A 72,089-nucleotide genomic window follows, 5' to 3' on the forward strand; every position below is an offset into this window, starting at 1 on the left:
CTCCACTAACAATAATCAGTATTTTAATTAATTAATTAATTATAACGCCCATGACTTTGGAGGAAAGATCCAATGCATTTAATAACATTACAACATAATTTGTTTCTTATATCAGTTATTTGTTTTAGGTAAGATTATAATACCTTATCCCCATTGAAAATCTCTATTTTAATGGATATTCAGTCACAGATCAGTGACTATTATCAATCATCTCATCCTATGTAACACATTTTCTCCAGAATTTACTGGCTTAACACAAAACACTTTATTTAGCTCACATTTCTGTTATTTTTGCAATTTGGGGTGGGTTCAGCTAAGCACTTCTGGGCTCATGTATGTATCTGTGCTTCCTTTGCTAGAGTGATTTGTTTTTGCTCCATGTAGTAGCTCCTCCTCCAGTTGGCTAGCCTGGCCTTGTTCAAATGGCAGGTCAGCCAGTTTTCCAAGAGAGGGAGCAGAAGCATGCAAGGTGTCTTGAGGCCCAGCACTAGAATTAAATGAATTCTATTGGCCAAAAAAAAAAAAAAAGTCACAAGCAAGCCCAGAATCAAGAAGCCACTGAGGAGATTCTACCTCCACTTCTTATTGGAAGGAGCTGCAGACATACGGCAAAGCACATGGTTACAGAAAACATTGAATTGTGGCTACAAATTTTAGAATGTGAAAGGTATAGCTAAACAATAGGAGACTAATGACATTTAAAGTCTGGAAATATCTTCAATATTAGAGCAAAAAGTTAGGCCTTTATTTGAATGCTAACAGGGACCACCAAAGATTTTAGCTCAAGATAGTGACAGGTTCAAAGTTGACATACCTTTTTTTCCATTTTTAATTTTTTTTAAAGTAGGCTCCATGCCCAAGGTGGGGCTTGAACTCACAACCCTAAGATCAAGGGTCAGATGCTCTACCCATTGAGCCAGTCAGGTGCCCCTAAATATTCCCATGAGTTAGAGAGCAATCTAACCAGGTTTCTTCCACCTTCTGCCGGTATTGTTTTCCTACCTGGAATGCCATTCACTTCCAGAATTCCCCTTGACCTAGCAAGGCTCTGCTCAGTCACCAATAACCTTTTAGAAAACTTTCCCACTACCCACATCACTATACAGTTGGCTTAAATGCTCCTGTGCTATTTCTAGCACTCACCCTGTTGCACGGCAATTCTTTGTTTCCTCCACTGAACTGTGAATGCTTCCAGAGAACGAGAATTGGCTTCAATTTATTCCTCATGTCACAGGGAAGTGCTTGACATATGTAAAGCATCCCATAAATGTTTACTAAATCAACAGTAGGTGCAATGGCCGGTGGGGGAATAACTTATAGGTATGTATGACTATAGTTTTGTAAAGACAAACTGCTGTTAAATCGCCTTCAGAAGTCAGTGGCCTACAACGCAAAAATCATACAGGGGAGCGTCACAGGAAAGACCCATTCTTTACCCACCAACCACATACACGGGATGATGTTTCTCTTTACGGCAAGGCCCAAGAATCGCGCCGTGGATACCGTAAAAGGGAGGGAAGCCCTTGGGGAAGAAAATCAGGCTTCCCGCTTTACGGCACTTGTCAAGGCGCGAAAAGTGCCCGGCTGTCGGTTGGAGGGGGGCGGGGGGCCTTCGCCCCCGCCCCCTCGGACTGGACTTCCGCTCACCCAGAAGGCGTGTTCCGGGCTCTCCCACCCCGCTCTGGGCGCCGGTTAAGACCACGGTCCCCGTTGCCGGTACTATGGAGGCGCCGGTGGAGGCGGAAGTCGAAAATGAAGACGGCGACAGCATCTGCGGGGATTTGTGCTTCATGGACAAAGGCCTGCGGAGGTAAAGGGTGCTCCGCAGCCAGGAGCGGCCCGCGCATCCCCCTGGCGGGAGCCGTGAATAACAAACTGCCTCGGAGCGGAGGCGGCACAGCCTTACCCAGACCGCACACAAACGCTGTCTGGCTTCCCCCCGCCTTACTGCGCCAGAACTGCTCTGCTGAAGTGCCGGGTCCAGCGAGTCCTCATTCCTTTCCTCCTTGGCCTTTTGAGTAGCCTGGAAACTGCCCTACGATCTCATTCTCTACCAATCTTTTGCCATCCTCCGTCTCTACTGGTTCTCCTTTCTTTACTGATTATTCTTCCTTTGCTTGCTCTGTAATTGTTGGTGTTCTCGGGTTCTATCTTGTCTCTTCTGCTCTTTCTCTTACCTTGACAAAAAGTGGCGCTGTGGTATGTCCGGCAACCGTGGAGCGAAGGTTTACTGCTCTTCATTGGGTTTTCCTCAATTCTCTTTGCCTCTCTTCTAATTTCTCCTTTGCAGAGCACAATGATACATATATCCATAAACTTCTTGAGACTACTAAGCATCATATTTAGCTAACCATTTCCCTCTTTCATGCAGCCCAAATGTATGCATGACGTACTAGGTTCTTCATTCCGCTTTACCGGCTGGTCCCTGCCTACCTTTTCGGAATTAACCTCTTAACATTTCTCCATTTACCCTCTGTGATTAGTCATACTGACCTACATACAGGCAGTTCCATAGTGGGCTTCTCTATGTTCCTTTGTGGCATGCCCTGCTCTATGTGGAACCTTGCTGCTGATAATTAAACCATCTTGTTCTGGATCATGATCTCATGATCTTTGTCCAAAGACCCCAGGGAGATGGTTTTTAAAGGAATATTTACATTTATATTTAATAATAGATGCCATTTACTGAATGCCATCTATGTGTAAATATTATATATGTTATCACTATCCTCACAATAATTCTGCAAGGTAGTAATTTTACAAGTGACAGATCTGAGACTCAGAGGATCTAAATAGTGTTCCCAAATTCTTCCAGCTGGTGAGCAGTTAAGTTCAAATTCAAACCTATTTCTGTCTAATTTCACTTTCTGCTTTTTCTGCTGTACCACATTATCTGCACAGTACTAATTTCCAGAAACTGAAATGTGTCAGAAAATAAATGACTGTCATTAAGAGCATGTGTTAATAGCACAAGGATAGCTCAGTAAATGACAGTAGCAAGGTAACTGCAAAACATTTCAACAGTCACATTTACAGATTGGTAGTTTCAAATTTACAAATGCTTTATCTTCCACATGTTGTTATGTGCTTCATTCTGAAAATCTAAGGGAGGAGCTGAATGACTTTATGGCATATTTAAAGTGTTTTTGATTTTTAATTTTGAATTTGAGATTCTTGATGCTAATTTGAAAGCACACCAGAATTCCTTATTTTCTTTTTACTCCCTGACTACTAAACTTCTCACTTCTCTACTGCCAGAGTTAAGTTTCCTCTGCGGTAGCTGCTACAGAACATTGAACAGATGCCCATGACATTGTGTGTCCCTATTCCCGACTGTCCCTCCTTCCAGCACCTCTGAACTTTGTGCACTGTAGTTTTTATTCCTGGAACTACCATCTTTAGGAGAGGTTCTGGTTATAAATGGCAGTACCTGAGAGAATGAGGAGATGAGTTCTATTTAGGGGAGGTGCATTCCAAATGTATAGAAGGGAGGATGGATTTTTTCACTAGAAATAGTAATAACTGGTTGTTTCTTTTGAAATCAACTACATTCTGGGTTAAATAGCTGTTGCAGACAGTAAAGAAAGATTACAAGCTACAGTGCCAGATCTGGATTTATACTGCCTCAGGTAATAACTACAAGAACTTGGACAAGTTATTTAATTTCTGCAAACTTCAGTATCCTTATACCTATTGCTTAGAATTGTTGTGAGATAAGTGAAATGAGAAATAGAGGCTTAGAGAGGTTAGCTCATTTATTCAAGTAATTTAGCAAAAAAAAAAAAAAATACTAGAATGCAGATTTGAACTGGGGTATTATGATTCCAGGGCCTTTACAATTACACCTTTCATTATATGCTGATGACTTGGTTGCTTATAGAAGGTAGAAATGCCCAGGGTCACTTCCCTTTCTTGAGTGGGTTTCTTGTTTATCTGTATGGTCCAAAATACCAATTAGTGGTAAGAAGCACTGTCCCTTATGAGATGTTTAAAGACTACCACAAGTAGGAAGGATTTCGTTATAGAATGAGTAGAGCACATGCTTACCATCTACATGCTGTTTGGTTGATTTTAATTATATTTGGTCATAATTTTTAAATCCGTTTCTTACTTGCTTTTGATAATATATATTTTCTCTTGTAGCATATCAGAGTTATCTTTAGATTCATCCCTTCATGCCATCAATCTTCATTGCAATAACATCTCAAAAATCGAAGCCATTGATCATGTTTGGAATTTACAACACTTAGATCTGTCATCTAATCAAATAAATCGAATTGAAGGGCTAAACACACTGACAAAACTATGTACTTTAAATTTGTCCTGCAATTTGATCACAAGAATAGAAGGTTTGTAAGTGATTTTCATGTGATACTTTGCATAAGGAAGATTATTTAAGTCCACTTTTCTTCTTCCCAAAAGAATGGAATAAATATTATCATAAACTTTTGAAAACTGACCTTAAAATTTACTACATAAAAGTTTTCTTCTAGAAAAGTTAATTTTTTAAGTATTTTGCAAAATACCAATAAAATTGATTTCACTGTTATTGGACTATAGATTTGCTTCAAAACTGTCTGAAATAGTATTGTAATACTATATAGCTTTATTTTATCTTATTTTATTTTAGGACTTGAAGCACTAACTAATCTGACTAGACTGAATTTATCTTATAACCACATAAATGATCTTAGTGGTAAGTAGATAATCTTATGTTTTCTATAATGCTGAATGTTTGCCACATGTGATGAGTTAGGCTAAGCTCAGCATGCTGAAAACTGAATAATCCTGTTTTTGACCAAAAATACCATCTAGAGAGTCTGCTTCAGACATAATTCTTTTTTTGTTGGTGCCAAAGCTATGGCTGAATAAAAAATAGGAATACAAACTAGGTGATCAGTAACTGAAAAAACTTGGATAGAAGGGACTTCAGGAGAATAGTGTTTTAATCTTAAATAATTGATCGATATGCTATTATAGAAAGAATAGTTCCAATAGAACTTTTTACAGTGATGAAAATATTAAATATCTATGCTGTCTGACATGGCAGCGAATAGCCAGATGTGTCTTTTGAGCACTTGAAATGTGGCTTGTGCAGTGAGGAGCTGAATTTGTTATTTAATTTTAGTTGAAATTTACAAAGCCACAGGTGACTAGTGCTACCATATTGGATCATATAGCATATTGGACCATACTGCATTCCAAAGGCTATATTGTAAATTGACGATCAAATAATTTTCTTTTCTTTTTGACTTTTAGCAGGTCTAAGAAGGTTAAACATTTTCACCTATTTTTTAATTGATTAAAGTGATACACTGATAAACTGAACAAAGTTTCATGATAATTCTTAGAATTATCTGTTAGAACTGGCAGAATTCTTCTAATTATCATCATAATCCTGTCAATTTTTGAAAATCTTATTCATGTGTTTATTTTTCTCCCATACTAGAAAAATACTAGCCTATACCAGGTATTTAATATACAAAAAATTAAAGGAATCTACTCCCTACTGTTAAGCTGGAATACCAAGAATATTTTAATTTTTTAAAACTTTCTCCCCCAAAGTTGTGAAAGTATTGGAATTGAGTATTAACCCTAGCTCTGTCACTGCTATGTGATGTTGAGCAAAGAATATTACTGTTTAGATGCAGTTGCCTTATCTGAAAAATGTGAATCTTGGGTAAGATTGCTCATTCATTTACTCAACAAATATTTATTGAAGATCACTGTATCAAATACTGTTCTGTAGTAATTAAAAAAACAACAAATAGATAAGGTTCTTGTCATAGGGTTTACATTGTAGTGGGGAAGAAAAGCAAAAAATAAGATCATGTCAACCCCTCAAAAATAAGCAAAAGATTTGAGCAGAGCCTTTCCCAGGAGGAAATCTAAGTGGCAGATTAGTACATGAAAAAAAAAAATGTTTAGCATCTTTAGTGGTTAAGGAAATACAAACTAAAACTGTAATGAGATCTACTTCATACCTACTAGAGTAGATAGTTTTAAAACTTACAATACAAAATACTGGTGAGATTATAGAGCAGCTAGAACTTGTACACATTGTGAGGAGAATTGAAAATGGAACAACTACTTTGGAAAACAGTTTGAAGGTTTCTTATAATGTTAAACATACACTTACCATATAATCATGCAGTCCCTCTCCTAGGTATTTACCTAAGAGAAATGAAAACATGTCTGTTCAAAAACCTGTACATGAAAGTTTATATGATTATATAGCTTTTTATATAATCATGTTTATATGATTCTTTATAATCTTCCAAAACTGGAAGCCATCCATATGTCTATCACCTAGTAAACAAATAAATTGTGATTCATCCACACGATGGAATATTGCTTGGCAATAAAAAGGAATGAACAATTGATATATGCAGCAACATGGACAACTCTAAAAAGAATTAGGCTAAGTGCAGGGAGTGAGACACAGAAAGATGCACTATATGATTCCATTTATATGACATTCTGACCAAGGCAAGTTATAGTGGCAGAAATTAGATCATTAGTTGCCAAGGGTTGAAGATGGGACACATTGATCAGAGGGATAGAATGTTCTGTATCGCAGTTATAGTAGTGGTTACACAACTGTATATGCTTGTTTACGTATGTTGAGCTATACACCTAAAAGGGTGCGTTTTAGTGACTTCATATCACATTATAATAAATATGAAGAAAATAGGCAACCCTGTAAGTTTTAATAGATCATTATGAGTTCAATAAATAAAGGCAGTATATATGATAAGTGCATGCACAGACACTAAGGCACCTTCAACCTTATGATAAAGGAACAGAAAGAAGGGTAATATGGCTAGAGCATAGCAAATGAGGGGTTAGTGTGCTAAGAAAAGAGATGAGAAGGTAGGCAAAGGCCAGATCACAGCTTCATACTCAGGGTAAAAAAAGTTTGCATATTATTCTAGGTGCAATACGAAGCCATAGGAGGGCTTTAAACAAGTGACATATGTGTTTTTAAAGGATCACTTTGGTTGCTGAATGAGTGAAGAGTGAATTTTAGGAGGATAGGAGTGGAAGTCAGGTGACCAGTTAGGAAGCTATTTCAGTGGTCTAGGTGAGAGATGATGGAGACTTGGACTAGGGTGGAAATAGTGTAGAGGAGCAAATGGATATATTTTGCAGGTAGAGTTCATAGGACGTGCTGATGGATTGAGATAAGGAAATGAAGAAAAAAGGAATCAAAGATAAGTTAACTGAGTTTTTTCTGTAGCGACAGGTGGATGATGGGACTGGTTCCTGATGTGGGAAAGACAGGGAGAAACAGGTTTAGAGATGAGGGGATGAGAAGTAAGGATTCTATCTTAAATTTGAGAACCCTGTTAGACATGTGTGTATGTATATGTGTAAGTCTCAGTTCGGGGGTGGGTTTCATGGTTGGAATTGTAGATTTGGCACATCAAAGGCCATTTCCAGGCTGTACCTTTGCTCAGAAGCTCCATTTTAAAGCGAGTTCTGAGGGAAGAAAAGAGAAACATGAAGTGCTCCAGTGGGGTAAACTGTCAGCATGCATGGCCCCATCCACCACAGCTGCAGCTGAAGTCAGAGGCTGGTCAAGGAGACGTGGTACCAGGCACCAGTAACCTCTGCTGCAAATCTAGTTGTTAACATTACCATGCTCTAGATAAACTCGTGTAAGAATTATTACCAGGGAACTAAATCAAATGGGTGCTATTTGTATTTTATGCTCAAACCAATAAAATTGAAGAGTACTGCAGGGTTTGCTTATATCTGCTAATCAAAAATAATGTGTTGATTGAGAGCCTGAAGCCATTGCTTTATGCTTCTCCTAGAAGTACATGCATTGACCTGGAGAGGTCCATATGTTCTGTTTGAAGAGAACCAAAGACCAGGAACCTCTGGGCTAGGGCCTCAAAAGGGATGCTAACCCTGTGTTTCTTCAAAACAACAAATGTCTTTACTCATACTCTGTTTATTAGATGTAGCTGTTTGCAGAGACTTCTTATTAATGCTGCTTCTTTGCCTCAAAATCTAATCTATATAAAAATTAACTTTTAATTAGCTGTTGGAAAAATGACTTCAGTGGCATCAAGAGTTTTTTTTCCTTATTGCAGGTTTGATTCCCCTTCATGGAATTAAATATAAACTTAGATATATTGACCTACATAGTAATTGTATAGATAGTATTCATCACTTACTTCAGTGTGTGGTAGGATTGAACTTCTTGACTAATCTTATTTTGGAAAAAAATGGAGAAGATAACCCTGTCTGTCATGTTCCAGGTATGAGCAATTAATGCTTTTTGTAACAGTTAATATTCAGAGCTCCTTTGTTTTCTGTGACTGGTGTTTATGACCCTTTTATTTGTCTTAAGCTTTGCAACTTTTTATTATATATTTGAAAAAAACATAATTGCAAATAAATAATTGTATTAAGACAAATTGCGGTTAAGAGAACACAGATAAATAATTCTATTTAGACAGTTTTATATTTGATAAGTGAATGCCTCAAAATTAAATTATGTTATAATCTATTCTTAAACAGTATAATAGTATGCAGCCATAAAAAAAGAATATAGAATCTTTAGCTACTGATACGTAATTATCTCCAAGATACACTGTTAATAGAAAAAAAGCAAGCAAGTTTGAAAACATTGCATATAATAGGTTACCATTTGTGTGCAAAGGGTAAAATATGTGTGTGTATTTGCTGATTATATATATAAAATATCCAGAAGGCTATACCAAAAACTGATAACAATGGCTAACTCCAGTATTAAGTAGGTAGGGATCGGGAAATGGCAGAAAGGGTGGAAAAGGTAGCTGGGAATCAGGAAATATTAGGAAAATCTTTTCCTGTATACCTTTTTAATTTTGTTTGTGAATGTGTTTAATAAATAAATGATTTTTGTAAGGAAGAAAACTTAATACGATATATTGAAGATGCTGCTGAAATGCCATTTGATCTAATTCAGAATCACTGAAGTTGGTAAATACAAAGCAGACCAGACTACTATTTCTTATTATTATCACTTATTTCAAATGGCTTAACCAAGCAATAAGATACAAATGTAAAATATGAATATATATTCCAAAGATCAGCTTGGGTAGAAGGTGGCTACAGAGTTGGCTCCATTCTGTCATTAATATGCAACTGTATGAAGGCTTTTCCCAGAATGGAAACCTGTTGTGATAATTTTATTTCACAGAAGAAAATAATAGATGTGAGATGAACTATTTTCCTAAGGCCATATAATATAGAGTCTACCTAAGAATCAGGAGAGACTTCAGTTTTCTGGGGAAACCCTGTTTTGGGGGGAAAAAAGCCTTATTTCTAAAACAACTTTTTTCTTCTTTTCCTTACTCACCCAAGTTGGATTTTTTCCCTGACAATTTGCCTTAAGAATCTCTGGTTCCTACAATTTGAACCTTTGTTTTTCATTTTGATTAGGTATTTCAACACGGTTGCCCTCCCCCTAGAATTGAAGGGATACTTATTACTAAAATAACCTTTCTCCTCTCAAAATTTCTTAAATTGATTTGCCAGATTCTTTCTTTCTTTTGGAGTTCTTCCAACCACTTCACTGGCCTTTGTTAGAAATACTTGGTCTTAACATTATAGTTAAGCAAAGTTAAACTGTTTCTTTTAGCCTAGACACCAAATTAATGTTAACTTGTCAGATTTCTCATATTTAATTGTACTTAAGGAAAATAAACATATTCTTGAATAGTTGATAGATTGCCTTTCTTAATCTTAGTTATATCTAATTTAAGGGAGAAAGATGGGGAAGTTTAATTTACTAATACTTAAGGCCTCATTAGCAAAATTCTGAATTTCTGGTGGTTACCCACATTATCCTGATTTATATTTATACTAATTATATTACAAATAAAAGACATGTTTGGCTTTCTGTTCAGAATAAGCTTACTGGTATCATGCATTTATAACTTTAAAGCAATTTTACAAAAGCTAAATCCAGCAATAATGATTTTTAACTTTCTGATCTTCACCAGGAGGACTATGGGGGAGGGGTGGTGGGGAGTGTTTTGTTTGTTTTATACTTAACGATTACATACTAGAGAAGGACTAAGTAGCTTTTATTACAAGTTTATTAGTTGCATTCCAGGACTAATTTTATCATTCAGGTGATATATCTGGTAGGTGATAAATTTAGTGTATTTGAGAAATAATTAACTTTTTAATGCCTGACTTTTTATTTTGAATGATTTGTTTCCAAGGGTACAGAGCAATTATGCTCCAGACATTGCCACAGCTTAGAATCCTAGACTGCAAGAACATATTTGGTGAGCCAGTAAATTTGTCAGAAATAAATTCATCACGCCTACAGTGCTTAGAAGGTCTTTTGGATAACTTAGTTTCTTCTGATTCTCCCCTAAATATAAGTGAAGATGAGGTATGGTATTGTTTTTTTCTAATATAAAAGATACCTTCAAATTTTAATTAATGTAAACTTAAAAGATCTTGGTTTGTTTCTCTGTATCATAGATAATTGATAGTATGCCAGTGGTAACACCACCCATCGATGAGATAGCTCCCTTGGATCAGTTTGCATCACCAACAGATACTGGTTTGACATCACTTATATCTATATGTCCATCTTCTGAGCCGGAGAAAGTTAATCATGAAAACAATTTTCATAACGACATGAAACTTCAGAAATTAGATGATCAAATTTTACAGCTTCTCACTGAAGTAACTATTTTTCCTATATTTCTAAGCAATGTTTGTTGAAAAAAAAAAATAGTTGAGAAAATGTAAAATAAAAATAGCGTATAAGCTAACCAACCCGAAACAATTTATAGTTAACATTCTGTTGTGTATGTATATTTTTTTCCTTTACAGAAATAGGATTCTGTTTTATAATAGTAGTAGTAAAAAAAGATAACATACTTTTTTCACTCATTTTCCTTATTGTCCTTCAAATGTTTATTATATAATTCCTTTATTTTGCTGTACGTCACATTATTTCCACCCACCCACCTTTTGGCTTTGAGTAAATTCAGAACTCTTCTGACTCAATGTTTATAAATATAGAGGATATATGAGTTACTTTGGGCCTCTATCTTCAGTTGTTTAATGATCAAAACCACTTCTAGAACTTATAGCTGCATGGCAGGTTAACTTACATAGTTCCTGCTTTAATTTCTGTTTACAGCAGACCCTCACCAGATTAATCTCTACTTTCCTGAGATATTCTTTTTTACCCCTGCTACTGGTACACTGGCTTTTAGAATCTTTGAATTATGTGGATGGACTACAATGCCTAGATTTTATTGCTATTTGGGTCTCCAAACTTTGCTGTAGCATTCTTGACTGTGATCTACAATAACAGTTGTTTTCTTAAGCACCACACTTCTGAGAATGCAGTGGATTATTATTTAGCCCCTACCTGGATATAGGGTAGAGATACTGTGGTACAGGCCAAAGAAGCTATTAGTCAAATGTCAGTTTGACCTAGATATTTATAATTAAATTTTAATATTCAAAATTTTTTTCTCCAAATGAGGTGGAGGTGTAGAGTAGAAAATGCTAATTGTGGAATTATGGTTCAGAGGGTTTTTAATAATTCTGAACTATTATCATAGTTACAACACTAACATAACAATGCTAGATAAACAAAAAGTTTACCTTAGGGCAGTAAATGAATAAGGCTGTAAGGATTTTGTGTGCCAGAAAACCCTAGACACTTCACTTGGGCCACAGAGGTGGGTAGGAATAGAACTGGGATAAGAATGCTGGCCTGTACATTCTTTAACATCATTGATAACATGTCACTGAGCTCTCCAACTTCTCCGTTTCCTCAGATTTCATCATTCGTCTTTTCTAAAAGCTGATTCTTCTGCCAATATCAGGACTTAGGTTTAATTTTAGTAACCTGAATTTGAAGTGAACTTTTATGGCTTCTTCTATGCCATCCTCATTTCATTCTCACAACACCCCAGTCAAGTAGCTAGGGATCAATATATCATTCTTATTTTATAGAAAAGAAACTCAGGAGTTTATCTAAGCGTTCTTTAATAGTAAGAGTTGAGCTTCACACCCAAATCTCTGATATCCAGTCTGGTATTCTTTCCACCAGCATGCTTCTTACTCAGTTATGATGATAATTCTTCCTACTTTGTAACCAAAAATAGGAGTCTAGCTGTCTGGGGGAAAAAACATGATTCATTTCTCTGCATAATAAAAAAATTAGGTGGATGCTAACTTGTGTGAAGGGTAAACATGCAGTTTTAATTTCAGTTGATGTATATACTCAATGTTATTTCAAAAGTAGTAATTTATAAGTGAGGTCATAAAATTACTGAAAATGTGCTATACTACAATGATATTTTTCTTAACTATGGGACTTATTATTATTTCACTGATCTTGAGAGTTCTCTGTGAAGACTTTTGTCTTTTAGTTTTTCCCTACCATTTTATTATGAAATTTTCAAACTTAGAGCAAATTTGAAAGAATTTCTTAGTGAATACCAGTATACCCACCAACTAGATTCCACTGTCAACATTTTACTTTGCTTATTTCATCGTGTATCTATCCATTTATTCATTTATCAGACTATCTTATGACACATTTCAAAGTAGATTACATTTATCAGACTATCTTATGACACATTTCAAAGTAGATTACATGCATTGGTATATTTCCTTCAAAATACTTACGCATGTATATCATTAACTATAGAGTTCAGTATTTTTTTAGCCATCTCTTTTGATGTAAAATACAGATACGTGTTTTCCCTGAATTGACAATACATATACCTGTTACCCAACTTTTACAAAGATAAACATAACCATCATCAACATTACCTCTTCCCCGTCAGTCTTCTCCCCTAAGGCAATCACTTTCCTCCCTTTTTCACTATAGATTATTGAATGCTTCTTCCAGAACCTAATATAATATAATATAATATTGCAGTCGTACAAATATACTCTTTTGTGTAAGTCTTCTTTCACTGAGTATAACTTTGAAATCATTCCATGTTTTATATCTATTCTTTAGATCTTTTTCATCATTCTCAGCGGTAGTTTTAGTATACAAGTTTTGCATATTTTTTATTAAATTTATTCCTAAGTATTTTGTTTTATAACACTGTAAATTGAAGAGTTTTTGTGGCTTCATGTTCCATGATTGCTGCTTGTTTGTGAAATACCTTTTATTTTTATATGTATATAGCTTGGATCCTATGACTTTGCTAAATTTACTTAATAGTTCTAGTACTTGTTTTGTATTTTCCTGGTAATTTTCTACATAAACAGTTATATGGAGACAGTTTTCCTTCTTCTCTGACCTTTATGCTGGTCCTTTTTGCTTTGTTGCAATAGCTAGAATTTGCAGTGCAGTACTGAAGATAAATGGTGAGAGTGGGCACTTTTGTCTTATTCCTGATCCTTGGAGAGCCTTCTGTATTTCACAATTAAGTTAGATGTGAGTCTTATGTTTTTCATAGATGTCCTTCATCAAGTTAAGGAGTTTACTTCTATTCCCAATTGGCTGAGTTTTCTGATGTTGAATTTTTTTTGTTAAATGCTTTTTCTGCATCTATTGAGATGATCATATGTTTTTTTTATTTTTTACTCACATAATAGTATGAATTACATTGATTAGTTTCCAGATGTTAAACAAACATTGCATATTGGGAGTAAACCTCATTTAATCCTGATAAATTATCATACATTCTTGGATTTAGTTTGCTAGTATTTTATAAGAGTTTTTACAATTTGCTCATGAGGGATATTTGTTTTTACTTTTATAGTAGCATCTTTGGTTTTGATATTAGGTTAATGTTGCCTACCTAAATGAGTTGAAAACTGCCCCCTCCTCTATTTTCCTAAAAAATTTTTGTAAGATTGGAATTACTCTTTCTTAAATGTTTGATAAAGTTCACCAGTAAAATTATCTGGCCCTGGAAGGTTTGTGATAATGAATTCACTCTCTTTAATAATTATAAGGCAACTCATTTTCTATCTCATTGTGTGTTGCTTTATATAAGTTGTGTTTTATAATTTGTCTATTTCACCTAATTTGTCAACATAAAATTGTTAACTAATATTCTCTTACTGTCTTTTTAACATCTGTAGGATCTGTAATGATAGCCTTTCCTTTATTACTGATAATGATGATTTGTGTCCCCTCTCTCTCTGTTTTTATATATATATATATATATATATATATATATATATATATATATATATTCTTTTGTCTTGGTCAATTTGGCCAAGGGTGGGGTACCTGGGTGGCTCAGTTGGTTAAGCGTCTACCTTTGGCTTCAGGTCATGATCCCAGGGTCCTGAGATCTCCCTCTGCCCTTCCCCCTTCCTGCTTGTCCTTGCTTGCTCTCTCTCTCTCTCGTGCTCTCTCTCTCAAATAAATAAAATCTTTTTTAAAAAATTAGTCAAGGGGCGCCTGGGTGGCTCAGTGGTTAAGTGTCTGCCTTCAGCTCAGGTCATGATCCCAGGGTCCTGGGATCAAGCCCCGCATCGGGCTCCCTGCTTGACGGGAAGCCTGCTTCTCCCTCTCCCACTCCCCCTGCTTATGTTCCTGTTCTCGCTGTCTCTCTCTCTCTGTCAAAAAAAAAAAAAAAATTTAGTCAAGTGGTTTGTTTCTGTTTACAAAGATGAATTTTGTTAATTTTATCTGCTTTCTGTTTTCTGTATTACTGATTTCTACATTTTATTATTTCTTCTACTTACTTTGAATTTACCCTTCATTTTTTAGCTTCTTAATGTAAGTGCTTAGATTATTGATTTTAGACCTGTCTTCTAATTTAAATTAACCATCTAAAGCAGTAAATATTTTTAAGCACTGCCTTAGCTACAGTTCACAAATTTTTATACGTTTGTTTTCATCATTATTTACCTAGAAATATTTTCTAATTTCTCTTGTGATTTCTTCCTTCATCCAAGGGTTATTTAGAACTGTCTCGTTTAATTTTCAAGTGTTTTGGTTTCTAGATATGTTCTGTTAGTAACTTCTAATTTACTTTCATTTTGTCAGAGAACATTCTAGATAATTTTAGTCTTTTTAAATTTACTGGGACTTACTTTATAGCCCAGCATGTGGTCTATCTTGGTGAATGTTCTTTGTGCCCTTGGACAGAATGTTTATTGTATACTTGTTAAGTCAGGATGGCTGATAGTATTTTCAGATGACTCATGTCATTACTGATTTTTTAATCTAGTTCTATCAGTTGCTGCTGATACTGATTTTTTAAAAATTTACTTGTCTGATTCTATCACAAAAATGTTAAAATCTCCATCTAAGTGTGGATTGGTCTGTTTCTCCCTTTAATTCTCTTAACATTTGCTTATTATATTTTGAAGCTCTGTTATTAAGCACATACATGTTTACAGCTGTTCTGTCTTCCTAATGAAGTGTTCCTCTTTGTCTTTGGGAGTGTTCTTTGTCTTGAAACCTGTTTTATCTGATATTAATAGAACCATTTCAGCCTTCTTATGCTTACAATTTATATATAAATCTTTTTCCATCAATCAGGGTTTTTTTTTTTAAAAAACAGCTTTATTGAGCTATAATTCACTTACCGTACAATTCAATGGTTTGTACCCATTAGCAGTCACTACCATTTTCCTCCAGCCCTAGGCAGCCACTAGTGGATTTTATTTTTATATGGATTTGCCTATTCTGGAAATTTCATGTAAATGGAATCATCAATATGTAGCCCTTTGTGATTATATTCTTTCATTTAGCATGATGTTTTCAGGTTTTACCCATTTTGTAGCATGTATCAGTACTTCATTTTTTTTTAATATAAGATAATCTATTGTATGGATATACCACATTTTATTCATTCTTCATTTGGTTGGTTAATTTGGGTAATTTCTACTTTTTGACTATTATGAGTAACACTGCTGTGAACATTCATGTATATGCTTTTGTGTGAACATAGGTTTTCATTTCTCTTTGCTATATATCTAGTAGTGGAATTGCTAGGTCAAATAGTAACTGTGTGTTTAACCTTTTGAGGAATGACCAGACTATTTCCAAAGCAACTGCACCATTTTACATTCCTACCATCATTATATGAGGGTTCCAGTTTCTCCACATCCTCACCAACTTGTTATTATCTGTGGTTTTGATTATAGCCATCCTACTGGGTATGAAGTGGTAGCTCATTGTGCCATCCATTCACTGTTAACTTGCTATATCTTTATATTGAAGTAAGTCTTATATATAGGTGGGTCTTGTTTTTTAATTCAGCCTGGCCATCACTCCTTTTTTTTTTTTTTTAAAGATTTTATTTAATTTATTTGACACAGAGAGAGAGATAGTGAGAGAGAGAGCACAAACAGGGGGAGCGGCAGGGAGAGGGAGGAGCAGGCTCTCCGCTGAGCAAGGAGCCTGATGCGGGGCTCGATCCCAGGACCCTGGGATCATGACCTGAACCGAAGGCAGCCGCCCAACCAACCAAGCCACCCAGGCGCCCCGACATGGCCATCACTCCTTTTGAAGAGTCCATACTCCATTGAAATTTACTGTAATCATTGATGAAGTTGGATTTAGGTATACCATTTCATTGTTTGCTTTTTCACTTTTTTATTCATTTTTCTACTTTTTCTATCTTCTATTGTGTATTTTTTATAATCCAATCTTAATTTGTATTTCGTTCTTTAGTCATACTTTTTATTTCTGTGTGTGATAACTCTAAAAATAGACTTTTCAATACTATATTCATATAAAATGTAGAATTCTTCCTTCTATTACACTTTGTTATAGTTGCCATATGTATTTCATTGGATGCATTATAAACTCCAGAGACAATGTTTTAATTTTTGCTTTAAAGGAATTAAAAGTAAAAAATATTTAAAAATTATTTGTATTTACCTGTATATAAATCATATATGAGGGGCACCTGGGTGGCTCGGTCAGTTAAGCATCTGCCTTCCGCTCAGGTCATAATCCCGGGGTTCTGGGATTGAGCCCCGCATCGGGCTCCCTACAGAGTAGGGAGCCTGCTTCTCCCTCTCCCTCTGCCTGCCACTCCCCCTGCTTGTGCTCTCTCTCTCTCTAATAAATAAGTAAAATCTTTTTAAAAAATAAAAATAAATCATATATGACACTCTCTGAAGATTTAATTTCCTTGTAGTAGTATTTTCCTTCAGTCAGGACTTTTAGCCTGAACTTCCTGTAGCAAATCTTGTAGTGGACATCTGAGAACAGATAGCTTTTGAAGGACATTTTTTGCTGAATATAGAATTCTATATTGACAGCTTTTTTTTTTCTTTTAGTACTGTCTCCTGGCCTCCATAGTTTTAAATGCAAGTCAGCATTTTAGAATCCTTGATTTCCTGAATATAATGTGTCATTTTTCTTTGGCTGCTTTCAAGAATTTACCTTTACTTTTGGTTTTCAGCAGTTTGGCAACGTTGTGCTTAAGGATACTTTTCTTCATATTTGTCCTACTTAAGGTTTCTCTGAGTGTTTTAAATCTGTAAATTGGTCTTTACCCAATTTAGGAAAATTTTGACATCATTTCAAATATTTTTCTGTCCCATATTCCTTTTTCTCAGATTCCGCTTAGATCTTTTGATACTCTTCCACGGTTCCCTGAGATTCTCTATATCTTATCAACTTTTTTTTTCCTCTGTATTCATTTTAAATAATTTTATAATTAGTTTAATAAATAATTTTGATAAACTGATCTTCAGGTACACTTATTCTTTCATCACCTCATTCTCTTCTTACGACCAGCCAATTTTTACTTCAGGTGTTGTATTTTGCAGTTGTAAAATTTCCATTTTTTATAATTTCTTTTTCTCTGCTGAATTTTTCTTTTCATTCAAGACAAGCATATTTTATATCATTGAATATGGTTATAATCACTATTTTAAAGTTCTTACCTTTTTTATTGAAGTATAATTGATAAACAATAGTTTATAGTTTCATAGTTACATAGTTTCAGGTGTACGACATAGTGATTTGACAACTCTCTATATTATGCTCACCACAATTGTAGCTACCATCTGCCACCATACAATGCTATTACAATACCATTGACTATATTCCCTATTCTCACTTATTCATTCCATAACTGGAAACCTCTACCTTCCAATCTCTTTCACTCATTTCGCCCACCCCTTCATCCCCTCCACTCTGGCAACCACCAGTTTGTTCTCTGTGTTTATGGGTCTGTTTATGGTTTTTGTATGTTTGTTCATTTGTTTTTTAGATTGCACTTATATATGAAATCATATGGTGTTTGTCTTTTTCTGCCTTATTTCACTTAGGAGAATACCCAAGGTCCATCCATGTTGTCACAGATGGCAATATAATTCTTTTTTATAGCTGAGTAATATACCATTGTTCTTTTCTGCTTATTTGAACATTTGGATCCTCTCAGGTTAGGTCTCCATTGATTGTGTTTTCCCTTGAGAATAGGTCATATTTTGTTGGTTCTTCCTATATTGAGTAGTTACGGAATTTATCCTGGACGTTGTGAATGTTATGTTGTGGAGACTTTAGATGCTATTATAGCCCTCCAAAGAATGTTGATACTTTTGTCATAGCAAATGTTTGACTTGCTTTCACTTAAACTATAAATTTGTCTCTTAGGCAGCAGTTCATTTTTTTAATCCTGTAACTGGGCTTCCTACAGTCTATACTGTCCAATGATTCTTCAGGCCCAAAAGTCTGTGGTTTTTCTACCTCAGTTTTAAGACTCCCTATGTACTGGGGCGCCTGGGTGGCTCAGTCGTTAGGCATCTGCCTTTGGCTTGGGTCGTGATCCCAGGGTCCTGGGATTGAGCCCTGCATCGGGCTCCCTGCTCAGCGGGAAGCCTGCTTCTCCCTCTCCCACTCTCCCTGCTTGTGTTCCCTCTCTCACTGTGTCTCTCTCTGTCAAATAAATAAATAAAATATGTACTGCTGATTGTGGTAAGCTCTCGAGGAAAAACCATAAAAACAGAAACACCCTGTTCTGGTCATTTTTTCCATGTGTCAGCTCCTCTCTAGAATAAGCCTGCTTTTGTTCACTGTCCAGGGCCTCCAAATAGTTTTTGTTCATAGTTGTTTGTTTATATTTTTCCTAGACTTTATCATTGCTATCTTGAGAATCAACCTCATAGGAACTTACTTGTCCATACCAGAAGCTAAATTCCTGTCTTTAATTCTGAACATACCTAGTTTATGAACCTTTAATCTTATAAAAAGTCATAATGTTTTAGGAAATTTGACATTTAAATCTTTTATACTGAACTGAACTTTTAACAAGCTTTGTTGGTTTTTTTATTCTAGACTTCTGATTCTTTATTAGATAATGTTCCTGAGAAAGATCTCAGACCAAAAAGAGATACAGATATGACTTCTGAAAGTGACTATGGCAACAGAAAAGAATGTAATAGAAGAATTCCTCGAAGATCAAAAATCCCGTATTATTCCAAAACTATTCAGACTATTAAGCACCACAATAAAAACAACCCTTTTATGAGGTAATTGTTTTAGTTTTAGAAATTCAAATAAGGCACACAGAAGTTAATACTGTTGGCTTGTTCCTTTAAGCTTTCTCAGAGTGGTATTTCTTTTCTAATGTCAGAGATTTGACTTTTCAGCCTTGTTAACTCAAATTTGTTCAGTATATTTATATAAATTTATTCAAAAGGATCCCTTTCACTGATAGACTGTCGTTACCTCAGTTGTGAAAACTAGTATGAATACTGTACGTTTCTTTGGGTTATTACCTATGTTTTACTCTTTGCAGCTGTAATCGTAAAATGAAACCACCTTTCTTTAAAGATTTATATGTAAGATCATCTTTAGCAAACTGTAATATGTTAGAAGAATCAGAAGAACAGAAGACTGAAATCATTAAAGTAGACAACAGTAGCTCAGAAGACACCACTTATCGGGTATGATATGAGAGATTAAGGGGGCATCTGGGTGGCTCAGTCGGTTAAGTGTCTGACTCTTGATCTCAGCTCAGGTCTTGATTTCAGGGTGGTGAGTTCAAGCCCCACATTGGGCTCCACACTGGGAGTGGAGCCTACTTAAAAAAAGAGGGAGAAAGATTAAGAAAAAAAATGAATGTGAATAATCTTAGTTTTAAATACGAAATTAGTCTCAGTAAAATAATGCATGTTTTTATGAGCAAAAAATATTGAATATAATTTTACTAGGGTGATAGATTGGGTTATTTTCCTCTTCCTGACTTCCAGATTTTGTATATTTTTGTAAATTGTAAAGGAATGGAAATTACACATTTATCTAAGGTCAAATTTTAGTGAAATCATTTGTTACATGTTTGTGGAGGAAAAAAAACAGATAAAAATTTTCAAGTTCTTGTTTGGTTTTTTTTGTTTTTTTTTTAAGATTTTATTTATTTGACAGAGAGAGACACAGCAAGAGAGGGAACACAAGCAGTGGGAGAGGGAGAAGCAGGCCTCCCACTGAGCAGGGAGCCCGATGTGGGGCTCGATCCTAGGACCCCAGGATCATGACCTGAGCCAAAGGCAGATGCTTAACAACTGAGCCACCCAGGCGCCCCTCAAGTTCTTATTTCTTAAAGCAGTGGTTTCAGACTTTTGGGTCTCAGACCCTCAGATCTATAGCTAAGGAAATTTATGGGTCTTCTCAGAGGAACTTTTATATAGACTCAAAAAATGTGTTTAATATCAAGACTTCTGAAACCCAGTTTTGGATGCATGGATCCCGGATTAAGAGGCCTTTAAGAAAGGCACCTGGCTGGCTCAGTCGGTAGAGCATGAGACTCTTGATCTCGGGTCATGAGCTCAAGCCCCATGTTTGGCAGAGAGCTTACTTTAAAAAAACAAAACCAAAAAAAAAAAAGGCCTTCAGGAATTTAAATATTCTTCAGTATTTGCCTTAATAATTCTCATGTTGTTAAGAATTTTTAGTACACGTTGATTTATATTTTTCTAATATTAACTTGCCCTTGTTTTACTTATGAAGTGCTAGTTACACTTTCAATTGTAATGTGCACTGTTCTTCCAGTAGTATAATGGTTTTTTTTAACAGTGTCAAACCTTTCATGCCATTGGTTTCCTCTCCCTGTTCTCAAGTATAGTGGCTTTAATGTTTGAAAAATAATAATTATCATTAGGACAGTAATAATAGCAGCTAACATTTATTGAGTGGCTATTATGTACCATGCACTGTTTTATATACTTTACTTTGATTAATTTGTTTAATTCTTACCACAGCCCTTTGAATTAGATAACTATTATTCCTATATTATAAGTGAGAAAATTGAGGCAATGAGAAGTTCAGTAACTTTTGCAGGTTCATATAACACTATTGTTTTCTTCCAGACACTTGTTGAACAACTAGACCAAGAGAGAGAGAAGAGATGGAAAGCTGAACAAGCTGAAAAGAAACTTATGGATTATATTGCTGAACTACACAAACATGCAAATGAAAAAAAAGATATTCATAGCCTGGCTCTACTCACCACAGATAGGTAAGGGAAAAGTCTGTAAACCGAAAGATCTCTCCTAGTGCAAAGAATACTAAACTTGGATCTGGAATACCTTAGTTTACACTAGGTGTAATAAGATCAAAAACAATGTATGTGGTTTTAGTTTGTTTTGAACTAATTTTATTTAAAGATTTAATGCTTTATAAATTTGTTATGTAAATGAAGGATTCAGGTACACTTACTTGTGCCTTCAAGCTGAGAAGTGTTAGATCAATAAATAAGAATAATAAGTGAAGAAGAGCAAAAGACTAGAACAGGAATTGGCTTTTTTTTTTTTTTTTTTGGTAAAGTGTTGGTTTCTATGAAGAATAGGGATTGGCAAACTTTCAGCTTTGTGAGTCATATTTGGTCTCTGTTGCATATTGTTTTCTACAGTGGGTTTTGGTACCAGATAACCCAAGTTTCTTAATTCTGGTATTTCTGCTTTTCCATCTTATCCGTTCCATTGCCTATTTTATGTTTTTTTCTGTATATATTCTCTAATACATTTTTGTCTTACTCCATTCTGTGAGAATAACAGTTTTCTGAAATTACAGTAACCTTTATCTTCTGTTTCTTGTAGGTAATTATTTTTAAAGTTATATTTTTCCTCGGGGTGCCTGGGTGGCTCAGTCATTAGGCATCTGCCTTCGGCTAGGGTTGTGGTCACAGGGTCCTGGGATCAAGCCCCACGTCGGGCTCCCTGCTCAGCAGGAAGCCTGCTTCTCCCTCTCCCACTCCCCCTGCTTATGTTCCCTTTCTCACTGTGTCTCTCTCTCTCAAATAAATAAATAAAATTTTTAAAAAAAAGTTATATTTTTCCTCAAAGGGTTACAAGACCTTTCCATAGAGTTCTTGTTCATTTTTATCTCTTATTCTTGAATGAGCACTGTGTTTCTAGATTTAGTATTTGCCAACAAATAAGGTTTGGGAAGTTGCTCTCAGTTCCATTTCCTGTCTGTTTATACAGTGGATAAATTCCCAATCTTAATAGATTAGTAAGTTGATATACACAGCTCCCAAGCCAATTCTCAGGTTCTTTTAGGCATTTAACTAGTAAAATTTTGTGGTACTCATGTATTTTCTATCCCCCACTACCTGTTTTTCTCATACTTTGTACCTACGGATTATAAGGAAAATTATAATACCCATCATTCTATGAGACCCTCTCAGTTATGCAAGCTATGATGCGTCATTATACTATTACTGGTCCTTCTACCACCACCCACCAACTTCCTGCCTTATTTGTTTTGGGAATTGCTATCTTTGATAAAAGAAGATGCTAGACCGGGGTAAAGAAACAAGATGGGTAAATTAACAATCTGACTACCTCATTAGGTACCTAAGTAGCTAATAGAGTGCGATAGTAGATGTATAGAGCCCCTGTGACCCTGAATCATGCAAAAGAGAGAATGCATCTTCCTTTTCTTCCTCCCAGAAAGATATGGTTTTATGAGGCTAAGCCTGAGTGTTCTAGGAGTTGTTTTTCTTTTAATTTAGTTTTGTTTGCCTTATAATTGAAATTTCTCCCAGACTTTGACATGTTTTCTCTTGTTTTTAGAGACCCAAGTTGGGTAAACATAATGCCTTAGTCCATGGCCACAGTGATTGGTGCATACAGTGGACATATGAACCAAATTGGACTAATCAGAGTCTTTCCTAGAACTCTTCTAAATTGAACTAGAGGAAGATAATCTTTTCTGTTTGGTCCTCAGAGGTGTTAGAATGTGAGCCCAGGAATGTTTGTAGCTTTTTCCTTCTCTCCATCATACTTTACAAGGAACCCTACAGTAGGAGAAATGGAAACCAGCCTGTAAAGAATCACAAGTAGAGAACGCTTATGGTCTTCATGGTTTCAGTGGTCCCTCAGAATAGTGCACCCCATCCTCTGAATTGGTTATGTAGGTCAATAAATTCTCCCTTTTAATTTAGGTAGTTAAGAGTTTTTGATTGTAATCAAAGGGTTTAACTGATAGAAAGCTAGGATCAGTATTTTGTGTCTGGGGAAGATACAAAGAAGTCTAAGTTGACTTCCAGTCATCTATTTATATATCATTTCTCTCTTACAGCTTTATAACTGTATCCATGTCTGTTCCCTCTCCTAGATGTTGAACTCCTTGAAGGCACAGGCTTTATCTTAATCCATCTTGTTTGCTTTTAAGCCCATACCTAGCACAGTGTCTGAAACAAATTAGGTGTTCAGTAAAGTTTTGCTGTTGAATAGTAAAGTTCATATAAGATAAAGTTCCATTAATTTATATAGAATGTTTTCCCTTTGGGCAGAGTGTTAGTTTCAGGGATGGGAGAGAAGCATATTACACTGTTTTTCAGCCATTTTTACCTAATGAGTGTTTGAAACATACTTCAAATCTTCCTCTTTATTGTAACCTTTAATGTTAACTACAGTTTTTATCCTTTTGTATGCATAATATATACTTAAAGCCACATTTGATTTCTGCTTTAGGCTAAGGGAAATTATTTTTAAAGAGAGAAATTCCAAAGTACAACTCGAAGTTATGGTTCACAAACTTCAAAATGAAATTAAAAAACTAACTATTGAATTAATTAAAGCAAGAGATCAACAAGAGGATCACATTAGACACTTAAGAACCCTGGAAAAAGCATTAGAAAAAATGGAGAGGCAAAAAGGGCAACAGCAAGCAGCACAGGTACTTCTCTCTTTTAATCTATCCGTCATATGAATTAACACAAATTCATAGTTTTATCTTGAAACAAATTATATTGTTACAGAGTAAACTTAAAAGATATTAGGGTATATGCAAAAATTAATTTAAATGTAACAATTCCTATGGAATTTTGAAGATTTTATTTTTAAATAGTCTCTACAGCCAACATGGGGCTCGAACTTATAACCCCAGGATCAAGAGTCGCATGCTCTACCAACTGAGCCAGCCAGGACGGACGGACACACACACCACACTGCGCCCCCCCCCACCTGCCCCCACCTCACTGTGGAATTATTCCTGACTAGCCCTCACAAAGCAGTTATAAGAACAGTTGGTGGAAATATTGTAGGTGATTAGGGTTGTATTCTGAGAGCCAGGTTTTAAAAGTCTTTAGGGAGCCTGAAGATTTCATTTTCATACTTTCTGAGTGGAAATTATTGAGATCTATGATGTAATTAAGCTATAGATAATGCTAGTGTGTTTGATGCTTCTAAGGCTATATTTTATGGGACCGTAGCATCATTAATTTAATAAATTTTGAAAATCAACTTAGTCACCAGTTCCTATTGAGAAGGCACTTTTCTTTGGAGAACTGGCATTAAAATAGAAGCAGGGAGAGTATTATCTAAATACTGTAATTGTGTATATTTACTCAGATGCGACTTATCCAAGAGGTGGAGCTCAAAGCTGCCGCTGCTGATACAGAAATAAACTTACTTAGAACTTCTCTTCATCAAGAAAAGGAACAAGTACAGCAACTTCATGAACTTCTTGCATTGAAAGAACAAGAACACAGGTAAATGAAAGATACATCAGAAAATAATGACTTTTTTTTTTTAAAGATTTATTTTTATTTGAGAGCACGCTCATGTGTGCACATGCACATGCACACAAGTAGGAGGAGGGGCAGAGGGAGAAGCAGACTCCCCGCTAAGCAGGGAGCCGGTCGCGGGGCTCAGTCCCAGGACCCTGGGATCATGACTTGAACCGAAGGCAGATACTTAACTGACTGAGCCATCCAGGCGCCCCAAATAATGACATTTAAAAATAGAAAAAGAAAAGTTTCTTCTCCCTACCCTACTCCTTTACATAAAACTAGACTGATTGATCAGTGATGAAATCTAACAATTAGTTTGTGAAAAATAACATGTTTATGTATGCATTAAAATCAGTCTTACATTAAGAACTAGTAGCTTAAAAACAAATAGGTGGCTTTATTGAGGTAAGAGCTTATAACAATGAAGCTTATTTTGTATTTTTCCAAACCCAACCAAAAATTGGTCATTGTAATACAGAGAAAACTGTTTTAATTGACCTCCTAGTAACCACCTATTAATCAATAGTCTTTATTCTCTGAGGTGCAGGAGTCAACAAACTTTTTTTATGAAGGGCCAGATAGAAAATATTTCAGGCTTTTCAGGCCATACCAAACTATATTTTTGTAGTAAAAAAAGTAGCCATAGGAAATATGTAAACAAATGGGCATGGCTGTGTTCCAATAAAAGTTTATTTCCCAAAAAGAGTCTCAGGCCAAATCTGGCCTATCAGTTGTAGTGTGCCAGACCTGTTCTGTGGAATCCACAATAATTTGAACACTTGCAGCTAGTTATCTACTTACTGCCCTACCAGTTGAATTGTGTATTTGCCATGGGTTAATTGTGTTTGTTCCAAAAACCTGTTTTGTTTTTACCCTTACATAAATGAGTTTTTTAATTATAAATTAAATTTTGATGTTCTGGGGAAGATTGTCATCATATGCAGGGGCAGAATGACTGTAATAAAGATTGGGGGAGATAATTGTAAAAATTAAAATTTTGCACTGAGTTTCCTTTACAAATATATTTTAACTTCTTGTTCTAGTTTAAAGAAACCAAAACTAGAAATAATGGATTTTGTAGTATGGGTTTGACTTACTCAGGAAAAATAGTGGAGAACTCTAAAGAATGAACGCACATTTAAATAAAAATAAACTTGCCCTGTATATCAAAAGATTGGTGAATAATTTCACACTTTAACTGATTTTTTTTCTATTAACCAACCACCAGTAACGGTCAGACTGTATTAGTTGTATATCAAAGATTCAGCCAAAGTAGAGGATATAGTGAAGTAGAATTTGACTTCTACAAATGCACCTAAAGAATTTTAGAAGCCATACAATGACTCTGGACTATCTCAGTTTAAATACGGCATACTCCTTTTATCCCCATCACCACTGAATATACAATCAAATGAAACTCATATTCTTCCTCTACCATCCTGTGCCAGTTTCTTTGCTCCAAAGTTAGGAGCTGATTTTAAATTACAAATAGAGAATATACGCTATTTTAACAACTATTTAAAGACCTTGAAAGTTTTTCTTTCCAGGTGAAATAGCATCCTGTGATTTTTATTTGTTTTTGCATTCCAGGAAAGAACTTGAAACAAGGGAGTTTCTCAGTGATGCTGAGTTCCAGGAAGCCTTAGCTAAAGAAGTAGCTAAAGAAGAAAGAAAGCATGAGCAAGATATAAAAGAATACCAAGAAAAAATTGATACATTAAACCAACAGTATATGGATTTAGAAAATGAATTCCGTATTGCTCTGACTGTTGAAGCCAGAAGATTTAAAGATGTAAGAATTGGCATCTAGCTTTTTATTGAAAACAGCATCAGCAAGATATGTTTGGATGAGAGGACTATATTTTAGAATTCTAGCTCTATTTACACATTGGCTATATGATTTTAAGCAAATTACTTAAATTCTTAGCACCTTAGTTTCTTCACATAAATAATAGCTACTCTTCAGTGCTGTTGCAAAAACTAAGATTATAAATGGTCAAGTAAAAGCACTAGAATAGGAATTGGGCAGCCTGAATTCTTCTATTACTATAGAGCAGGGATTGGCAAACTAAAGCCCCTGGGCCTATTTTTTAAATAAAGTTTTATTAGAACAGCTACAGAAACAAATAGTTTCTAAATATTTGGAGAACTGCTATTTATAATGCAATTTTGAAATATAGGTTAAAGATGGTTTTGAAAATGTTGCAACTGAGTTAGCAAAGAGCAAGCATGCTCTTGTTTGGGCTCAACGAAAAGAAAATGAATCTTCCTCTTTAATTAAAGATCTGACCTGTATGGTGAAGGAGCAAAAAATAAAACTTGCAGAAGTTTCGAAATTGAAACAGGAAACAGCAGCAAATTTACAGGTAAAACATTGTAACATATTTTCTTTTTAATTTTTTATGTCATAGTCTCAAGTATATCCTGACAATTTTAGGAAGTAACACAATTACAAACTTCTAATAATGCTAATTATATATCTGAGGTGTATGAGAAAAGTAATATAACTAGGGGATTAAACCATGATTTCACAGATTGTATTGCTTACACTAAAATAGTATTTAAGTAAAATAAGTGAATTTAAGAAGTGTACTAAGGAAATAGGTGCCAGTTGTACAGTGATACAGCAAAAATTGTGATGGTGATACTGAGATGGTAACCTGAGTTTGGGAAACACCACGCGAATTGCTGATAATTTTGTGGTGGTCATGGTTATTTTAGATATACCTAGCTGTAATAATTTTTAAATTTTTTAGTGCTTTTGTCTCAATTTCAAGCATTAGTGGTATTTTGCCCAAAGGAACTTAATTCCTGAAAGTGTCCTTTAGATTATTGATATAAATGCTTGATGAGAAATTTTGAGTATTCCATGTGTAGTTACTCTTTTAAGATACTGTTACTAGAATAAAATTCAGAGTTTTTAAAGGGATAGTCTCTTAAATTTTGACTTTTTATTTTACGACCTATATCGGTCTCTAATAAAATAAAAACTTTTTCTGATGTAAAATTTAGGAGCATTTACTATGCATTTATTTGCTTAAACATTTTTTCTCGTAAAATGCAAAAAGTAAAAAATAAGCACTTAAATGTAATAATTACTTTGCTTTCCCCCCCCCCAATGTTTCTGGGGATGTACAGAATCAAATCAACACCCTTGAAATCTTGATTGAAGATGACAAGCAGAAGAGTATTCAAATAGAACTTCTCAAGCATGAAAAAGTCCAGCTTATTTCTGAGCTAGCCGCCAAGGAATCACTAATTTATGGTTTGAGGACAGAAAGAAAAGTATGGGGGCATGAGCTGGCACAACAGGGTAAAATTTTCAAATTTTCAAAGCGAAAATAGCCCATTCTTCTAAATCAACAAATCTGGGTATTGAGAAAAGGAGGGGCTTATTAACTCTGCCTAACACACACCAAAAAAGAAAGTGATACTTTATATGGAAGGATAAGTAGGTACAGCCAAATGAAATGCCTCCTAAGATGTGAATTTATTACACAAGTTAGGAAGTTACATCTCTGATTTTTTTGTTGTTGTTGGTTTTCTTCCCAATATGATTTGGCTACTTTTCTGAACAGGTCTACCTTTACAGTGCTACAACTAAGTCATTGAAATAATTCTTTCTTATACAGTGCTTTTAAATTATTTGTATAGTACACAGTACTCAGTTTTTTCTAAAAATGTTGGTAACACTTATCTTGTTATGCATGGAGAAATGTGAGATAGTGTAAGAATGAAAACCACTTTAGGTTTAGGTTAATTTACTCTTAGTCTCCTTTCTTTTCCCGTCACTATGAAGCAAGAGATAGACACAGTTTTCTGGCATTTGTAGATACTTTACAAATTATGAATAGCTAGATGTTGGTTTTAATGGAGAATTGCTTATTTGTCCATTACATATAAGAATCTTGAATATGATTTTTTTGTTTGAATGCCATAACTTGACCAATTAAATACTACATGTCTGAGTTACTTGTTCTTGATTTGTAATTTTAGGTTTTCCAAATAACCATGGGTGTTTAAAAGACCTTTTAGTTCTCTTCCCCTTTTCCTTTCTGTTACGCTTTATATTGTTTTTTATTCAGTTTTTCTTTTTGGTTACTGTATTACACATTGTTAAATTAGATGTTCATAAAATACAAATCTTCCAAGGTCTTTTAAAGTTTGTTACTGCTGATGTTTATTTCTCAGGATCATCTCTAGCCTTAGATCGTGGGAAATTAGAGGCACAAATTGAAAGTTTATATAGAGAGAATGAGTCTCTGAGAAAGGCAAATGAATGTGATAATGATGCATTAAGAATTAAGTGCAAAATCATAGAAGACCAAACTGAAACCATTGGAAAATTAAAAACTGTAAGTTTGTTACTTTATTTTGGGAAAAGAGCATGTGGCAGATTTGTAAACCAGTGGATCAAATTATCAAATAAATATCTATCTCAATGAATCCAAGCTGTTGTGGAATTTGGGACAGATTGTCATGTGTTTCCTTGTATGAAATACGCCCTTTCCCTTTTAAAAGGACTGTATGGCTTTTATTTATTAATTTTAAATTACTTTTACCTCAAACTTTTATGGGATGATGTTATTATGGCCTGTGAAATAACTGAAAATAGTGTCAATAAAGGGTTAGGAATCTTAAGAAAATTCCTGTTTTATATGTTTAAAATATCCTTTTAGAGCATTGTTTAGGGTGTTCCAGTATTGCTAAATCACATCTCAAAATTATGACAAAACCAGCTATTCTGTATTTAAAAATAAATTTCCCAGGGGAAACCATTTTTTTACCCTCTTCTTCAATAAGGCCTATCTTTTTTTTTTTTTTTTTTTAAGATTTTATTTATTTGACACAGAGAGAGAGATAACCAGAGCAGGAACACAAGCGGGGGAGTGGGAGAGGGAGAAGCAGGCTTCCCGCCGAGCAGGGAGCCCGATGTGGGGCTTGATCCCAGGACCCTGAGATCATGACCTGAGCTGAAGGCAGACATCTAACGACTGAACCACCCAGGCGCCCCAATATAGCCTATTTTTTTTTTTTTTTTTAAGATTTTACTTATTTGTCAGAGCGTGCACACGCGAGAAGGGAACACAAGCAGGGGGAGCAGCAGGCAGAGGGAGAAGCAGGCTCCCCACTGAGCAAGGAGCCCGATGCGGGACTCGATCCCAGGACCCCGGGACCACGACTCGAGCCAGGGGCAGACGCCTAACCGACTGAGACACCCTGGCATCCCCCAATATGGCCTATCTTAAGAGAGATACTAACAGGATTGCTTGCTTCAAAGTATGTTACATGAAAAATTTCCAGAGGAATTTTTTTAGTTATCTTGAGCACTGAATCAAATTTGATCTCCAAATTTTTCTCCAAGAGATTATCTCTTAAAATATAAAAATGGAGAAAAGAGTTAAGAAACTGCTAAATGAGATTACCACCCATTAACTCATTCTTCAGAGTAGCCATAACGGCCTAAGATTTATTTTTCTTTTTCTTAGTCACTTTTTAAAAAATTCCTTGAGAACTTTATCAAGTACAGAAAATCATCATTTATCACAATGTTGCTATATCCATAGCTAGATTTAGGCTATGAATGCCTGAACTCTACCACCCTAAACAATTATATCAGTACTCCTCAATTGAAATTTGGTTTCAGTATATCCAAAAATTCAAATATATATGTCATACATGCCAAGCAGCAGGGAAAATTATTGAAATTTTTTTAGCAGTAAGCCTTTTTTCTTATTTTAAAAATCTAGCCAAGCATATTTTCCTTTGAGTTAAGCTAAATATGAAACACAAAGACTTGTGATTTGCTTGTAAGTTTCACAGGGCAAAGCAGATGATACTCTGGGTATAATACATTGTTTTTGACAAAGCTACTTCCACGGAAGACGGCTGCTTTTTTTTTTTTTTTTAAGATTTTTTTTATTTATCTGACAGGGAAAGACACAGCGAGAGAGGGAACACAAGCAGGGGGAGTGGGAGAGGGAGAAGCAGGCTTCCCGCGGAGCAGGGAGCCCGATGTGGGGCTCGATCCCAGGACCCTGGGACCATGACCTGAGCCGAAGGCAGATGCTTAACAACTGAGCCACCCAGGCACCCCAAGACTGCTGCCTTCTTGTCAATCTCTGAGCAGAAAGGAAATGACTAGTAATGAATGATAATAGTTGATCTGAAACACAGAAGAGTTTTAGTTTTAGGTTTTTGGGTTTTTTTTTAAATGTTCAGCCCATCATTTTTTTCCCCCACAATTTACTACATTTATTCTAAAGAACATTGCATCAGCCTCAAAGATATGAGTATTAGGGGTGCTTTCCCACTAATCATACAGCATAGAGAGATAGTTTGGCATAATTTCTTTCAGCAGCAAATTCATCATCACTAATACCTAAAACGGATAATGACCCTTATTTATTGTTAAATTAGATGTTCATAAAATAGAAATCCTCTGGGTCTTTTGAAGTTTGTTATTGATAATGTTCTTTCTCAGGCTTGTCTCTATCCCCAAATCATGGGAAACTAGGGGTTCGGAATGAAAGTTTATGTAAAAAGAACAAGTCTGCAAAAGGCAAATGAACATGATAATGAAGTTTGATGTTTTCAGTTTGGAGTTTGATAATTTCAATTAAATAGATTCTATAGTTAGCTTCTGACTATGGAAATCAGAAGCAGAAATTTTTTTAAATTCTGTTTCCTCCCCCTATAATTTTTTGGTACTTTTCAGTATATATGGCTCACATACTCTCTGATGATGCAGTGTTTGTTATTTTTTATTAATAGGATTATTTCATAAGACTCTTTTATAGCTTTTGTGGATTCCCATAATATGTGGCAAGACTGCTCACTCTTAAGTGCTTCAGAGAGTCATGGGGAGAAAATAAACAATTCATGACTTTTATGCAGATGTTGGTCAAAACTACAAGACTACCTGACATCTTCGCTTAGAATTTTTAGATATGTAACACACTGAGGAATTGAACCACCTCTTTATAATACTTATGAATACATACTTAAAAGTTAGCCTTTTCCAGTATTTATTTGTTTACCTCCATCTTCTTCCCAGAAGTAGGAAAAAGGGCAGGGTGGAGCAGAGGAAACAGGGTAAAAATCAGAACTACCAATATCATCTTTTTCTTACTTGCAGAGACTGCTATCAGTAGGTAGTAGATAGCAGGTCTATTCCAGACATCCAGGCATGCCCACATAAAGCAAACAAATGTTCACTGGAATAAATAACCTATATGAGGCCTAGTACCTGCAAACTTTTAACAGTGCCTATGGTAGTTTTGATCTTTCATTATCCCCTGCTTTATAGTATGTAAATACAGGATGAAGTCTGGCTCATGGTACAGAAGATAGAATAAAAAATGTTTTGGGGAAATATAAAACCTGTTTTTATGTGACATTTTAATAGTGATAAAATCATACTTTATTTTGAAGTAAATTATTTGCTCATCCTGATGCAGAAAGCACTTATGTTTAGCACAGTAGAAATAGCAGTTTAATTTGTGCCATGACATACACTGTGAATATCAGTCTTTGCTGTATCAGTCATCCACTCAGAGTTTTCTGTTTCTGTCATGAAATCATCTTTTCAAATGCAAAATTGCAATAATTGAAAATTTTATTGTGCTGCTTTCTTTTCCTTCTCTCTCCCTCTATGATTGATAATTGCCTAACTTACTGACATAAAAAATGTGAAGGGAATAAAAATCTTGTTTTTGTTAACAGCACTTAAAGTAGTAGTGATGTTTCTTATTGATTGTGATTTAAAAATGTCCTGTAGGGGCACCTGGGTGGCTCAGTAGGTTAAGTGTCTACCTTAAGGGTATGTCCTGGAAATCTCTTTGAAAATACTCAATAAATATTCAATTTATTTATTTATTTTTTAAGATTTTATTTACTTATTAGAGAGAAAGAGCACAAGCAGGGGGGAGGGGCAGAGGAAGAGGGAGAAGCAGGCTCCCCACTGAGCAGGGAGCCCGACACAGGGCTTGATCCCAGGATGCCAGGACCCGAGATCATGACCTGAGCTGAAAGCAGATGCTTAACCAATTGAGCCACCCAGGTGCCCCTCAATTTATTTTTTTAATTTGTAGTTTTTAGAATAATTTTAAACCATATCTAATTTAGGAAATGAGACGTTTAGGGTTAATAAAAGTAAAGTGCTGATTTTTTTTCTTGAAGTGTGTACAAGAAAGAGAAGAACAAATCAAAATATTACAAGAAAAGATCACTGAAATACAAAAATGTACTCAAGAACAACTTGATGAAAAATCTTCACAACTAGATGACATAATTGAAAAACTGGAAAGACACAATGAAAGAAAAGAAAAACTAAAACAACAGTTGAAAGTAAAGGAGTTAGAACTTGAAGAAATTAGAAAAGCTTACAGGTATATAGTATTTCCTGTTGAGAAATAAAATGTGGCTAAATAATTTCATATAAGCAGTTTTATTTTTTAAATTGTTTTTTTTTTTTTCATATTAGTACACTTAATCAGAAATGGCATGATAAAGGAGAGCTTCTAAGTCATCTTGAAATGCAAGTAAAAGAAGTGAAAGAAAAATTTGAAAACAAGGAAAGGAAACTTAAAGCAGAAAGAGACAAAAGTATTGAACTACAAAAGTAAGCACTAAGTCCCAAAGTATGTGGGAGATCTTTAAACATAAACACTGAATTGGGATGGGTGAGGTAATGTAAAAAGAAGGACAGAGAAAAGGACTAAACACATGTTGGACTTAGTTATTTGCAAAGTAATTTACTTCCATTCTATCTATAAAATATAGATAATAGTTCCTACCTCCAATGTCTGATGTGAGGTTTAAATTTTGTGTATATGTATATTCATGTATATATGTGGCTTGTATGAGTTACTTAGTGCCTGACACATAATAATTGCTGTGGAAGAATACTAATTATACTCTATAGAAAGTTTTAATTGATAATACAGTTACTTGTTTGTCTGCTAACAGACCCTGTTCCACTTTGCTGTCAACCAGCAATAATATAGGGACTTTGGCTTGGAACCTGTTGTAATTTTCTCTCCTGCCTGTCATAATTTGGAGTCTTTTATATCCGAAAAGAAATAATCATTTCTTTTTTTTTTTTTAAGATTTTATTTATTTATTTGAGAGAGAGAGAGAATGAGAGACAGCATGAGAGGGAGGAGGGTCAGAGGGAGAAGCAGACCCCCTGCTGAGCAGGGAGCCCGATGGGGGACTAGATCCCGGGACTCCAGGATCATGACCTGAGCGAAGGCAGTCGCTTAACCAACTGAGCCACCCAGGTGCCCAGAAATAATCATTTCTGATAAATAGCAGTTCCTAAACTTTAATATAAATCATAAAGCCTGATAGTTTTCAGAATCTCTTATATTACATTGTTTATTGTTGTGTTAATCACAAAACAGTAAAGACCTGATTTTTTTTTATTTTACACATTAATACTTTTATGACTAAGATTAGTATGTATGATTTTTGACTTAATAGAATTTTAATAAAAACATTTATTTATATAGCCTTTTATGATATATAAATTGATTTTTTTTCTTATATCTTAATTTGAACCCAGCAGTAGTTCTGTGAGGTTGGCAGAGCAGGTAGGATTATCCTGTTTTATAGTTAGTTGAAAAACTTAAATGCAGAGTTTGTGACTTGCCCTTAAGTCATATGGCTACTAAGTGTTGCAACTGGGAATAAAAAAGACTTGATTCATGGACCCTAATGTTCAGTCCATTATTACTATGGGCTATACTAAAAGCAGAAAATGTGTTCATTATGGACTTAACTTTTTTAATAAAATTATTCACATTTAATATAAAGGAACTGGTTCTGTGCCTCTAAGAAACTTTTAGCAATAAATTTTGTGAATACTATTTAATGTCTTTATTAACATAGAGTATTATCGGTTAAGCATTAACATAGAGAAGTCAGACATACAATACATATTCATAAACTTAAACCTTCCTGTAGTGTATACCTCTCAAATTAGCTTACTACAAACCCATGGGGAAAAAAAGACTGATAATAGTCATCTGTGAATGTGCTTATAAATCATTAGACTCAAAATAAATGAGAACCCAAGTACTCTAACTTTTAGAGGGTGAAAGTGTAACAAATTTTCATTGATTTTACCCTACCTTGTTGTGTTACTAACAGATTCCACTGGATGATGAAACCAAGATAGCCCTTTGCCACTTAATGGAGTTATACTTCCATTAAAATATGAATATAAGAGTTGCCATCTAAGAAGAAAAAAAATCCTAATTTTTATGCACAAAGATACATAGTTTTTGTTTTATTTTTAAGGGATGCGGTGGAAAAGCTTCATAGTATGGATGATGCCTTTAAAAAACAAGTTGATGCAATTGTTGAAGCTCATCACGCTGAAATAATACAACTGGCAAGTGAAAAGCAGAAATACATTGATTCTGCAAATTTAAAGGTACTATAAATAAAAAGTGCAATCCATCATTATTTTGGAAAAAGTTTCCAAAGAGTATTTTATTAATTAGGGTTTTAGACTATCACTGATGGTTTTGAATGATATCATTTAATATCATTAACAGAGGAACTTAGGGTGATGTTAAATCAGAGGTAGACATCAGAATCACCTATAGAGCTTTTTAATAATACACATGCATGAGCTTCCCCATCAGAGACTTTCATTTCCTAAGTCTCTGGTTAGACCTAGGTGTTTTTAAAACACAACAGGTAACCCCTGTTTGGTTTGATACGACCCGTCTGTTGAGATCCACTAGGTGAGTGGACAGATGGAAATTTCCATTTTCCCTTGATTCTGAAGCAGCAGTAAGAAACTGAGATATCTGTGAGACAGAGATTGAAAATCTGCTAACTGGGAAAGAGTTCATAAACAGAAAGAGTAACTCCATATAATGACAGTTGTGTGATTAGTTGACATAACCCTCAGGAGTCTGTGTGAAAAAAAAAGAAGCAACAAGGTCTTTGGAAATAATGACAATAATTAAGGAAGTATAACTTGTTCAAAATGTAGTTCTTTATTTTATTTCAGGTCAACAGATGTTTCAGAAGTTTTCTTTATAATCTACCAAGTGTTAACAAGGGTGCATCAGGTAATACCAAATAAAGCATAAGATTAGGTCCTTAGCTGAAAGGAAAATATTGTTTAATTTTGGACATCTGGTGCCAATATGGTGTAATAGCAAAGGGATGGATGTTAGAGAGTTACAGAAATGGCACCAGGGCTTAAGTGTGATAATCGTGAAAAAAAATTACAAATTATTACATAAAGATGATAATTTAAATTAGGAGAAATATAGTTTTCTAGGGAAAAAGACTAGGAAGTCTGTATTAGAGATTCAGAAGAGGGAAGTAAACAGAAAGGAATGGTCATATTGATAGCATTATTAGGAATGTTGTGTCATAGGAGAGAGAGTTTCAAGCAAAAATTAATAGTATACAATACAGAGAATCCTAGGAGAATATAGGTTAGGAAGGAATGATAAAATTATCTCTCAAAAAGATGGTAATTTATAACCAACAGGAATTTTAGAAATGCAGTAGACCAGATTAAAGCGTTTCTTTGAGAAGGGAGGTTATCTCAGTTTTAAAAGTCTATAAGGAACTGATGTTTTAGTTGAAGTCATGACTCCTCATTCATACATAGCACAGGACAGTGGAAAGATTAAGTCAGAAGACTGAGTTTCTGTTCATATGTGCTACTGAGAAACTGCACAACCTTGAACAAATTTTCTAAGCTCTAAAATACAGTTAAGATAAATTACCATGTGCTCATCATAAGAATCTGTGAGATCTAGACAATATAAATGTAAGTACTTTGTGTACAGTATTAGTATTTGAACAAGTTACATTATACATACTTCTTTGCTTTAAATGAATACCACAAGTTACAAAATTCTAAGAGTGAAGTTTGACTTTTTCTTTCAGAATGCATTTTTAAAATATATTTTCTTTAAAAAATTTAAATGCAAAATTTACATGTTGATTTAGGTTCATCGAGTTGAAGAAGAAATGCGTGAACTTCTTCAGGAAACATGCAAGAACAAAAAAGCAATGGAAGAAAAAATTAGGCAACTTGCTTTTGCTCTAACTGAAATTCAGCAAGAAATGTGATGGTTCTGAGAATGAATTTAACTGAAATGGAACAGCAGACCTATTGTAAAAATGATTAAATATTGTAATAGTAGTAACTGCTATGACTTTGAAATGTCTCTTTCTACACATTTCATTCTAATTATATTTTAAAAGACTTTTGATCAAGTATTTTTTAATTGTATATGTAGGTTTTTATAATAAATTGTTGATAATTATGTGTACTAGAAAAACCTATCAAAATAACTAGAGTTACAACACTTTCTTGTTTCTGTGCTATACATTGTTTGGTAATTACACATTTGTCTTCAAATATGTAAATGGAAATTAACATTAGTATTTGGACTATATGAGGTAAAGTATTTTCATCATTGTTGTTACCTTATTGTGTTGATGAAGAACTAATTATATTTATTGGTCATCCTTTAGTTGACGTAGCTCCATTTTTTTTTTAAATGCTCATAAGTGTAGCTGAAAAGTATTTGAAGTCTGTATGTTAAAAGATACGGCATTCTTTACAAAGCATATGTAGCCATCTCCACATCACTCATAAAGACCCTTTTTTTTTTTTTTAAGGTTTTATTTATTTGACAGAGAGAGCACAAGCAGAAGGAGAGAGAGGGAGAAGCAGGTTCCCTGCTGAGCAAGAGCCTGATGTGGGACTCGATCCCAGGACTCTGGGATCATGACCTGAGCCGAAGGCAGACGCTTAACCGACTGAGCCACCCAGGCGTCCCTAAAGACCCCTTTTTTATAATGTATATGACTTCTTCATTAAAGATTACATATAAGGTTTCATAAACATCATCTGTTCCTCAAGAGGAACACTGCTGTTCCACCTTCGTTTTCCCTTCTAATCACAGTATTTGAAAGAATTCTTATTTTTGTCATCTCTTAGGTTGCTATATATGCAGAACAAAAACCTAGGTACTATCACTATTTCTAAAAGAAAGAATATAATATCACATTTTTAACTAATAGCCACTGAACTAAGTTGTTTGGGGTTTTCTTTGTTTTTTTATCATGGGGCTTGAACTCACGACCCTGAGATCAAGACCTGAGCTGAGATCAAGGGTTGGACACTTAACCAACTGAACCACCCAGACACCCCTGAACTAAGTTTTAAAAATTAAATGCAATCAGAAGAGTAAATGTTTCTAAAAGAGAGGGCTCCATTTCGTGAGAGGCAAGCTTCTTCCTGAACTCTATGGGACGGCATCAAGCATACCAACATGCACAGTGGAGGTGGGAGAGCAGGGCATAAGAAATAATTGGAAAAATAATAGCTGAAAATTCCCTAAATGTGATGAAAAGATTAACCCACAATTCCAAGAACTTCAGTAAAACCCAGGATAAACACAAAGAGAGCCACACCTAGATACTTTAAAGTCAAACTTGCAGGAAATTCTTGAAAGCAGCAAGAAAATATGATTCATGTAAAGGAACAATGTAATTAACTGTTGACTTCTCATCAGAAACAGTAAAGGCCAAAAAAAACAGTAGAGGGGCGCCTGGGTGGCTCAGATGGTTAAGCGTCTGCCTTCGGCTCAGGTCATGATCCTAGGGTCCTGGGATCGAGTTCCGCATCGGGCTCCCTGTTAGGCGGGGAGCCTGCTTCTCCCTCTGCCTTTCTCTCTCTCTCTGACTCTCATGAATAAATAAATAAAACATTTAAAAAAAAAAAAAAAAAAAAAACAGTAGAGGCCAGAAGGCAGTGAGTAACATACTTGAGGTATGGGGGAGAAATGAACTATCAACCAAGAATTCTACATCCAGCAAAACTGTCAAGATAAATGCAAAATAATGGCATGCCCAGACAATTGACAAAATTTATCGCTAGCCAACCTACCTTAAAAGAAATACTGAAGTCCTAAAGGCTGAAAGAAAATGATTCCAGACAGTAACTCAAATCCACTGGAAGAAATGAAGAATATTGGGAATAGTAAACATGTAGGTAAGTTCTCCTAAGACTGTATAAATACATTTTTCTTCTGTTAACTAGAAGACATTATATACAGCAATAATTGTAACACTATATTGAATTCACAGCATGTGTAGGTGGGCTTTGTGTGACAAAAACAGCATAAAGTTGGAACAAAATATATTTTGCTAGATTAATACTAATCTAAAGATGACTGATAAAATGCATATTGTAATTCCTACAACAGCCACTAAGAAAATAACCCAGTTACATTTGAAAAATCAACAAGAGTTCCCCACTTGTAGAATGGCAGCGCAAGGAATTCTGTGGGTGTGTTTTCTAGCAAAACAACCACAATTGGTAAAAAGTTTTTTATTTATCAAGATTTTATTTATTTGAGAGAGCAGGGGGAGGGGCAGAGAGAGAAACAGACTCCCTGCTGAGGGGGGGAGCCCAACATGGAGCTCTGTCCCGAGACCTCAGGATCATGATCTGAGCCGAAGGCAGACACCAACTTTGCAGCCACCTAGGCGCCCTGTAAAAATTATTTTAAAACACCCATTTAAAGTCTGAAAATTGTCCTAAGAGCATACAGCAAATGAAAAAGCATTTCTTCAAGAAAATTTATTAAGTCTCTGTAAGAAGAGCAAAAGCCTTCAATAGATTCCTTAAAATGCCCAGTTTTCACCTAAAAAAGTAGGAGACATGCAAAGAAAAAGAAAAGGGGGACCCATACAGAGGGTAAAAAAGGCAAGGAAAAATACTTGTAAGAGGGCCCAGATATTAGATAAAAGAAGACTTCAAAACCACTGTATGTTCAAAAGACTGAAGGAAAGCATGCTTTAAAAGTAAAGGAAGCTATGGGGGCGCCTGGGTGGCTCAGTCGTTAAGCGTCTGCTTTCAGCTCAGGTCATGATCCCAGTGTCCTGGGATCGAGCCCCGCGTCGGGCTCCCTGCTCCGCGAGAAGCCTGCTTCTCCCTCCCCCCCCCCCCCCCCCCCCGCCCCCCCCCCCCCCCCCCCCCCCCCCCCAAACCCTCCTTCTCCCCCCCCCCCCCCCCCCCCGCTTGTGTTCCCTCTCTTGCTGGTCTCTCTCTGTCAAATAAATAAATAAAATCTTTAAAAAAAAAAAAAAAAAGTAAAGGAAGCTATGTTAATAGAGCTCACCAAATAGAGAATAAAGAGAAATATTTTTTTAATGAAATTTTACTTTGGGGGCTCTACAGTGTATTTGAGCCAGCAGAAGAATCTGAACTTGGAGATTATGCAATTTGAAGAAGACAGAGAAAATATTGAAAAATTAACAGAACCTCAGAAATGTGGATCGCATTAACTGCACCAACATACAGTGAAGTACAAAAGGAGAGAGAAAAGAGTGATGTATATGAATTCTAAATAAAGTATATATAAAATATATAACCTATTTATTAGAAGAAATAGTGGCTCTAAGCTTGCCAAATTTGGTGAAAATCATGAATTTACATTCCTAAGAAGCTACTTCAAGTAGGAAAAATTCATAGCCACACCCACATGGTAAAAAATACTGAAATTGAAAGAAATGTGAGAAGTCCCCAAATATTTGCAAATTAAACTGCAACTTCTAAATAACCTATGAGTCAAGAAATGACAGAGAAAAGATGCGATAGAGGAATGGGCTCTGTATTGACCCATGCTGTGTCTAGGGGAAGGGACGTTGCACAGATAGGATTCAAAGACTCCAGAGGTTTAAAAAATCATTTGGCTTTCTGAGTTGTGGGGCCCAAGAAAGGCTGCCTACACTGTAACCTATATCTGGATCCAAAAATCTTTTTTTCCCCAGTTGTATCGAGATATAATTGATATGTAACATTGTATAAGTTTAATGTATACAGCATAATGATGTATGTATATATTGTGAAATGATTACAATAAGTTTAATAATATCCATCACTACACAGTACATTTTTTTTCTTCTGATGAGAACTTCTAGTATCTACTCTGAGCAACTTTCAAATATACAATACACAACTGTTAACTATAGTCATCATGTGTACTACATCCCCAGAACTTAAATATCTTATATAACTGTAAGTTTATACCTTTTGACCACCTTCATTCAATTCCCCCCACTCCTGGATCCAGAATCTTGATTTATAAGTACCTAGACTTAAACTCACTAGTCTTCTAGTTTCTGTTAGTACATACCAGCCACCAAATTCCTAAAGCCAAGATATGCTGTCTTTAATACTGAGTTCCTGCAAGGTTGGGATGTTAGGTAAAGAAGTTCCAGTTTAGTTTTCTGGGGGATAATTGGAAAAGATATTCTACCTGCTCTCAACCACCGAAATCCCAAAATGTTCACTCACATGGCCAAACGCTGAGTGTTTGGGGGAATAGTTTATCCTCTCTTCTGTTCAGTTATTAGAAAATAAACAGCAGCTGCTACCCTTCTTCATTAAACCCTACTAATATTTAAATATCATCAATGCAGTGGACGAAGTAATAATGTCCTTAGGTTGATATCATTGCAAGTTCCAGTAAATGAATCTGCAACAATTAATAGATGAGTCTGTATTTTATGGAGTAGGAGAGTAACCCTGCCAAAGTTGTGACTATTTAATTCATTTGGAAGATTTTCATCAAGAAGTCTTGATATCCCATCTGATTTGTGATTTACGGGCTAGGATACCACCACTAGTGGTGGGCCCCAATTATCTCTATTTCTTTACTTCCTTTGGCAATATGAGACTGCTGCTCATGACTAATTTATGGCTTAAATCACAATGACCAAGGGAGACACAAGCAGCTGAACATACTGGTATAATTGACTCATTTATACATTAAGTGGATGTAACCACCGTTTTTGTCTAAGTGCCTGCTCTAGAATACATAGCTTAGTTATTTCGGAGTGCCTGGAGTCTGACTATTCTTTCATTATGGCTCTGTCATGCTGGTGTTTCCAACATTTATTGCCACTTCCTGGGATATAAGCCACAGTCTGACCTAATTGCTTCCCATCAGATAGCTCATGCCTTATCCTGCCTAGAACCCCCTAAGATGTGTTGAATCAGGCACACAGCCACCTACAAAGCAAAACAAACACCTATTTACTAGAACTTAGGAAACAAAACCTAGAGCAGAAACAAATTTCCCTGATCCTTATCCTTACCTCGGGGTCTTGAAGAAAGATAGTCTCAGGGACCCCTGGGTGGCTCAGTCGTTTAGGCATCTGCCTTTGGCTCAAGTCATGTTCCCGGAGTCCTGGGATCAAGTCCCGCATTGGGCTCCTTGCTCGGCAAAGAGCCTTCTTCTCCCTCTTCCTGCTGTTCCTCCTGCTTGTGTGTTCTCACTCTCTGTCTGACAAATAAATAAAATCTTAAAAAAAAGAAGGAAAGAAAGAAAGGCTCAGGCTTTCAGGAAATGGTAAGAATCATATATATATATATATATATATATATATATATATATATCTCCTATTTATAGTGGGTATGCTTTCTTTGGTTTTACTGGAAGTGAATTTTAGGGAGGATCAATCCATGGGGTCTTCTATGAGACTCATCAAATCAAAATGTTCTTTTCTGAACGTTCTTTTCCAAGAGGCTGCTGTGCAGTTTTCCAGCGTGACTCCTACCAGGCTTTGGAAAGGCTTATATTTAATAGTTACATCTGTCAGGTTAGTTGTTAGTTACAACACCTGTAATTAGACTGAATTTTGCCTTTTCTTTCTTCAAGAAGTGTATGAATTGTAGTCTTCTCCCACACAGATAGATCTAATTAAGCAGTGCTTTATAAATGAAGTTGGATTTTTTTTTTTTATTCTATCAAACTTTTGGAATATCCTTTTATTTAAACCCAAAGAGATGATGGCTTTTACAACCTTGAGAATTTAGGGCCTAAATACCATAAGAATCTTTGAAATCTTTCCAGGATTTTGGTTAGTGTCAGGCTATAGTAGATAACTATTTGACATTTCATGGGTGTATGAACCCTCCTCTTCCCCAGTCCCACCTTGCCATAGGCTGCCCTTGTAGTTGCCACAGCTTTGAATGGATTATCTTTTTTAGCCATTTTTTCATTTTTATCTCCATACTGCTGTATTTGTTGGTAATGTAACTGTCTTGCTTTGATTTATGTCATTTTTTATTTTTTTAAGTAGGCTCCATGCCCAGTGGGACTCAATCTCACCACCCTGAGATCAAGACCCAAGCTGAGATCAAGAGTCAGACACCAGGGGTGGCTGGGTGGCTCAGTGGGTTAAGCATCTGCCTTCAGCTCAGGTCATAGTCCCAGGATCCTGGGATCAAGCCCTGAGTCGAGCTCCCTGCTCAGTGAGGAGCCTGCTTCTCCCTCTCCCTTTGCCCCTCTCCCCAGCTCATGCTCTCTTTCAAGTAAATAAATAACATCTTTAAAAAAAAAAAAAGGGATGCCTGGGTGGCTAAGTGGTTAAGTGTCTGCCTTTGGCTTAAGTTGTGATCCCGGAGTCCTGGGATCAAGTCCCGCATCGGGCTCCTTGCTCAGTGGGGAGCCTGCTTCTCCCTCTGTCTGCTGCTTCCTCTGCTTGTACTCTCTCTGACAAATAAATAAATAAAATCTTCCAAAACAAACAAACAAACAAACAAATAAAAAGAGACACCTAACCGACTGAGCCACCCAGGCACCCCAGTAACTGTTTTGCTTTTAGATTCTGTTTTTCTTAGTATATGGCTCATGGTGGGAGACTGAGGATCTGTCTATGCCACTTATTTTCATTATTTTTAAACCTTTGAGATGGAGGGGCTTCCTGATTGGCAGATATTTTCTTCTGAACAGTAGTGAAAACAACATTGGTTTGCACTTTTACAAGCCTGGAATACCCTTTCTGCTCTCAGTGTTTACGATGCTGGCATACATCGCCTACTATTTTGTAAACACTGTTGAACTTATGAAATCTGTGTACTTGCTCTCTTTACTGATATAACCCACATAAAGATTCTGAACTTTGAGAGCAAATTCTTTATAATGCATAACTGGCTAAAGACTAGAAGAGTACCCAGTGTGCAATGGCTCCTTGGTAGTGTATGTAGCCTGCTGATTGTATGGGTTCCCCTAAGGGACTTTGGAGCTAGCCCTTTCCAGTGGGCATTGATGTCTGACCTCATGCTATCTCCAGTCTAGGCTGCAGGCAGGTATGAGGGGTGCTTTGGAAAGCACAGTGGCCAGGGTCCATGTTGGCCAAGTCATCAAGTCCATCTGTACCAAGCTGCAGAACAAGGAGCATGTAATCGAGGCCCTACACAGGACCAAGTTCAAGCTCCCTGGCTGCCAGAAGATTCACATTTCTAAGAAGTGAGGCTTGACTAAGTTTAATGTGGATGGATTGAAGATATGGTGGCTAAAGAAAAAGCAGCTCATCCCAGATGGCTGTGGAGTCAAATACATCCCTAATCACGGCCACTTGAACGAATGGGGGGTTCTGCAGTCATGAGAACCTGGGCACTGCCCCCTCCTTATTCATTCCCATCAGTAAATCCTACTTCCTGTCAAAAAGAAAGACTAGAAGAGTAAAATGTTTTTCTTCCTGTCAGCTAAAAGATAAAGAAGTGTTTACTAAACTTCAACTGGTTATGATCACTAAATAAATTGATACACTTAAAAACTGGTATAACATCATGAATTTCATCTTCATGATTTCTGTCATATGTTCACACTACCCAAATTGTTAGTTTCTTATTAGTTTTCCTAAAACTGACTTACTTTTAAAAATTAAATACCTCTTTTAGCCACAATTTAAATAATGTAAGTTAAATCACTAGTTTGATGTTCTGGTTATGTTTGTTTTAAAATTTTCTCAATTCACATTAAATTAGTCATGCAAGTATTACAATTAAAAAGTGCTTCACCATGTAATCAGCTAAAATCATTCTGTGTGATACCAGTAGTGTATGCGCCACACATTAGAAAAGACAGTCGAATTGTTGGATGGGTTACTGACTGATGACAGTTCCCAAAAGTAATATTTTGGCTTTTCCATTTTTTTCCATTTTACAAAGCATTTTTTCTTCTCAGAGATTCTAACAGCACATATTATTTGATTTGGTAATGTTTATGGCTAAGATGACTTAGTTGGAAAATATCCACTGATGAGTCTGCATTTAATTTTTGCTGAATAAAGTATTTTTTATAATAGCATACATATAATTATATAAATATGTGTTTTATAAATAAAACAGTTTAATTACAGTGGAACAAGATATTACAGTACATATTTTAAGGTTAGATAATTCTTGGATACCTCTTGTCATTATCTTGAAGGATTTACTTATTTGTTTACTTAGAGTGCTTTATTTTTCATTTAGGGAATAGGTTTCCTGGTACTGCACAAGGAATTGAATGATGTGAGGATCATTAGTGGTGAAAAATTATCTTTTGACAACACTTTTGACTTGGAATCATTCCCTCTTGGTGATAAATCCAAAAATTTTCAACACTCATTTGACATAGGGTTTTTGTTGCCAAAGGGTTTGTATCGGAGGGTACAAGTTTGCGTCTTAATTGGGGCAATGTATTATGAACAAGAACCCTTTATGTGATGACTCATTATTTAGACAAGTTGTCATCTTAAGCTTTGGTAGTTTAGTGACGAGCATTTTTATCTTACTAAAATTTCAAAGAAATGTGTATCAATCATGTTTCCAATGAAGAGAGTTGCTAAGCAACTTGATTTTTCAGGAAGGTCTAAATGACATCCAGTTTCAGTAAATGTTTGATCCTATTCGCCTTCCCTTTTTTATCTGTAAGAGCAGTCAGAGGACTATTCATGCATAAGGAAATAGAAGATTGTAGTGTATACTAGTTGAATTATATTTTGCTATAACAAATTTGGATCTCTTGTTCTTATACTTGAATATGTATGGTTGAAATTCAGACCCCACATATCAGATCATAAGCATCAACTTAATGACCATAAGAATTAGAGGTGGTTTTTTTTTTTTTCAGATTTTTTTTTTTTAAGAGAGAGGGGGGGGGGGGGGTTGGTGGTAGAGGGGCAGAGAGAGAGAGAATCCCAAGCAGACTCCAGACTCTGCAAGGAGCCCAACGTGGGGCCCGATCTCATGACCCTGAGATCACAACCTGAGCTGAAACCAAGAGTCAGATGCTCAACTGACTGAGCCACCCAGGCACCCCAAGCATTAGAATTCTTAATACCACTCTTCAAGGAAGAGGCAACTATTTCTCTGCTTCTTTTAATGTCATCCCATATTTTTAATATATGTGCTCTTTCTCTAAACTGCCTTGATGGTGCAATACAGTAGAATACAAGTCACCATATAAAATTTAAATTCTAATGTATGTGAATTATATTTCTATATATGTTTAAGTGTAATTTGCATATCCTGTTTCTACTTATAAGGCACAGGCTTGTGAAAACAGCCTCTTTATTATATTGTTGTACCATGCAGGTTTTTGGTGGGCAAAGAGTAATGTTGTTTATCATAATGAGAGGATTAATAATCCTTGAAACATATTTCTTGACTAAGTTTGTTGTTTTTTGGTAGTATTGTTTTGCTTGTTTATTTTACCTAGAAGTGCGGAAGACAGATGTGTGTTGCAAGGTTTGGAAAGGAAAAACAAAAAGCCAAATTGTTTTCTTACTAACTTAGAACAGATTATGCAAGAGAGTAATAAAGCTAATGGAGGTAGCCTTTTGACGGAAGTTTGTTAGCTTAAAGGAGACCTGAAAGTTGGAAGTTCCAACCAATCATGACCACTAAATAGGTTCATGCATTTAAAAATCAGTATGCCATCATCAGTGACCAAAATAAAATATGGTTGGGGTGCCTGGCTGGCTTGGTTGGTAGAGCATGTGACTCTTGATCTGGGGGTTGTAAGTTCGAGCCCCACATTGGGGGTAGAGATTACTTAAAAATAAAATCTTAAAAAAAAAAACAAAAAAACTTAAAAAAATGTACAGTTGTGTCATAACATGGTAGTTAAATATTTAAGAAAATCCAACCAAAGTTTTTTAATTTCTTTTTAAGATTTTTTATTTTTAGAGGCACCTGGGTGGCTCAGTCAGTTAAGCGTCTGCCTTTGGCTCAGGTCATGATCCCAGCGTCCTGGGATGGAGCCCAGCGACTGGCTCCATGCTCAGCAGGGAGCATGCTTCCCCCTCTCTCTCTGCCTGCCTGCCTACTTGTGACCTCTCTCTCTCTCTGTCAAATAAATAAAATCTTTTAAAAAAAAGTTTTTTTATTTTTAAATAATCTCTACACCCAGTGTGGGGCTTGAACTCACAACCCAAGATCAAGAGTTGTATGCTCTACCTACTGAGCCAGTCAGGCACCTCTCGTAATGATTATTTGTATTTTGATTTTTTAATCTCATGTTTCTTAAACAATTTCATTAGCAGAAATTTCCAAAAAGATTCAACAATGTTTAAAGATTTTATTTATTTGGCAAAGAGAGAAAGAGCACAAGCAGGGGGAGCTGCAGAGGGAGAGGGAGAAGCAGGCTCCCTGCTGAGCAGGGAGCCAGATGTGGGGCTCATCCCAGGACCCTGAGATCATGACCTGGGCCGAAGGCTTAATTGACTGAGCCACCCAGGCGCCCCAAGATTCAACAATATTAAGAAGACTTTTGTGTTATCAGCTCCTGATCTTTAGCTGTTTTTAGGGAAAAAGATAATTTCATTATTTTCATGTTATTATTCAGTGTTTCTCAAAGAATGACCATAGGCATGAGAATTACCTGAAACTGAAAATTGCAGATCTCCAAGTCAAATTCTCATATCAAATGCTGATTTCACCTCTGAGGTTTGGATCCAAGAATCTGCATTTTTAACAAATACCATAGATGATTTTTCTCAGTAAAGTTTGGGACCAGTGGTGTAAGTGATTTTTAGCTTCTCCAACAGACATAAGATTTTGAAGACTAATTGAAATGATGGCTAATTTGTGAATATTTTCTAGTTGAACCCCAGCTAGTTTAAACAAATGAAAAATCTATTGTGAAAAATACAAAAACTCTGCAAAATAAATTTCAAGTGACCTATTAGCATCATTAACAGTATAATAATTGCTTTTAAGAAAACCTTTAAAAACTGAAATTAAAAAAAAAACTATTTTCAAAATTACCAAAATAGATTTTATAAAGTAATACTACATGGTATGGAATGAATTGTCTCTCCCCCCAAATTCATATGTTAAAGCCCTAATCCCCAGTGTGATGGTATTTGAGGAGGGAGCCTTTGGAAGGTATTAGGTTTAGATGAAGTCAGAAGAGTAGGGCCCTCATGATAGGATTAGTGTCCTTGTAAGAGACACTGGGGAATTTACTCTTTCTGTCTCTGCCTTGTGAGGACACAAAGAGAAAATCTGTAAGCCAGGAAGGGAGCTCTCACTAGAACCTGACCATGCTGGCACCCTGAGCTTGGACTTCCAGATCTCTTGAACCATGAGAAAGACTATGGTATTTTTGTTATGACCTCCTTAGCTGACTAAGGCACAACATAAATGTAAGTGTTTAAAAAATAATTATAATTTGGGGCGCCTGGGTGGCTCAGTCGTTAAGTGTCTGCCTTCGGCTCAGGTCATGATCCCAGGGTCCTGGGATTGAGCCCGGCATCCGGCTCCCTGCTCTGTGGCAAGCCTGCTTCTCCCTCTCCCTCTCCCCCTGCTTGTGTTCCCTCTCTCGCTGTGTCTCTCTGTCAAATAAATAAAATCTTTAAAAAAAAAAAATTATAATTTTATCAATTCCTGTCCCGGCATGTATAGCAGAATGTTTCCTCTTCAAATTAAAACTAACTAAAACCTCCTTAATAAACACTATTGTTTATTAATTTTATTAATCAATAAAATTTTATTAGTCAATGAAATTAATTTGCAAAACTTGTCACTGATTTTGCTAATGACAAATCACACAGGAAAAACCATTTTCAGATAGCTTAAATTATTTGGCATTTTTTAGCTGAATTTTTCATGTTTTACTTCAGATTTTTAATTTCAAGTTTTGCTTATAGAGTTCTTGAATTAAAATGAAGACTGGTTGGGGCACCTGGGTGACTCAGTCATTGAGCGTCTGCCTTCGGCTCTGGTCATGATCCCAGGGTCCTGGGATCGAGCCCCTTGTCGGGCTACCTGCTCAGTGGGACGCCTGCTTCTCCCTCTCCCACTCCCCCTGCTTGTGTTCCCTCTCTCACTGTGTCTCTCTCTGTCAAATAAATAAACAAAATCTTAAAATAAAATAAAATAAAATAAAATAAAATAAAATAAAATAAAATAAAGACTGGTTATTAGGAAAGTTCTTTGCCTATGAATAGGAAACAAATTTATTATAAATGGTTTATCTAGTTTTACTTGTGAATGCTGCTGTCTGAACATTTCACTTTAGTCACCCATTTTGTTAGCTTGTTACTTTAAGTAAAATGTTGCATGAAGCTTTCTTAATTTTGTCATATGAAATTTCTATTCACCTAATATTTATTGAGCATCTACTATATTCCAAGTGTTGTGAAAACAACTCATTTAAAATTTAGACCTGGGGGCGCCTGGGTGGCTCAGTCGATAGGCTGATAGGCGTCTGCCTTCGGCTCAGGTCATGATCCCAGGGTCCTGGGATGGAGCCCCACACCAGGCTCCCTGCTCGGGGAAGCCTGCTTCTCCCTCTCCAACTCCCCCTGTTTGTGTTCCCTCTCTCTCTGAGTCTCTACCTGTCAAATAAATAAATAAAATCTTTAAAAAAATAAAAATAAATAAAATTTAGACCTGATTCTCAGAAATTTGTGATCGAGACAAAAGACTTTTTTTTTTTTTACTCAGATCTGTGTGCCATCTCATTTATCAAAAATGGCTTGGGTTATCACTGAAGCACAAAAACCTATGACTGCCTAATATTCTAAATAATACAGTATAATCTGATTTCAATAAGGCATTAAGAACACCTCTAAATGCAGGAGATCTGGGGTCTAGCCGTGAGTCCAGCAATTCGCAACCTCTCCCACTACACTTCAGTTTCTCTACCTACAAAGTTAAGGCGTTGGGAGTGACTGCTGATGAGGACAAAACCCTAAACTCCAGGATTTTGCTTCTCTTGCATTCCAAACTTAAAAAGATGATCTATGGAATAAAACCCTGCACTTGGTCCCGGTCACTGAAATGTTTGCAAAAGATTCTAAAGCTCAAAAAGAGCGCTCAGCAGATAATACCCAATGACGATAAGCGACCCAAATCTGATCTCCTGCGGCTCTACAAACGGAGCTCAGAAACTAAGGGCCACTGGGCAGAGTGATTTTCTGCCCCAGAGATGTCCTTGCTTTCTCCCGCTGTCGCTGCGGGAGGTCGTCGTTCCTCCAGGCAGCTCACGAACAGCGGGGAGGCGAGTGTGAAACACACTCACCGACGCTTCCCCTCCTCCCCGCTCGCTCCTCCTTCCCACAGAAAAATGCGTTTCCAGGCAACGGCGAGCCGCGGCGTCACTTCCTGCCATTTAAACTCGGGTCCCCACCCCTCGCTGCCCCTTCTCTTCGCTTCCACTCCCCCTCCCCTCGGTCGTGGGCTTCATTCACGCTTCTCAGGGCTTGGGGAGGGGGCGGAGGCCGGCGCGCCTAGCCGCCCCGAGTCCCGTGGGCGCCGCGCGCGCACCTGTTGTTGCGGGGGCCCGCGACCCTTGGCTCTGCTCTCGGCCTGCGGCGGCTGGAGCGGCCGCTGCAGAGCCGGCCCGGCAGGTGGCGGCGGGCGGGGGCAGACGAGCGGCCGGGCGCGGGGGCCGCAGCACAGCGGCGTGGGGACGCGATGGCGGCGGCGGAGCCCGCGAGTTCGGGCCAGCAGGCGCCACAGGGCCAGGGCCAGGGCCAGCGGCCTCAGCCGCAGCCTTCCCAGGCGCAGCCTCCGCAGCAGCCACCGCCGCCTCAGCTCGGGGGCGGCGGGGGCGGTAGCAGCAGGCACGAGAAGAGCCTGGGGCTGCTCACCACCAAGTTCGTGTCGCTGCTGCAGGAGGCCAAGGACGGCGTCCTGGATCTCAAAGCGGTGAGCGCGGGAGGCGGGGATGGGGGCGGACTTCGTTGCCCGCGGCCTCCGAAGAAGCCCACCCCCTTGAAGAGTGGGTCGGGCGGCGTGGTGTGGACGCGCCCCGCGGGGACCGGGCGACCCCAAAGCTAGGGCCATGTGGCTGGTGCCCAGGCCCAGGACTCCGGGATGGGGGAGGGACGAGGGACCAGAATGGTCCCGACCGGCCGCACAACCAATAGGGCCCGGCGCCGCGCTGGGCTCTCGACAAAGAGCCTAGGACCTGGAGCGCGCCCGCGTGGCTTCTGGCGCAGGAACCCGAGGGCGACCGAGGGTCCTTGCTGCTCCGCGTCCACCTGTGGCAGAGGCGCAGGGGGTACCCGGGCACTTTGCCTGGAGACACCTGGGGATCGATTTTGCTGTTGGGAATTGATGGTTTTAATAGGCTATTCTAGAGGAGACCGTGTTCCCGTTGTTCGAAACAAAACAAAAAACCCGATTTTGCCACCTCTTCCGGATGAAAGAGGAGAAAAGCGAACTTTCCACACTCATTCCCCGTTGAAATAATAATAGTAATAATAATAATAATAAAAAAAAACTGCTTCCCTGCACAATTCTTTTCATCGTCCTGATGATTGGGAGGGGCATATTTGATTTTTGATTTAATTTGGTATCTGATACAGATTTCTAAAAGTGAGCTTTGCCGTCACACAGAAAGGGGATGTTTTAGAACTTTGACTCAAGGTGGTGGAAGCGCTTGGTAAACTCCTGTTTCATGAGAACGTGTGCTTCGTCTTTTACTACAGTTTTTCAAACAACAATATGCATCAAAAGCTGTTCGGTTAAACAGAATGACTTAACCGTTCCAGGCAGGATTTGGAAGGATTCCACAATGCCGAGGAACAGGAGAATGTGATTACTTGAATTAAAATTCAACCAGTGCACCAAGTTTAAGTAGGAACCAAAGCTTTAAAAACAAATAAAAATTACTAACGAGTCATTAATCACCGCAGACCCCCTCCTAGGCATTTCCCCGATATCCGAAATCTGATTTTATACTGTTGATTGGTCCCAGCACCCAGGGGAGTGCCAGTGGGACCACCTTACTTGGCTTTGAAAGTGTGACCTAGATCATTAAGGTTGTGCCTAGAGCAAAGGAAACGGCGTCTGTAGTATTCCCTGAAAGTAGAGAAGAGGACTCCGGGGGACTTGAAGGTTTCTACTAGAGGCCCTCCTCTGAGTGTAGCCCAGGGGGTGACGTTTGTCTTTTAATGCCCTTTCCTTACCCTGCGCACAGTAGGTGTTCATTAAGTGATTGTTGAATTATCTGAATTCAAATAAGACATGATGTGTGCATTTTGCATCGTTTCTACTGTCTATCTTTTTATTCCTGGAATTTCCCCCCAGCTCTGGAAATTCCTTGTTCTTTCTACAGCCTTTCCTCCCTTGCTTCCTCCCTGAAAGTGCTTTATAGTGTATATATAGTATTTAGATTGTCAAGAACTAAAAATGGATTCCGTTTAAAGAATTTCAAAGGAAGTCATGAAGTCATCAGAGAAAGCCAGAGATGTTACAAAACATGGCTTGCAAACTGCTATTCAAAATCTAGACATTGAGTTGTATCCTGAATTTACTGTGTAAATGTACTGTGGTTTCAGTTAAAGGGAATCAGGGAAGTTTGGGGTTTTCCAGATAGAGCTGAACTCAGGGTTTAACTTTGAGGGCTTCTTTCTCAACTCAGCTGGGAATATGATGGAACTTTGCCTTACTTGCCTTTAAATTCTTTGGCTTCCTCTTGTTTCATCTAAAGCCATATAAGTGTTCTCCAGAAGTCACAGAGAAAGTAAGTAGGAAGTGGAATTTAATTTATTGTAACAGCATTGTTTCATTCATCCTGGAACTTTCCTAAAAGTTTCCAAGATTTCTGCAGTAACATTATGTCTCTTTGTATTAATGATTTTTTTACTCCTAAAGACCACTTTGAGTATCATTTTTTTCACATATACATGAAAAATATACATATTTATTTACATATATTTTTCATTTATTTACATATATGTGTAAAATCTTATTCATATAAAAATCTTACAGTGAAATCTTTCCAGTGTTTCTTATTGTGAACCATGACATCTACTACTGAAAAATAAGAACAGGATGCTATATCTTGGTGATGCATTTCTTCTTCATAATATACCTGAGGATGTAGCTTAATAAAGCAAATAAATTCTAATAAAGCTGTTTGAGTATACTTTAACAATTAGAGATTAGAAACACCTTGAAGGTGGTTTGTGAAACTTATATATCTCTCTCCCACTCCCACACCTATACTATATGGTCTTATTTACACAAGTGGGGTGCAGTACTTATCTTTTTATTCCAGTGAGATGACACATTATCCCTTGCTCCTCTCAAGCAAGCTATCTGGCTTGCCAATATATGCTGCTAATAACTAGCATTTATTGAGAGTTTGTTCCAGACTTTTTATATATATTAACTAATTTTATCGTCTTAACAACTTGGAAATTTGGGCCTAACATCCCTATTTCACAGATGAGAAAATTGATATGTTAAGTAACTTGCCCAGTGTCACACAGTAGAAAGTGATAGAGTAAGATTTGAAAGTAGACCATTTTTCTATTGTTTATGCTATACTGTCTTTTAGTATTCCTTAAAAAAACCACAAACTTCTCTCATTTAAGTTTTTCAACTATGTAAGAACATAGAATGTTTCTTCTATAGAAAAACACATGATTATTTTTATCCCTCTGCCCATGACAGAAGAAAGAGGTATTGAGCGCCTACTTTATTTTTTTTAAGATTTTACTTATTTATTTTTGAGAGAGAGAGAGAAAGAGAGAGCATGCACACGCACACAGCAGGGGAAGGGGCAGAGGGAGAGAATCTCAAGCAGACTCCATGCTAAGCATGCAGCCCGACTTGGGGTTTTGATCTCACAACCCTGAGATCATGACCTGAGCTGAAATCAAGAGTCAGAAGCCCAACGTACTGAGCCACCCAGGTGCCCTGAGCTCCTCCTTTAAAAATGAGGGTATTGATGGTGAATTCCACATTATTTCACAAATTAAACTAGGGTTCTACTCTTCCAGAAGTAAGAATTTAAAGCGCTGTTAAGATAGTCATGACTACCTATATATTGTTTTGGAAATTCCTATTAAATATAATTTCTAACTGAGTTTCTATATTTTATTTGTCATTTTGGTGCCACCTTGAATTTTAAAGCATGATTAAGATTGTATTAAAATTGTTTATGTTACTAATTGCCTGCATAATACCTAGGTTAAAATGATAAAGTATTTATGATGTTCCTTATCTCACAGGTCCCTGACTCATACCAATTTATGATTAGCTAATTAATATATGCCCTGGAAGAAATAAATAATTAATCTAAGGCCTTAGTTTGTGACATAAAGCAAAGATTTGGTGTCACAGGATAAAGATAGGATTAGCCTAAGGAAAGATATATGAGTAGGACAGCCAGAACTTTGGGGCATACTTAACAATTCTCAGGACAGTTTCACTTTTTTGAGTGTATACCCCAAAGATTTAGAAACAGTGTCTTTTTTTTTTTTTTTTTAAAGATTTTATTTATTTGAGAGAGAGAGAATGAGAGAGAGCGAGTACATGAGAGGGGGGAGGGTCAGAGGGAGAAGCAGACTCCCTGCCGAGCAGGGAGCCCGATGCGGGACTCGATCCAGGGACTCCAGGATCATGACCTGAGCCGAAGGCAGTCGCTTAACCAACTGAGCCACCCAGGCGCCCAGAAACAGTGTCTTAAATAGATAATTGTATACCCCATATTCATAGCATTATTCACAGTAGCCAAAAGATAGAAGCAATACAAGTGTCTATCAACAGATGAATAAATAAACAAAATGTGATATGTACATACAATGGAAGATTATTCAGCCTCAAAAAGGAAGGAAATTCTCACACATGCTACAACATGGATGAACCCTGAAGACATTATGCTAGTTACAAAAAGATAAATACTATATGATTCCACTTATATGAAGTAACTAAGAGTAGTTACGTTCATAGAGACAAAATAGAAGAGTGATTCCAGGGGCTGGGGGAAGGGAAGAATGGGAAGTTGTTTAATGGTTCAGCATGTTATGGGCTGAACTGTGTCCTCTCAAAATCCATATGTTGAAGCCCTAATCCTCCGTACCTCAGAATGTGACTATATTTGGAGATAGTGCCTTTAAAGAGATGATGAAGTTAAAATGAAGTCATCGGGATAGGCACTAACCCATTCAGACTGGTGTCCTTAGAAGAAGGGAAACTTGGACACACAGGCGCCAGGATTCATTCCCCCGGAGAAAAGCCCATGTGAGGACACAACGAAAGGGTGACCATCTGCCAGCCAAGGGGAGAGGCTTCTCAAGAAACCAAACTGGCCAACACCTTGATCTTGGACTTCTAGCCTCCAAAACTGTAAGAAAATAAATTTCTGTTGTTTAAGCCACCCAGTCTGTGGTCTTTTGTTATGGCAGCCCCAGCAAAGTCATACTATGGATTTAGAATTTGCCAGAGGATAAGAGTTGTGGAGATGGGTTGCACGTCAGTGTGAATGTACTTAAAACTACCAAATTGTACACTTAAAAATGGTTAAGATGGTAAATTTTATGTCATGTGTATTTTACCAAAATTAAAGAAACATAAAGCAACAACATGAGATACTACGACATAGCTATTGGAATTGCAAAATAACACAAAACACTAGCAATACTGAATGCTGGCAAGAATGTGGAGCAACAGGAACTCTCATACGTTACTTGTGGGAATGTAGAATGGTACAGCCACCTTGGAAGACTGGCAGTTTTTAGAAAACTGAACATATTCTTACCATATGATTCAGCAATCACACTACTTGGTATTTACCCAAATGAGTTGGAAACTTATGTCTACCTGCACATGAATGTGTATAGCAGCTTTATTTGTAATTGCCAAAACTTGGAAGCAACCAAGATGTCTTTTGGTAGGTGAATGGATAAATAAACTGGCACATTCAGACAATGGAATACTATTCAGTGCTTTAAAAAAAAAAAAAAGCTATCAAGCCATGAAAAGACGTGGAAGAACTTTAAATGTGTATTACTAAGTGAGAGAAGCTGATGTGAAAAGGCTACCTACTGTATAATTCTGAGTATATAACATCCTGGAAAAGGCAAAACTACGGCGATAGTAAAAGATCAGTGGTTCAGAAGTGAGAGGGCAGAGCACAGAGAATTTTTAGTGAAACTATTGTGTATGACACTGTAATGGTGGACACATGTCATTACACATTTGTCAACACCCGTATATGGTACAACACCAAGAATGCACCCTAATATAAACTATGGACTTAGAGTGGTAATGACATGTCAGTGTGGGTCCGTCAGTTTTAACCAGTGTGCCACTCCAGTGAGGGATACTGATAGTGGGGGCGGCTACGCACATGTGGTGGCAGGGTATATGGGAACTCCACTTCCTGCTCGGGTTTGCTTTGAACCTAAAACTGCTCTAAAAAATAAAATTATTAAATATGCACATAGAAAGCTGACCTGGACACATCTATTCCGGCGTCTAATTGTTAAACATCAATACCAGGTGCTTGGCTAAATGGAAAAAAATTCTCAGGAGACTAAAGCTCTACAACACTAATAAAAATTATTATTAATAGCTGGTACTAAATGATTGGCGCTATGCCCAATGCTTTACTTGTATGAACTCACTTAATCCTTAAAAGTATAAAAGAGAGATTGTCTCCATTTTGCTGATAGGAAAGTGACGTGTAAGGAGGTTGACGGTCAATATCCACAGTAGTTCAAGCCCCATATTGGGCATGGTGCTTCCTTAAAAAACAAACAAACAGACAAACAAAAAACAGAAAAGCTTTTGGGGTGCCTGGCTAGCTCTTTCAGTGGAGCATGTGACTCTTGATCTCAGGGTTGTGAGTTCCAGCCCCACATCCAGTGTAGAGTTTACTTTAAAAAAATATCCACGGGGCGCCTGGGTGGCTCAGATGGTTGGGCGTCTGCCTTCGGCTCGGGTCATGATCCCAGAGTCCTGGGATCCAGCCCCGCATCGGGCTCCCTGCTCAAGTGGGGAGCCTGCTTCTCCCTCTCCCTCTGCCATTCTCTCCACTTGTGCTCTCTGGCTCTATCTCTCTGTCAAATAAATAAATAAAACCTTTAAAAAAAAAAAAATATCCACAGTGAGTGACACGTAAGTTTAGGTAGCCTGCTGCCAGAAGTGATGCCCTGAGCCACCATGCTAAGCATATACATATGTTATTAAGTTTAAAGGTAACTATTAATAGACCAGAAACACACTTTGAACTGCTATCTCATTTTAAGGGGGGAAAATAACAGCTTAAGTCCATGAAAAAGAACAAAAGGTAACATCATGAAAGCATAACACAAAATACATCAAATGAGTGATAATTGAAACCTGTTTCTATATTACACATGAATGTATTCAATTCCTTTCTCTTTTTAATAAAGTTGTTTTTTTTTTTTTTTTTTTGAGAGAAAGAGAGAGTGCTAGTGAGTGGAGGGGGAGGGGCAGAGAGAGAGAGGGAGAGAGAATCCCAAGCGGGCTCCATGCCCAGCACGGAGGCCGACATGGGGCTTGATGTCAAGACCCTGAGACCATGACCTGAAATCAGAGTCGGACACTTAACTGACTGATCTACCCTTTAATGAAGTGGTTTAGATGAAAAAGAATTCAGGTGTCTATTTACAAGAAACTCGCCAACTTTAAAAGTCTCAAAAAGTTTGTTACACCAGGCAAAAAGAAAGAGAAAATAAATTAGGAATGAGAGTAATAATTTTCAGATAGTCTACTTCAATGGTATAAACGTGTTTTTGAGAATAATATCACAATCCAAGGATGAATTATAAAAGTCAAGCACTTGTTAGCTGACTAAAGGAATGAAATGTTTGAATAGGGTTGCCTGTTGATATGGATCATACATATATTTGGGTGTCTGAATTGTATTAGCTGTTTCTTTAATAAGAATATTTTTTATAAATACATTTTTTTCTAGATTTTGCCAGTTAAAACTGAATTGTCCCTAATTATTCTCTCTTTATACATTAAACCTAATACGTTTGTGGAAGGGAGGATTTCTTTCTGATTCATTTTTTAAACTTAAAGTATAATTATTGGAGTAACATACAAATAGTAGAAAGCTCGGAAATAGATTAAAATAAAAATTACCCAGTATGCCATCACCCAAAGAGAACCACTGTCTTCAGTTTTCAATATTTCTTCAATTTGTTACACCTTTTTATAGCTGAGATCAAACTTTTATCTTTCTAAATTATAAACATAATTTGTGATGGCCTCACAAGTTACATCCATCACATTAATCAGAATTAACCTTTCTTACAGACAGGCATATAAGGTGTTTCTAGGCTTTTTCCCATCTCGTTCAACAAATAGGAGTTAACCATTGTGTACCTCAGTCCCTTCCTTTAGTAGATTGCAGCTTACAGTTGTAGGGGAAAGTCAGGGAAATGGGCAGTTGCACACTTCTTAACGCTGTAAGGTGGGTTTGGAAGCACCTACTGAATATTATTTCTTGTATTTTTTGGAGATGATAGCCTCAAGCTATCTTTTTTTTTTTTAAGATTTTATTTATTTGAGAAAGTGCATGTGCGCAAGCATAAGTGTGGGGAGGGGTGGGGGCAGAGGGAGAGGGAGAAGCAGGCTCCCTGCTGAGCGGGAAGCCCTACATGGGGCTCCGTCCCAGGACTCTGGGATCAAGACCCCACCCAAAGGCAGACGCTTAACCGACTGAGCCACGCAGGCGCCCCGCCTCAAGGCTTTTCTACGTTGGACTGCTGTCTTGTCGAGAGGCCTGAGCTGTGTCTGCTTTGTGAGTTGTTGTCCTTTCTATAGTTTCTTGTGCTTGATTGCTCCGAGGTGCCTCCCTACTGTCCCAGATGGTACTTCCAGTTCTCCCGTGGACCTTGAAATTAAATAGCCCAACTGTTAGGAATCATATAAAAGGAGTAACGTAGGATCCAAATGGGGTGAATGTTTTGAGTAGTGAAATACACCTTTTTATATCTATTTTTGCTCTTTAGAAGCCTTTTTGTTCTACTTCATTGAGCTTGACTGCCTTCCAAAGTGTTAAATAGTGACTTAGTGAGATAGGTACGGTGTTCTCTTTTGTTCCATGCTACACCTTCCAAGAGCAAACTTTTCTCATTACTTTAGGGGAGAAATTGGATCAATAATTGAAATTGGATCATTTGGATCAATAACACAACTGCAATGCCTACCATGTGCCAGGCACTCTTCTAAGTGTTTCAGATATACTCATTTAATCCTCAAATAACAGCATCTTAACAGTCATACAGATCAGGAAATTGAGGCACAGAGAGGCTAAGTAACTTGCCCAGGGTCATAAAGTTAGTATGTCAGGCCTATCCCAGAGCCTCTCACGTCTGTGCCTGCCACCAGCACAAACCCAAGTGGTAGAATAGCAGATGCACACTGAATTTTGCTCTTGTTTTAAAAAGTTAGTACTTACGAGGAGAGAATTTCCAAAGCAGTTGAAGACTTGGACAGGCAATCTAGAGTTTGCAATTTATAGATTTCAGAGTTTCAGCAGGCTTTACCTACTTAAACAGATACTTTATCAAATATCTTCTTTTTTCTTTTGAGTAATCTTTGGTGACTTGAGTAAAACAATAAAACACGTTTCTTTATAAAAGCTTATGCAGGGTTTATTAAAAGGCTCAAGCTTCTAGTTATAAAATAAATAAGACGGGAATACGAAGTATAACTATGGAATATAGTTAATAATATGTAACAACTTTGGTGACAGTAGCTAGGTTTAACATGGTGATCACAACATATAAATGTTGAATCACTAAGTTGTACACGTGAAACTAATAAGTTATTGTATGTCAACTATACTGCAATAAGAACCAATTAAAAATAAAAATTAAAACAAATTTAAAGCTTATGCATTTCAAAAATATTGGTACATATATATCAATATCATGTTTAGGAATGACTGTTTGGGGTACCAAAAGCATTGGAGATTTTTTAGGAGGAATTTCTTTGGGGCAGGATGCTGAGTTGGAATTAAAATACTGTGTGCTTAGTGCTGCTTCTTCAGGGAGGCCTTTGTATCCACAAAGTTAGTTCTTTATTTTTAGTATTTAATTTCCTTATTGATTCAATGTCCCCTGCAGACCCATTGAAAGCACATGGCAGCCTCTTCCAGCAGCTTTCCTTTTTGCCTCCACCTTAAGTAATCTCTCTTTTTTTCAACCTCTTATAATACTTTATCTCTACAATATGGGACTGTTTCCATTTTTATACCTCATTCTCTAACACAAGGTGTTACCCACAACCTTAGATATGTATACAGTTCTTTTGTTACAAGTACCAATGGTACTTAAATTGCTTATTCAGTGCAATTTTTTTTTAGTTTGGGAATTTTGACGGCACACCGCATTTATTTAAAATCTTCAAATTATAGAGCCCGTTTGAAAATGTTTTGCCACAAACTTATTTCATGAATATATAATTAATGTCAAATTCCATTTGATTATCCATTAGCTTTATGAGTCTGTACCCAAAAAATGAGGAGAATGGTGTGAGCATTAAATTAGGTAATATTCTTTGGAAGATCCTATTACACAGTTATCCTGTTACTGGCTTATAAATGGTTCTTAGCTGTGATTTGAAATCAGACATTCTGGAAGTTAATTATCTTTATCAGTATTTGAAATTAGCTAATAATCAGTTCAAACCTTATCATAAGATAGATAACAGAAAATACCACATGACACAGTCGAAAATGAGTTCACTTGGTTTTAAAAATGTTTTTTAATATTTTATGGGCACTCTGGGGGCATCACTTGGGTTCTTTTCACCTTATTGTCAGCATCCTATCTGTATGTGTGCGCATATATATATATAACTAACTGACTTTATATAGTGTTTCCCTGGCACATTTTTTACTTTTAGATTCTGGCCCCACTGACTGTGGTATTAGTTTCCGAAGCATAGTAGCTGAAGCATTGACTACACACGTATTGACAGTTACGGTCCTGGAAGAGAGTAAAGTACCTGCTCTGCAGATGGAGAACCTGAAAGACGGGATGTTTCCCATAGTTATTGTGTGTATGTTAGCGCATTTGAATGCAACATCATGCTCCATCAGAAGAACATTGTTGAACAAATGAGCTGCAGCTAATCTTAACTCAAATAAACCTACAACATAATCTCTCTCCCTCCCCCAGAGTTGACACTGGGTCTTAGTGGACTCATTTGTTAAAGTGAAGGGGTGGGGCCAGGAAATTCTTAAAGCCCTTTTTAGCACTAACATGTGATCTCTCTCAGTTCTCCTGATTTATCTTACCCACCTCTAAAAAGCATCACAAGCTTTAATTTTGTTCCACATATAGATACCACTTTGTTTGCAATTGGTGACATAGTTTTAGAAAAGGAGTTACTATTTGGAGGGGAGATGTATTTCTTTCAGAGGGTTGTTTATTTTCCCCCAAAACTGAGTTGGTTTGTACAAATAGATGCTTCCTTTGTGTTTTATAGGTCAAATCTATAATAGCAAATGTAACCTTTTAAAGTAAATTTGATGCATGCACGTGTGCGCTTATTCAATAGCCATGTGGCAACATGGGATGAGGATGTACCCATTTGCTCTCTGCCTGCCCCTTGCCAGTACCCAGGCTGTTCTCCAGGGCTGGAGGAAAGTGCACACTGATGCTCATGGGTCTCAGTTTAAATTCACAATGACTAACTTCAAGAGGACTAATATTGCGTCCAGCATTCCTTCTACAGTATTTACTCCTACTCTCTTAGATGAATATTTCATCTTTCTTCTAAACCATTAACCATCCCCTCCCCTCTTCACTCCCCCCCCAACCAACCTCCACTTACGAAAAATAGAAAGCAACCAGAAGGAAATGTCTAAACTCTCCCCCTACCTGGTCTATTATCCTACCTACATCTGCACCAGAAACTCGGCTGGAATGCAGTTATTAATATGCCTTGTTATTATTATCTAAGGCTAATCCTCAGCTCATCTGATTCACATTCTTTCTTGCCTACCTGTAGCGGTCCTTTCTCTCTCCTGCATGGTTAATTATCCCTCTGCCTCCATTATTGGACGATTCTTATCAGCATAATTTATGTGTTGAATTAGCTCCCATCTTTAAAAGAAGAGAGAAAGGAAGGGGGAAAAAAAAACTTCCTGGAGGGACCCCATAACCCCCTACAGCTACTGCCCCATATTTCTGTTCCTCTCTGCAGCAGAATTCTTCAAAAGAGTTGTCTGCTGTAGCTTTCCTTCCACTCTTTGTTGGACTCTCTCCATTAAGGCTTTGATTCCATTACTCAGTCAAGACAGCTCTGACCAAGGTCACCAGTGACTTGCCAAAGTCAAATCCATGATCAGGTCTACTGCTCATCTGACTCACCCTGACAGCGGTACTTGACCTGGTCACTCTTTCTTACACTCTTCCCTTGGCTTCAAGATGCCACTCTTTCTATTTCTCTTACTTCAGTGTCAAGTTGCTCCTCACTTCCCAGATCTTAAACACTGAGTACCCTGGGGTCAGCCTTTAGACATCTTCTCTTTCTAATTTTACCTCCTTAGGTGAATCCATTGGGTTCCATCCCGTGACCTAAAATGTCTATTTACTAACAACTACTGAAATGGTATCTCTAGCTTGGACTTCTCTGCTAACCCACACACTCATGTCCAGTGGTCTTCTGAACTTCTCCCCTTGGAGGTCAAATTATCCAAAGCCAAGTTCCTGATTTCTAGTGCCTCAAACCTGTTCTTCTGCAGTCTTCCTCATCTCCAGTTGCTCATGTCAAAAACTGTGGCGTTACCCTTGACTCTGCTGTCTGGATCTACTGCTTGCTATACCTTCAAAATATATCCCGAATCTCACCATTTCTCACAACATCCTCAGTTACCTGTTCATTCAAGCCACTAACCATCTCTCGAATGGATTATTGCCATTGCTTTTGCAGTAGCCTTTTTTTTTCTACCCAGAACACCCAGAGAGAACATTTTAAAGCAGGGCATTAAGTGACCACGTGCTTAAAGCCTTCCAGTGGCTTTCCATTTCACGGGGAGTAAGAGCTGAAGTCTTGACAATGGCCTGCAAGACCCCAGTGATCTGGCCCCTTGCTATCCGGGTGTTCCCATCTTTACCTCTGTCTCTCACCACCCGCCCCCCGCCTTGTCTCCCTCCTTTCCTCCCCACCCCTTTCTCTCGCCGTTCTCCCTCTCACTCACTGTTCAGGCCATACTGGCTTGCCCGTCTTTCCTTGAAGAGTAAGCATATTTCCACTTCAGAGCATTTGCACTTGCTGCTTCCTGTCAGATATTCTTCAGGGTCACTTTCTCCATTCAATTCAAATGCCACCTTATTCGGGGAGCTTTAAAATGCTGTAAATATAGCCCCTACATGCATTCTTCCTAACAATTATTTGCATATTATTAACTCCTTCCCCCTCTTTGAGGGCAGGGACTTTGTTCCGTTACTACTCTATCCATAAGACACAGAACAAGCCTGGCACATCATAGTGGCTAAATGAATGATGATGATGGTGATTCATTGTATGATTCTATTGAATATGATGTCTTGAATTACTTCATGAAACTTTAAGAATTCACACAACTTTCCGAAACACTGCATAAAATGTGATAGGTCCGTATACACACAAACTCTAAATCTCATCCACGATCCGCGTAGCAGACAGTTGTGCTAAGATTATCTAGTTTAATCCCCACAATTCAGATATGTTATTATTGCATTTTACAAAAAAGGAAATGAGGCTTCATGAGTCTGAGACAAGCTGAAGATAGGAAGTGGCGGCGCTGTGACTGGATCCCTGTGTGCCGAACTCCAGAACCTACGGTCCAAAGAATGACGGGGCTGCTGAAATAAAAACCTCCTGGAGATCCTTTTTAAGTGATAATGTTCTGTACACGCTGGTCATTTATGTGTTTATATACTTAAATAGAAAAGTATTTAAGAAATAATGTTTAGTTTTGGAAATAAAGGCCTAAAATTTGTCATGTTAAAACAGTAATGAATTGGGCGCCTGGGTGGCTCAGTCGTTAAGCGTCTGCCTTTGGCTCAGGTCATGATCCCAGGGTCCTGGGATCGAGTCCCACATCGGGCTCCCTGCTCGGCAGGAAGCCTGCTTCTCCCTCTCCCACTCCCCCTGCTTGTGTTCCTGCTCTCGCTATCTCTCTCTCTGTCAAATAAATAAATAAAATCTTTAAAAAAAAAAAAAACAGTAATGAATTATAAACTAGATTATAAACTTTAAAAAATTTTGATCTAAAAGTGAGCTCTGATGGCTCTTCGCCTGATGACCTTGGATAGGTCTTGCAGTCTGGTTCATACAAACATGTCCTAATACCCTAACCGGTGAGCTGTTGCTATGGTCGTGAAGGCTTTTGTGTGTGAGTACATAGATACGGATACCGTAGAGCTGGCTTGAAGGGCTCTGGGTTACTTCTCAAGAAGACCTCTTCCGAGGGAAGTGAGAGATGAATCCTCAACTTCAGATTTTTACAGTTAACTTTGCAGATTATTGCTCTTTAGAAAAACAGCCTCAAACTCAAGCAACTTTATGAATGTTGATAAAACAGGAAGGAAATTGCTAAGTACAAGGGAAAAGGAGATCAAGGAAACCATGCCTAGCCCTACTTTTAATTTTCTGGTTCTCTAGAAGAGATGGAACCAAATAGTCAGAGTTGGGGACTCAGAACCTCGGTTTCTTGTTCTTCATTCTTTCTGCCACATCTTATTTATTCTCCTGGTCCACTGATTGAAGCATGAATCCCCTTCCTGAAGGCCTGAATGATTAATTAATTGGACAGTGGTAACTTGGTATTTTGGTAGCACGATAAATGGATTGATAGAATCAACATTAAATGCCTGTGAAGTTAGTCACACTTGCTCCTGTAAAAAGAAGGTCCAGATTGCAAATAATATGCTGTCCCGGATTGTGTGTGTGTGTGTCCTATGCTTTTAAAGAATCAAGAAAGTAGTGATGCCTTGGGAGAGCTGGTAACCAATTATATGAAACTAAATTCTGTTCATTAATTTGGATAATGTGCTGAATTTTGTAAGGACATAAATGTGTTGTTTCTTTACCATAACTCTTATCACATGACTCCACATTCAAGATAGGTTATTGTCTAATTCACCCCGAAAAAGAGCTGTAGGATAACTTCTTTTTTAAGGTCTGTCTATTCCATTGGGGAACAAAGCTCATAAATATGAATGGGAACCAATTAGAGAAACAGTATAGCATTCCTGCATTTATTCGTAACATGGTAGCATGAAGTATTTTTGTTGACCTTACTTTTGTTGAGTCAAACTACCAAGCTTTTGTATTATATTTGCTGGTACCACAACTTTGTGCTATAGATTTTGATTTCTTGTTGATTTTATACTTTGTGTTGGGATGGCATGATTCACTCCTCCATTTTCACTGTGAGTTTAAAACGTGTAGATAGTATATTTCGGTACTACAAGTGTTTGTATAATTTAGAAATCCCCCAAGTCTCTAGACTTAATTATTAACAGGTTGCTGAGATATAATTTTTCAAAGTTTCAAAAAACAATTAAGGCTGTTTTTAGACAAGACTGTTTATGAAAAGAGAAATGAAATAGGAAGTGACATGGGTAGACAATTAGTACTCCTCCTCAGGATTAGTCCATAAGGTGACGTGAAGTATTCTTATTGTGTTCTTTTATTTCTGTGGGCTTTGTGTCATGACCCTTCATATATTTTTTTCCCCACTCTAACATCTGCTGGCTTTTAAATGGAATAATTTCTTTGGTATTTGCAATGTTTGAGAGATGCTTTGAACATACCCACCTATTGTTCCCAAGCAACTGACCAGGTCAAATTTGGGATTGGGCTGTCATGCTGTGAACTTAATAATCAACCCTTTTTGGCTTTAAAATATGAACTGTCCTTTATTTCATTGTTCTTTGCCTCCCCCCTCCCCCCCTCCCCTTTTTGAAAACAGGCTGCAGATACTTTGGCTGTGAGACAAAAAAGAAGAATTTATGATATCACCAATGTCTTGGAGGGAATTGACCTGATTGAAAAAAAGTCAAAAAATAGCATACAGTGGAAGTAAGTTACAAACTAGTACCCTACTCTAAAACCTTTACTTTTCTCCCTAATGCTCTGTAAAATCTGACCTTTCTACTCTTTAGCTCTCCTGAATCCTCTCTCGGCCCTCCAGTCTCACCAGGCCCCTTGTCTCCCTGGACGCCGCTCTGGGTCTCTGTATATATGTCACCCCTGTGTTGGCGTGCTCCCTTACTCTGTCTGCCGTTTGATTTACACTCTGAAAATTCAAATCTTACTTTCTCCCTCAAGTTACTCATTTGGCACACACTGCATACTGCGTTGTATTATTAATCCCGCTCTGCCTAAGTGTTTAGCTGCCCAACTAATATAAACTCCTTAAGAACAGGAACTATGTCCTATATATAGAATATGTACCTTATATATAGTAGTTGATTGAAATGCATATTGTCGTTTGTTAACTGTTGTATGGTTGTATGTTTGAATGTAAAAAATACTTTCTGTTCTGCAAATTTGTCCCCTTTGGCCTTAGTTTTTTGTTTTGTTTTGTTTTAAAGCCAGAATCTCACCAAAATATTAAAAGGTTGTAACTTATTTTACTAGCATCTCAGCCTACGTCATGACACTTCCAGGTGTGACTGTTAGCTTTGACATCCTTTTGGTGCCAGTCACTAACTAGCCTGGCCTTGTAGATGACAAACACCATTCTAGAATATTCTGAGAACTTATTTTAGACTTTATGAAAATTTTCATTTTTTTTTTTTTAAAGATTTATTTATTTATTTATTTGACAGAGAGAGACACAGCGAGAGAGGGAACACAAGCAGGGGGAGTGGGAGAGGGAGAAGCAGGCTTCCCGCGGAGCAGGGAGCCCGATGCGGGGCTCGATCCCAGGACCCTGGGATCCTGACCTGAGCTGAAGGCAGACGCTTAATCAACTGAGCCACCCAGGCGCCCCGAAAATTTTCATTTTCTGTATGGCAAATGCATTGAGAATTTTTATAATTTGATTGTTCTTGCCAATAAATTTTCTAAGCAAATATATTCAGAGGTACGATGTTTAAATTTTCTAAGGATTGTAATGCTTGATTTTTAGAAGATTATAAGGATTTTTTGTCTTGAATAAATTACTAATTCAGTCAGTTTTTATTATTATAAAAATTAAGTGATGTTAACCTGGGCTTGATACTGGAAATATTAATTCTCATATGTTTTTAAGAGGTGTAGGTGCTGGCTGTAATACTAAAGAAGTCATAGATAGATTAAGATATCTTAAAGCTGAAATTGAAGATCTAGAACTGAAGGAAAGAGAACTTGATCAGCAGAAGTTGTGGCTACAGCAAAGCATCAAAAATGTGATGGACGACTCCATTAATAATAGATATCCTTTTAAATAAGTGACATATAGCCAGAGAATTTGTATTTATATATTTTCCAGTCTGAAGATCAGTTACTTTATTCTAGTGTTCTAAAAAGTTTTGTAAGTGAATATAACATTTTAATTTTACAATATCATTCTAACAATTTATACTAATATTTGAAAAGTTTTTACCTCTTAAACTACACAATACATCTATTAACATTATTCCTGTGTTGCATTGAGAAAAAAAAAATTCATCCACTTTCAATCTACCATTGATAGGATGCAATGTGCTAGCTAAAGTGTGCTTAGGGGGTCTCTGAATATTAGAAGTCATTGTTAAATGCATAGGTATATTTAAATAATTATGCTCAGTATTCTGAAGTGGCAAAAATTCAGTAACTCTCAAAGTTTTGAAAAATTAATTTTGGCTTGAAAATAAAATATCATGGACCTGCAATCAATCCAGGATACTTTCTGCCTAATATTAACTCAAAGATAGTACCTACTCCAGGTTGGGGACCAAGGCTTATGTATTTATCATATTATGTGGGGGAAAAATATTAGGGGTATACTTCATGTGTTTCTTAAAAGCACTATTCTCTCAAATACCAGCGATTCTCTTGATTTGTAAACTTGCCTGTACTCTTATGGAATCTCTTAATGGCATTTATCTTCTACTACCTCTCATGAATTTTTGACTAATGTATACAATTAATTTTTTATGTTGTTTTGGTAATTTGTTGAATAAGTCCATGATCTCATTTGCTATTTCTACAGATCAAAGCTCCTTAACAGTTTGATAACAATGGGGTTTTCAAGCTGTGTCTTTTTTTTTTTTTTTTTAAGATTTTATTTATTTGACAGAGACACAGCGACAGAGAGAACACAAGCAGGGGGAGTGAGAGAGGGAGAAGCAGGCTTCCCGCAGAGCAGGGAGCCCGATGCGGGTCTCGATGCGGGGCTCGAAGCGGGGCTTGATCCCAGGACCCTGGGATCATAACCTGAGCTGAAGGCAGATGCTTAACGACTGAGCCACCCAAGCACCCCTTCAAGCTGTGTCTTGTGGAGCCCCCAAATACAAAAACCATTGAACTAGTTGATCTTGGACTTTGCTGCATTGCTTTCCAAGATTCTGGCCATTTCCAGTTCCCTAAACCATGACCCAGGAAGATTCTCAATTTGGTCACTCTCCACTCCTACTGATAGCATCCTTTTCCCAACCGGTATCTTCCCCTCCAGAAGCCCTGTCTCCGTGAGCAATATGCACTGTTTTTCATCTCTCTCAAAGGTCCTCATATGTCACAGAAAATCAAAAGTGACTTCTTGGAGCAAAGGATGGGCACTCCTCTTATGGACCTTTGTCTTTGCCTTTCCAGACTAAAGACTTTTTTTTTTTATCTTACCATGTGTGGCAACACCTTCATGCATTTGGTCATTTTGTTTTGGCCTACAGATTTATTATCTTAATTTAAATGCCTAGACCTTGGTATACGTGTTGTTCCTTAACTCTTATGACAGTACATTTTCCTATGTAACTCATGAAGACATCTGTAATTGCTTTAATGGTAAGTACTGTTAGTCAGTTTGTTCTAACATTCTTCCTCTGATCGATCTATTTAGTGTAGAGTGATTCAACATTCCCCAGGCACTCACCCGAAGTCATTATTTTCAGGAACTGTGGACATTTTGTGTCTTTCTACAGTGCTCTATAGTTATAGGTTGCTTTTGTTTCTGTTCTCATGACAGTAACTGCTTTTCAGTTTTCACTTCATTGACTGCATTGGTAGGTGTAAACTGTGTGGGAGGGGCAGCTAAGTCAGAGAAAGATTAAACAGCAGTCTCAAAGTCACAGAATTGTAGTGTCAGTGACCAAATTTGAACAAAACATGGTTCTCATTGGCACTGTTTATGAAACTGTATGAAGCAGGTGTGCTGGTCACAAATGAACTCAAAGAAAGCATGAGGGCAGAGTTAGGTGAATCCATTTTATAACCAGGACAATTATTCCTAACCCTATTCCATCCCCTGCCTCCATGTTTTCTCCTTGAAAGGAAAATACAGTGTATTAGTAACTACAGTGTGAGGGGGGCTGTGTTCCCATAATTATAACACAAGTAAAATGAAATTTTGCATACATATTTATATTTAGTTATGCAGGGCTTATTAAATGGACAGTCTTATGTATTATGCACATAAAAAAAAGATCTGCCAAGCACCTTGCCAAGTGAAATCTGACTTTCCAAGACTATATTGACAATATGTGTGGACTTACTGCTTTACTCTGCCACCATATGTCCTGAGCTTGCTTGCTTTTTTTTTTTTTTTTGATTTTATTTATTTGAGAGAGAGAGCGAGAGAGTGCCAGAGCATGAGCCAGGGGAGGGTCAGAGGGGGAGGGAGAAGCAGGCTCCCCACTGAGCAGGGAGCCCCATGCAGGGATTGATCCCAGCACTCTGGGATCATGACCTGAGCCAAAGGCAGATGCTTAACTGACTGAGCCACCCAGGCGCCCCTGTCCTGAGCTTTCTAAGAAAGTTTGGGGAAAGTATTTTTAATCTTCAACTCAACAGAGTCTGCTGTAGAGTTTAGCTTTAAAATTAAGTTCACTTAAGCTCAAGTTTTCACAGTATCATATCTAATCTCTAGTATCCCTAGTCACTTAAGTAATTTAAAAATCTCAAGTAAACAATGTTACTTGAGGCTAAACGTTTCAAGAATTTCAGACTATACAAGACTGAATGAAAGCAAAATTAACTTGAGCTGAATTTGTTAATGAGAATAATAGAGCTAACACTAAGTATTTAGCCTCTTCTAAGATCTACTGTTACATGTATTACCTCAGCTAATCCTCAAAACAAGCCTATGCAGTATGTTATGTTTCCCCCATTTTGCAGAATTAGGAACCAAAGCCCAAGGTCACCTAACCTGGGATTCAAACCCAAGCATTCTGACTCCAGAGCCCATACTCTTGCCACTGCATTCCAAGATCAATATTATTTTCTAAAATTTAAAAATACTTTTTTTCACCAGGTGATACACTTTTGGCCATTCAAGCACCTTCTGGTACACAGCTGGAAGTACCTATTCCAGAAATGGTAGGATAACTTTTCTTAAAATGGATCCACTGTCTTAAGAGGGTCAAATGTTTTCTCTTTAGCTGAATAAGAGCTAATTGTGTGTAAACACTTTCAAATTACTGCTTTCAAGTTTTCTACCTGAAAGTATTGATATCTGAATTTGGATGACTTTAGTAAAATTATAGAAGTGACTGAATTATTTAACATTTTGATTACAAGTTTTATTAAATTTGTTTTGAGCTAGAAAATATCAAGGAATGAGTAATGATATGTAGTCAATAATCTTTAAAAAATCAGTTAAAATTATTATATCCCTAACTGATATAACAATCCTGAGGAAAAAGTTCAACTTAAATATCAACAATAATAGATTGCTTTAAATTGGGCCTTTTTCAAAACATTTTCTAATTGAGTCAAAGACATTTATTGACTTTGCTACATATAATTCTATGCTATATAATAGTCCCTAGTAGCTTTATCTTAATTTTTAATGTTCCAAGGTAGTTAGAAATGTTAATATTTATTCATTTGTTTATACCCAATAACTTTAAAGGGTCAGAATGGACAAAAGAAATACCAGATCAATCTAAAGAGTCATTCAGGACCCATCCACGTGCTGCTTATAAATAAAGAGTCCAATTCGTCTAAGCCTGTGGTTTTTCCTGTCCCCCCACCTGATGACCTCACACAACCCTCCTCTCAGCCCTCCACTCCAGTGACTCCACAGAAATCCAACATAGCAACTCAGAATCTGCCTGAGCAACACGTCTCCGAAAGAAGCCAAAATCTTCAACAGACACCAGCCACAGACTTATCATCAGGTGGGTCTAGAGCCTTTGTTTTAAGAAATCAGAAGGGAGAATATGAATATGAATACCATATTAAACAAGTTGGTGAGCTTTTTTGAATTTGTCAGCGTGACCAGCACTGGGATAGGTATTATGAGGAAAATTTAAAAACAGATCCTGCCTTTAATTGTATTACTACAGATTTGTTTCTTAGGTAACGTAGACATACAATCTGATTGTATATTCAGACACATACAATTGAATACAGTATAATGTGGTTAAGACTGTGTAGAATTATAAACAGTGACCAAGGAAAAGATAGTTAATGGGCCTAACTTTGCAGTTTTCCTTAGGATTCCATGTTTGGAATTAATCAAAATTTGTTCATTTTCCCCCATTTTTACTATTTACATATGTCAGGGTTTTTTTTGTTTTTTTAATCAGAGGTTTGTAAGGCACTTTTCTCTCTTAGTCACTCTAGGATAAATGATTGAAATGTGTTCTAATTACCTTTAAGAAAAGTCAAACTGGTGTACAATATAGTGATGTTTGCCTCCTTTCTTCATATTCCTTATCACTATACTTTTTATTTGCAAAGCTTAGTTTTAAAGAGCTGAAAAAAGGTCTCAACTCCAATTTTGGAAATCTTGCCTTCCTAAGTTGTTTAATCTGAAATGAAAATAACTAAAACTCTAAAAACTGGGCATCAGGAATAGGGTCCACATCTAAATTATAAAAATTTCCTTGGGCACTCAATTTTTTTCCGTGGTTACATGGCTAGGTATTTAGCAACTACTTACTGATTCAAATAAAAGGCCCATGGCAGAT

General features: G+C 37.0%; 2 protein-coding genes and 1 pseudogene across 6 annotated transcripts in view; all 3 read left to right on the forward strand.

The window, feature by feature from the left end:
* The first annotated feature begins 1,614 nt into the window (after window positions 1–1,614).
* Window positions 1,615–37,612, forward strand: LRRCC1 (leucine rich repeat and coiled-coil centrosomal protein 1). 3 transcript variants are annotated; one of them, XM_032421693.1, is made up of 19 exons: window positions 1,615–1,810; window positions 4,144–4,349; window positions 4,631–4,696; window positions 8,103–8,270; window positions 10,227–10,402; window positions 10,495–10,701; window positions 19,259–19,452; window positions 19,722–19,869; window positions 21,289–21,437; window positions 23,899–24,103; window positions 24,778–24,917; window positions 26,529–26,730; window positions 27,119–27,304; window positions 28,077–28,251; window positions 29,130–29,293; window positions 33,120–33,328; window positions 33,424–33,561; window positions 35,244–35,379; window positions 36,927–37,612. In XM_032421693.1, the coding sequence occupies exons 1-19, from the start codon at window positions 1,722–1,724 to the stop codon at window positions 37,047–37,049; spliced, it is 3,081 nt and encodes a 1,026-aa protein (XP_032277584.1). In that variant the 5' UTR covers window positions 1,615–1,721; the 3' UTR covers window positions 37,050–37,612. The 3 variants fall into 3 exon arrangements, with proteins under 3 accessions (XP_032277584.1, XP_032277585.1, XP_032277587.1); XM_032421694.1 differs by lacking the exon at window positions 10,495–10,701 and having other exon boundaries at window positions 1,617–1,810; XM_032421696.1 differs by lacking the exon at window positions 4,144–4,349 and having other exon boundaries at window positions 1,621–1,810.
* A 6,312-nt stretch (window positions 37,613–43,924) lies between these two features.
* LOC116643325 lies at window positions 43,925–44,033 on the forward strand (annotated as a pseudogene).
* Window positions 44,034–50,691: 6,658 nt separating this feature from the next.
* The window catches only part of E2F5 (E2F transcription factor 5), a 24,223-nt gene continuing 2,825 nt past the window's right edge, over window positions 50,692–72,089 (forward strand). For 2 of the 3 annotated variants that reach the window (XM_032421776.1, XM_032421777.1), the window contains exons 1-6: window positions 50,692–50,928; window positions 65,966–66,075; window positions 67,253–67,414; window positions 68,918–68,961; window positions 70,427–70,491; window positions 71,027–71,294. In XM_032421776.1, coding sequence (XP_032277667.1) covers window positions 50,695–50,928; window positions 65,966–66,075; window positions 67,253–67,414; window positions 68,918–68,961; window positions 70,427–70,491; window positions 71,027–71,294 — 883 coding nt within the window. In that variant the 5' untranslated portion in view covers window positions 50,692–50,694. The remainder of the gene's footprint in view (window positions 50,929–65,965; window positions 66,076–67,252; window positions 67,415–68,917; window positions 68,962–70,426; window positions 70,492–71,026; window positions 71,295–72,089) is intronic. The other variant, XM_032421778.1, reaches the window with a different exon arrangement.

This window comes from Phoca vitulina, unplaced genomic scaffold (assembly GCF_004348235.1).
Source record: "Phoca vitulina isolate PV1807 unplaced genomic scaffold, GSC_HSeal_1.0 scaffold25, whole genome shotgun sequence".
NCBI lineage: Eukaryota > Metazoa > Chordata > Mammalia > Carnivora > Phocidae > Phoca > Phoca vitulina.

Bases quoted from the DNA above. Each gene is read 5' to 3' on its own strand.
- LRRCC1 (XM_032421693.1), top strand. From the start codon at position 1,722: ATGGAGGCGCCGGTGGAGGCGGAAGTCGAAAATGAAGACGGCGACAGC. The intron at 24,104-24,777 runs GTACTTCTCTCT...ATATTTACTCAG, and splicing joins GGCAACAGCAAGCAGCACAG to ATGCGACTTATCCAAGAGGT. The intron at 33,329-33,423 runs GTATATAGTATT...TTTTCATATTAG, and splicing joins GAAATTAGAAAAGCTTACAG to TACACTTAATCAGAAATGGC.